The sequence below is a fragment of the Phoca vitulina genome, unplaced genomic scaffold (assembly GCF_004348235.1).
Source record: "Phoca vitulina isolate PV1807 unplaced genomic scaffold, GSC_HSeal_1.0 scaffold110, whole genome shotgun sequence".
In the NCBI taxonomy this organism is placed as follows: domain Eukaryota; kingdom Metazoa; phylum Chordata; class Mammalia; order Carnivora; family Phocidae; genus Phoca; species Phoca vitulina.
This window is the reverse complement of record NW_022589813.1, coordinates 570168-641224: the sequence shown is the minus strand read 5'-3', so window position 1 is coordinate 641224 and position 71057 is coordinate 570168. Positions and strand designations below refer to the sequence as shown.

Sequence of the window (71057 nt, the reverse complement as noted above, 5' to 3'; positions counted from 1 at the left end):
AAATTTAACATCACCAATAGCTAGACAGTCCGACGTCATGGGCCTCCTGGCGTGTTGGACTATGAAGTATATAGAACAATAACATTTCTCCTATGCACTTTGGGAACAAACTTGGGGTCACCAGTTTTTTTTTTCACCTGGCCAACACCAGGCAAAATTACATAAAAAGAAGAAAAAAAATTACCATTTACTAACACAAACATTTAATGAAATAATTATTTAACAAACATTTATATACCACTTACTCTGGACCAGGCACTGTTCTACGTGCTTTATAGAAATGACTTCCTTACCTCATTCCAACAGTCTTAAGAGCTGAGCTGGGACGGGGGTTGGGGGAAGTAGGGGAGGGTAGAAGAGGGAGATACTAACTCTCAGGTGCCAACCCTGTACTTGCAACCCTGGGTATCTCCTTAAATGGTGCCCCTAGACCCCCTGCCTGCCTTACTCTAGTCCCAGCCCTGTGCTGGCGGTAGATACTGCTATTAGAATCACTTGATAGATGAGAAAACAGGAGCACAGAGAGGTTTAGCAACTTGCTTCAGATCACACAGCTAGTGAGTGGCAGAGCTAGCTGTCCAACCCAGGCTGTCTGGCTCCACGGCCCATGCTCTTAGCCACCTCTCTCTGCAGATAGGACATTTCAACATGAAAAAGGACACCGAAGCAGAATAAAACAGTCCTTCCTGAGAAAGAAGTCTTTGCAACTTGACACACTCATACGCACAGATGCACAGATGGACCTAGAGGTTTATAATAAAAATTTAATGTAGCAATTGTCCTGTGCTCCACAGCTTGGTGGTGTTTGCAAAACAAGCTGAGAGGGCGATTTTTTTCTCCCCTGTCACTGAAGGAACCACCGTCCGCTCTAACAGGGGTTTTAGGCTTGTGAGCCGCCCCAGGGTGAATACTCCTCGCCTTTGTTAGGATTCAGCTCCCGGGTGGGAGGGGATTAAAACTGAATCATCCCAGGGTGAAGGGGGATGGTCTGTGCTTTGTGGGAAGGCGAAGGAGTGGTTTAAGGCTGCAATCCAAGTAGGGAGGGGGAGGCAGGAAGGAAGTGTGTTCCAGATGGGCCCTTGGTCCATCTCCGAGCCCCCTGGGAAGGGACAGGCCAGTGTGGATGTTCATGGAGGCAAGATCACAAACACTTAGGTCTTTAAAATAGCAGCTGAGCTCTCTCCAGCAGGGAGGGAACCTTTGCGAAGAGCCCTTTGCTGGCCGCCAAGAGCCTGGAAAACTAAAAGTGGGCTCAGCCTCTCTTGACCTCAGAGGCGTTTGACCTTTTCTGAATTACCTTGCAATTTGCCTTAAAATTACTTTTCATGACTACAACCAAAGAAATATTGTATTTAAAAATCATGGAGCAATTTATACCTGAAAGGAAGAGAGATTCCCCCCTCCCTCACCCTGTTATTTTTCACATTTCCAGAAAAAAATTAATCAGGAGCTGACTAGAGTCTGGAGCCCCCTTTATAATCCTCAAATGAACTTCAGGAACCCGACTTATACAAGCAGCTGGAGTCACTGAATTCCTCCTGTGTGCTGGACCGTCTAGACACGTGGAGTCTATCAGTGACCACGGACACACCAGGATCCCTGCCCTTGTGGGACTTTCCTTTTAGTGAGGGAGATGCACGATAGACGGAAAACAGTCAGCTGTATATTTTATTACAAGATAATGACTGCCATGAAAAAAAGTCATACACTTGTACCAGGACAATGACCTACATGAAGAACATGGTTGATGAGGCCAAGAATTTACTTTTTTTTTTCTTGAGAGAGCAGAGTGAGAGAGGTGGGAGCAGGGGGCAGGCAGAGGGAGAGGGAGAGAATCTTTTTTTTTTTTAAGATTTCATTTATTCATTTGAGAGAGAAAGCACGAATGCATGCGTGCACAAGCAGGAGTGGGGGGAGCAGAGGGAGAGAGAGAAGCAGACTCCCTGCTGAGTGGGGCGGGGGGGGGGGGGGGGGGGGGGGGGGGGGGGGCCGGGAGGGGGGGGAGTGCACTGAGGGGAGGGTGGACGGGGGGGAGAGGGCTCGGTCCCAGGACTCTGGGATCACAACCTGAGCCAAAGGCAGAAACTTAACTGACTGAGCCAACCAGGCGCCTGGAGGGAGAAAGAATCTTAAGCAGGCTCCATGCTAAGCAAGGACCCCGAGATGGGGCTCCATCTCACAACCCTTAGATCATGACCTGAGCCAAAATCAAGAGTAGGACGCTTAACTGACTGAGCCACCCAGGCGCCCCCCAAGAATTTACTCCTGATTTAAGTCAAGGGTCAGAGGGCTGGGAGGATAGGGCAACAGAGGCGGGCAGTGTTAAACAGGTGGTCTGGAAGAAGGCCAGTGAACAAGGGACATGTGAGTCTGCTTAAATGAAGGAGAAGCAAGGGAGTGAGCCACATGGCTCTCTGCAGGCCGTGTTCCCTGCACGTGCTATAAATCTACCTGCACAGCTAATGTGGAAAACCAAACAATATCCTGACCCAAGTCTAAGAAGAAAGATAAAACACAAATATTTATAAGAAGATAATAGTCATGAAATAGTGGATGTCTTCTAGAAGAGATATCTCAAAGGCCTCAGCTACAAAAGCAGAGCGATGCAGAGGTGTAGTAGTGATCGATGTAGTTTTTTTTGGAATGTGGGTGAGGTCCAGAGCCGACAGCCACGAAAGAATTCTTGAGACGTCTTTGGTGCAAAAAGGTGATTTTATTAAAGCACGGGCACAGGACCCGTGGGCAGAAAGAGCTGCTGCCCCGGGACTGTGAGGAGCAACTGATTATATACTTTGGGGTTGGGGGAAGTAAAGTTAAGGGAAGTTCCAAAAGGATTTTCATATGCTAAAGAAGACTCACAGGATACTGGAGGCCTTGCAATTGTCCAGCTTTGGTTGTTTTTCCCTCTAACAAGGCATTAACGTCAAGACAGCTGGGAGCTTGGAGCGCCTGGGTGGCTCAGTCGGTTAAGCATCTACCTTCAGCTCAGGCCATGTTCCCCAGGTCCTGGGATAGAGCCCTGCATCAGGCTTTCTGCTCAGCAAGGAGTCTGCTTCTCTGTCTCTCCCTCTGCCCCTCCCGACTGCTCATTCTCTCTCTCAAATAAATAAATAAAATCTTAAAAAAAAAAAAAAGACAGTTGGGAACTTCGAGGGGGAATGTTACTCTGCCTGCTCAAGTATTTGTCAATGGGATGCAGGTTATAAGGACATTTAACTTTACCTACATTTCCTTCCGCCTTTGTTTCCCACATCAATGTGACCCAAGTACCCTGATCGGCTTTGATTTTCTGAAATAGTGAATAACTCTTGACCGAAATAGAAGCTAGATGATATATACTCTCCTCAATGTACACGGTAGCCGTGTTCCTGGAAAATACAATACAGGTTGAAATCATACAAAAATACTGGGTGTTTGTCAGAGTTTGGTTCTTGGCTCAGATCATTAGAACGTGTTTTAACCTGCTTGCATGTCTGCTTGGATCCTGGGTGGTTTGTGTCCCAGGAAACAGGATGTTGATTGCGTGGGATGGGAGTCACCAGCTCATTGTTAGGGAGCTTTCACCTTTGAATTAAGTCAGTAGTATCCCCTGTCCATGGTAACTGCTAACCGGCCTCCCCACATTTCTAAAGTGCCCCATGGGTGGTGGGTATCACCCCAGGTTAAGAACCTCTGCCCTAATCCATTTATTTTGCAAATGTGAAATCTGAGGACTCCATGGTGAAATGGTTTTTCTGTGACCACACAGTCAAACCAGTAGAACTATGTTATTATTAGCAGTTGTAGCAATGATAAAAATTGTATGTTCAGCATCTTTGTGTTTTTCTATTAAGAGTTTGACCCAAAAGAAAACATAGGGATAAAGAACAGATGTCCTGGGGCGCCTGGGTGGCTCAGTCGTTAAGCGTCTGCGTTCGGCTCAGGTCATGATCCCAGGGTCCTGGGATCGAGCCCCGCATTGGGCTCCCTGCTCTGCGGGAAGCCTGCTTCTCCCTCTCCCATTCCCCCTGCTTGTATTCCCTCTCTCACTGTCTCTCTCTGTCAAATAAATAAATAAAATCTTAAAAAAAAAAAAAAAGAACAGATGTCCTGTAATATATTATTTAAAAATAATAATTTTCATCTCTCGATTATGAATGTAATTTTGTCAAGAAACTGGCAAATACAGAAAAGCAATAAGAAAAAAAATAGACTTCTATGGTTATCACCTAGAAATAACTACTGCTAACCTCTTGGTGTAACTGTTTCCATCTCCTGAGGCTCAGCAGCATCTTGCCCACTACCCTTTCAGTAAATTCCCATTATCCCTTAAGAGAATCTCACTGGGTTATCACTGCTGCCAAATAGAAGCAAATCAGCCTATACAACATTAAAAAATGAGTAAAACAAAAAACAAAAAACAACCAAATGAGTAAAAAGGCAAACAAACCAACAGCGATCTTAAATTACCCACGAAAATTCAAAGTAGCAAAGACATTGGCTAACTCTTTTTCCATAAATGAACTAAAATGATCGGCTTTACTTGCATGTATCTATTGGTACATAAAATTCTCTCTTCTTTGTCTGATTTTGCAACCCCGTTGTTATATGAGTCTTACACGGCCAAGCTACTATATAAACATTTACTTAGAGGTTTACAATTTACAAAGCATTTCTGTTTTAGGCAACTTGTGGAATGACAACTGGTGGAGGCAGGAGGATGTTTCCAAGGCATCAGTGATGAGAGAGCAGAAGGCAAGCTGAGAACAAAGCACAAGCTGACACCCCGCAACCCAGGTGGGATATGTGTGACATTCCTAACCCTAAGGCACTCCCCGCTGCCCTAAAACTAAGGGAAGGGAAGAACAAATGGTGAGCTGATAAAGATCAGAGTCCTGTGAGACATGAGTCTCCATCAGTTTACCAATGTCTCAGTGATTGTTTTAAAAAGATTTTTATTTATTTGGGAGAGAGAGAGAGAGCAAGCACAGGTGAGGGAGGGGCAGAGGGAGAAGCAGACTCCCCACTGATCAGGGAGCCCTATGTGGGGCTCGATTCCAGGACCCCAAGATCATGATCTGAGCCAAAGGCAGCCGCTTAACCAACTGAGCCACCCAGGTGCCCTGTCACAGTGATTTACAAGGAGAAAGCATTCTCATCAATAGCCTAACTTCCAGAGACCCATAACTCAATTTCCTGGAGCCCTATCACCCCCCTCCCTTCCATGAGTGATGTGAGAAACAGAAGCAGAAGGGAAAGTAAACAAAATGAAATTTCTTTAGGACCTGCAGCTCATTGACCAGGACCTGAGCTAGGGAAAGTATAACACTCCTCAGGAAACTCCCAACTGTCCTAATGTTAGTGCCTTATTAGAAGAAAAAACAACCTGAACTCGGCAAACGCCAGGCCTCCAGTATCCTGTAAATCTTCTTTAGCATATCAAAGTCCCTTTGAAAACCTCCCTTTTTCCTTACCTCCCCCAACTCCCAAATATATAATCAGTCATTCCTCACAAACCCAGGGCAGCAGCTCTTTCTGCCCACAGGTCCTGTCTCCGTGCTTTAATAAAACCACCTTTTTTTTTTGCACCAAAGATGTCTCAAGAATTCTTTCTTGACCGTCAGCTCCAGACCTCACCAACATTCCAAAACTACATCAGTAGGATGCACAGGTGTTGTAGGATTTCTCTGCCTTTAGTGGCCCACGGTTCTTGGTCACCCCACTTCAAAGAATGAAGAGGGAGACCAGACAAAGAGTGATGGGCAGAAGAGCAAAGTTTATTGAGTAATTGTATAAAGCTCCCAGGGGTGAGAGGGCCCAGAGGGTTGCCCCCGGAGTTTCTAAGTTTAGGGGTTTTTATGAGCTCTTCAATGGAACTACCTTAAGCAATCATGGTGTGCTGAGTTGTGCCAATCAGGGCTTTGGTCACGTATCTGTCTACCTACTAGGTTAATGTCAACATGCTGATGGTCTTTTTTTGCTGACATCTAGGGGCTTATGTCTTAACTGCCCCTTGCCTGTGATATTGACAAATGCTTTGTGGTTAATTGCCTTATTTTAGGACGTTTTATGGAAGTCATTTCTGCAAAGGCTGCAAAGCAGAATGCTAGTGCGGTCCTGTCTAAGCTGCAAAGCAGGATATTAGTGCTGTTTTATTTTAGCTGTCCTGACTCCATATTTTCTTGTTGGGGACCCTGGCTCTGACTACCTAACTGTCCATCTAACTCCTAACACAGGGAACCCTGTTGGTACCAGGACAACCTACATGAAGAACACGGTTGATGGAGCCAGGAATTTACTCTTGATTTAAGTCAAGTATATCAGTTTAAGTATATCAGACTCTCCCCACCCAGGATTTGGGAATTATGACTCACAGACTTCCACTCAGTCCTTGCAGAGTTTATGAAAACTTGGAGCTGCGACGTGACCATCTTTTGCCACGGGAAGGGAGAAGCAGACAAAATCAGGGCAAGTGTGAGATGCAGGTTCCAAGGATAAAGAAACAGCAAACACGGAGCCCACCGGCAAGAACATGCTAGGTGTGTTCAAGGGGCAGAAAGGAGGCCAGCCACAGTGGCGATGGTAGGAGATGGGGTTGGGGGGGATCCTGCAAAGCCTGGTTCACACACCATAAGGAGGGTGAGTGTGTATTCTAAGTGGCAAGAGGAAACCAATGGAGGAGGGGGTGTTTAAGCAGGAAAATGACAAGATCAACTTCCTTTTTGAGAAGGTGGCTTTGACTGCTGTGTGGACAATGTTTGGACAAGGCAGGAAGATAGTCAGGAAGCAGTCCTTGCCTTGGGGGAAGCAGTGGTGCTTGGGGTAGATGATCTGCTGGGGGATGGTGGGAAGGAGGAAACAGAAGTGATTCCACTCTGCCTCTTAGGGAAAAAACATGGCTCTTTTCTCCATAAAATGGGGTTTAGAGGCTCCCATTGTCTTCTTAAGAATGATGAAGGTTAAGTGAAGTAATGCATGATAAAGGGTTGGTACAAAGTAATTTTTCAATAAGCAGTAGCTGTTGTTGTTGTTGTTGTTATTACCATTATTATTCCCCTAATAATAAAAAAGAGCCCTCACAGAGCCTCACTACATTCTAGTGTGGAAAATAGATTTTAAAAAGTAGTAAAAATAAAGTGCTAAAACTGAGAAAGGAGATGGGGGCGCTGTTGGAAGACATGTGCCTTCCTTGAAATAAAAGCAATTAAGGGAATCAAGGATTTCATTCTTGTTCTGTTTTCTGTCTTACTGGGCATCCTTCTGTCTGAATTTACTTGTCCGGCTGACAGCCTTCTTCCTCTTTTACTTCTTTCCCAACAGGAGATTTTTATGATCTTTTCCCAAAGAACTACCCTATTTCTTTCTTTTTTTTTTTTTTTAAGATTTCATTTGTTTGAGAGAGAGAGTGAGCGAGAGAGAGCACAAGCAGGAGGTGGGGAGAAGCAGAGGGAGAGGGAGAAGGAGACTCCCTGCTGAGCAGGGAGCCCCTGGGACCATGACCTGAGGTGAAGGCAGATGCTTAACAGACTGAGCCACCCAGGTGCCCCAGAACCACCCTATTTCTACTCCTGTAAAATTAGTCCTCTGCTGGGAGGAAGGAGTCTCCTTCAGGAGCCTGGGTTCATTCCCTTACCATGGAGAGAATCTAAGGTCCCACCTAGCCCAGGATGCAGACCCAAACCAGGGCCAGGTGCCAGGTGAGACTAGCAGGAAGGAGATTCGCACCTGGGGTTCTGAGCATCTTCTCTAAGGTCGCCCCATCCCCTTTACGCCATTGGGTTCTGCCAACCCCTTCTGGATCTGTAGGCTGGGACTGGGGACTGGGAGGTGGCCTCTGATGAGCAAGGGGATGAGGGGATGAGGGAGGCACTGCCTCATGATAGAAATAGCCATCATTTGTCAACACTCCACAAACTTTAAAGGTAATTTAAAAAAATACAAACACGTACATATAGGTAATACATCTATGCAGTACAAAAAAAAAAAAGGATAATCACTAAATACCCCCCACTCTTGTTTAGAGATAGTCTATGCATTTACAGACATAAACTTTTTTTACCCAAATGGTAGCTTACCTAATACACTTCTTCTACATCTTGCTTTTGTCAATTATATACTTCTCTATGCAGAATTTCCTATATGTCTATTTATAGAGCTATATAATAGCTGGACGTAGGTGTCAAAATTTATTTAACCAGCCTCCTACATACAGAGATTTAGACTGCTTCCTGTCTTTTGCTATTATAAACAACATTGCAAAGAACATCCTTGTACATATGTCATTGCTTGTGGTGCAGAATTTTAAATTTTTATGTAGTTGGATTTAACATGCTTCTTTGGCTTCTGGGTTTGGGTCAAACTCAGTAAGGGCTTCCCCTCAGTGATACATTTTTTTTTTTTTAATATTTTATTTATTTGACAGAGAGAGAGCAAGAGAGGGAGAGGGAGAAGCAGACTCCCTGCTGAGCAGGGGGCCCCACAAGGGACTCGATCCCAGGACCCTGGGATCATGACCTGAGCCGAAGCAGACGCTTAACCGACTGAGCCACCGAAGCACCCCCCCCTTTTTAAAAAGATTTTATTTATTTGTCAGAGAGAGAGAGAGCACAAGCAGGGGGAGCGGCAGACAGAGGGAGAAGCAGGCTCCCCGCTGAGCAAGGAGCCCCATGCAGGACTCGATCCCATGACCCTGAGATCATGACTTGAGCTAAAGGCAGACGCTTAACCCACTGGGCCATCCAGGCATCCTCGGTGATACTTTTTAAAAAAAAATTTCCTTTTTCTTTTTTTAGTACCTCTATGGTTTTACTTTTTCATTTATATCTCTCTCAAATAAATAAATAAAATCTTTAAAAAATCATTTATATCTTTGTTTGGATTTTCTTTTGTGTAGGTATGCTATTGGCATCAAGATTAGGATTCCCCTGCTCCCCCAAACGTTCTGCCAGGCATTTCAGGTGAGTAATCTCACTACAGACCAGGACCTAGTAATATATCCTCATTTTACAGGTGAAAAAAACAGAGGCTCAGAGAGATAGAGGCACGTGGTCCAGCTCACTCAGGGAATAATAGGAAACTAGGTTCAAAAGGGAAACCCAGTGACCCCACCCTTAACTGCAATAAAAATAGTCTTTATTTTGAGCCAAGCCATTACTGTAAAAAAAATAAATAAATTTTCTATTTTGGAACAGTTTTGGAGTTACAGAAAATAGCCCAGGGAGTACAGAGTTTCCATACAGAGAATGGTACAAAGAGAATAGTACATAGTTTCCATACACCCCAGACTCAGTTTCTGATTACTACTATCTTACCTCACTATGATACATTTTTCACTATAGATGAACCAATATTGACACATTCTTATTATCTAAAGTCCATCCTTTATTCAGATTTGCTTAGGTGCTCCTTTTTTTTTAAAAGATTTTATTTATTTATTTGACAGAGAGAGACACAGTGAGAGAAGGAACACAAGCAGGGGGAGTGGGAGAGGGAAAAGCAGGCTTCCCGCTGAGCAGGGAGCCGGATGTAGGGCTTGATCCCAGGACCCTGAGCCACGCAGGCGCCCCAGTAGGTGCTCCTTTTTTTGGTTCCACATCCCTACCCTTCCCCATCCCTGCTACGCTTACAGGGGTCATGTCTCCCTAGGCTCTTAGCTGTTCACAGTTTCTCAGACTCACTCTGTTTTTTGATGAACTTGACAATTTGGGGGAGTAGTAACCAGGTATCCTGTTAGAATGTCTCACGTGTCGGGTTTGTCCGATGTTTTCTTATGATTGGACTAGGGTGACAGGTTTTGGGGACAGAGACCCCACGGGGTAGTGTAATTCTCATCACATCATACCAGGAGTGCATACCATCAACGTGACTTATCACTGTGGGTGTTGACCTTGAAAGTCTGTCTGAGAAAGTGTTTGCCAAGCATTTCTCAGGTAAAGTTACTTGCCCTCCCACCCATGCTGCCCTGTTTGGGAGGAAATCACAGTGTGCAGCCCCCATTTAGAGTGGAGAGTTAGGCTCCACCTCCTTGAAGTATCTATATATAAATTATCCGGAATGCTGCACAGGAGATTTATCTACACTTCCCCATTTATTTATTTAATTTGGCAATTACTTATATACAAATGCACATAGAACTACATTTACTTAATCATTTTACATTTATTTATACTCGGCAATTACTTTTAATTTTGTTTGAAACTGGCCATGGATAGACGTCTGGCGATGAAACATGGATATGGTGTGAAATTTATAACACAAACTCATTAGGTGATGACGTCCTCCCTTGCACCGCGCTGAGCCTCCCAGCTCCCCACCCGCATTTACAAACCTGTACAAATATTCTCCCCCCACCCAACTTTTTGGACCCAAATGGTAACTTACTAGATACACTTGTTCAGGGTCCCGGTTATTTTTATTAATAACCCTTCTTAAATTTAGTAAGACATCCGGGAGGTCGCCCCTTCTCTCGGCCGCTGGGTGGAGCCTGCCCGGGCCTGCGGCTCCGCCGTGTCTCGGATCCCTGCTCCCACCGCCCGCCGCACTCCCACCCCGCGCCTGGGCCCCCGGGGGTCCGGCGGCGGCGCGCGGGGAAAGGGCCGCCTCGGCGCCGCGCCCCGCCCCGGCCTCTGTGACGTCCGCGCCGGAACCTGGAATTTCGGCTCCGGGAGCTGGCGGCGGCGGCGGCGGCGGCGTTCGGAGCGGGTCTCCGGCGGCCTGTCGGGGGCGCGGGGCGTAGCCATGAGCGAGTCCAGCGCCAGTGCGCTCCCGCCAGGCAGGCGCAGCAGGCAGCCCTTCATCCACCCAGGTAGGGCGGCGGGGACCGCGCTCCCGGCGGCCGGCGGGCGAGCTGCCCGGGGCTTGGAGCGGGCCCAGCCCCTCGCCACCTGCCCGCGCCGGGCGCTCCTGGCTTTGGGGGAAAGCGGATCTCTCTTTCTCCTGGTCTCCCTTCTGCAACCCATCCTCGCCCAATTCCGAGGGCGCGTGCCCTCTCCCAAAGAAGCATCAGAGTGGGAGTCCCGACCGTGTGGTGCCTTCCCGTTACTGCTCTAGGGATCCCTTATCTGTTAACTGAAAAAGAGTGTGAGAGCCCCGCCAGCCCTACCATTCTGCCACGAGGTGCCTGCCTCCCAGACATTTCAGGCTTTACAGTTAGACAGACTTGGAAAAGAATTCTGCCTGGGCTGTTTATTGCTGTGTGATCTTTGGTAAGTGGCTTGCCTTCTCTGAGCCTCCGATTCTTCGGCAGTAAAATGGGACGAGGGTGGTGGTGGGATCAGTTGAGAGAAAAATTTGTGAAGTGCCTACCACACCGCCTGGTACGTAGAAAGGCACAAAAAATGGTAGCCAGCCAAGTGTTACAATCTTTGTCCTTTTTTACTGAGTGAAACTTACAGTGACGTGTAAACTCTGTGAATTTTTACATAAACATGTACAACTGCCACCCAGTCGAGACAGAAAAGTTACCAGCACCTAGGCGCGCTTCCTTATAGCATTCCCATCTTACATTTGCCCTTTAACAAAACACAAGACCCTGCTGTGAGTTTTATAAGCAGCGTTTCCTCTATTTCAATTTGAGAATAGAAGTTTTGTTACAAGGATTTACAGTAAACCATGAGTGTAGATTTGGGCATTGGGCCCTTCTGATTGGATTGTTCTCTACATCTAGAAGGAGAAAAAGAAGAAGAAAGACATCTAAAGAGATCCAAACCCTGGGAACTTGCTCAGGAATCAGAAAACAGAAGTCAAGTTCCGTTCGATGCTAATTATTTTCTAGCTCATTATTAATAGTGCTGGTGTCAGCTCAACTTCAGCCTTTCAATGATAGCCATTCAAGTATTTTTCTAGTTGGCTTCCATTTATCTTCCTCTTATTTTAGCACAATCCATCACATTTAAGATGCTGACCCTGGTTTCCCTACAGATGAGATTCATCTATCTTGGATCTTTGCTGGGTGTTAAAGGAGACTCTCTAAGCATCTTTTTTAGAAGTGTCATAACTGGCCCCTCTGACTAAAAGGTCTTCCCTGTCCCTTGCACAAATGATGCTTTGTGAACTTGTATCCACCAACATGGCTGGGAGGCTCAGAAGGGACCGCATTTGTAACTTTGTTGTACTTTGTAAATGGTGGCCTGCTGTATGGACATCATGGGAGGACAGTTGGAGCCAGGCAGGAGACAAAGGGGTTCTGGTTTACAGATTGGGAAATATGCATCCTTCTAAATGATAAAACAGATCATATCGCTCCCCTTCTTAAATTAAAACTTCCCAGTGGTTTCCCATTGTGCTCAGACTAAACTCCAGGCTTTAATGTGGTGCCTGGTAAGGCCTGGTGATTCCATCCCAGCTCACCTTTCTAGACCCTCATCACCTACGACTCTCCCTTAACCTGTCCAGCTCCAGCTACCCTTGCTGCTTTTCCATTCCTCCAACATACAGTTACTGCCTCAGGGCCTTTGCACCAGCTGTTCTCTTTGCCTGGACTACATGTCTCTTTGATCTTCTTATGGCAGTTTCTTCCTCCTCCTGTCAGATCTCTGCTCAAATGTCACCTCAGAAATGCAGATCTCTGGAGCCTCCTTGTCTGAAGAAGCACCCCTAGCTCCCTTCCCCTGACTAGTTTCCTTGCTTATTTCTTCAAAGCACTTACCACCATCTGAAGTCATCTGGTTTGATTGTTTGCTTGTCTATTAGCTGTCTCTCCTTCTAGAATGTAGGTGCCATGAAAACCAGGGACTTTGTCTTCTCCTAGGACCTAGAACAGTGTCTGGCACATAGTAGATGATAAATATGTGTTGAATGAATGAATGAATGAATGGGTGAATGAAGTATACCCAAGGCCACACTGACAGCTATGGTGTAGAGGTTGAGAATCTGGCCTCTGGGTTCCCAGATGCAAATCCTCATTTTCCATGCCCTGGTCTTGTCTTTGGGCAAAGTGCTTAAGTGCTTTGTGCCTCAGTTTCCTTATGTATTAAATGGAAGTCATGATAGTATCTACTTCAGGGGGTCAATGTAAGGATTAAGAGAGTTAACACAAAAAAACTTGGTAAGTACTTATATTAGTTATCTATGCTGTGTAACAAATTATCCGCAAACTTAGAGGCTTAGAACAGTGATAATCACTTCTTATCTTACAGTTTCTGCAAGTCAGGAATTTGGGGATGACCTATCTGGTTCTTGCTCAAGGTCTCTTACGAGGTTGGATTCATGATGTGGGCCAGGGATGCAGTCCTCTGAAAGCTTGCCTGGGGCCGCAGATCCCTTCCAAAGATGAGTTGCTCATAGGGATGACAAATTGACATTGGCTTTTGGTAGGAAGCCTCTCTATATGGACCTTGCAGAGGCTGCTTGAGTGCCCTATGGACATGGCTTTCCCTGGAGCATGTGATCCAGGAGAGAGTATAGAAGAAGCCGTAATGTCTTTTATCATCTGCTTTTGGAGATCCCACCTTGTTATTTCTGCAATACCTTATTGGTCACATGGGTCACCCTGTTCAGTGTAGAAAGGACCCATGGAAGGGTGTGAATGTCAGGGCATTTAGGGGGAGAGAATCACTGGGAGCCACCGTGGAGACTGGCTGCCACAGCACCATGTGTTAACTGTTGTTATTAACGTCCCTGTTCCCTACTAGATGATAAGCCCCAGGAGAACAAGGGCTGGGCCTGTTTGGCTCACCATCATGTCCCCATGCTTAGTGCAGTGCTTGGTGCATAGTAGGCCTTCAGTAAATATTAATTGAGTAGATGCCTTTCATGATTTGGCCCCATGATGCTTCTAGAGCCTGTGAAGCCCCTTATGTTCCCTGTGCCGTGGGTGCCATTCATTACCTTATTCCATTATAAGGCATACTCCTCCTCTTTCAATCCGGTGTCACTTCCTCCTGGAAGCCTTCCCTGACTGCCTCCCCTCTCGCAAGCTGGACTCTCTGTCCCTGCTCCATGTCCACATGGCCCACTGGCCTCACCCTGTCCAAGTATCCGTGGGGCTGTATTCTTGCTTCTCTTGAGTTATATCATTTTTAAGAGCAGGGATTTTAGAATGGAACAGACCTAAGTTCAGACAGTGATTTGCCTCAGTTTCCACCACTATAAGTGAAGGTTCTGACAGGAGTAAAAGCTGCAAGACCACCTTCTGGGGCCTCTCTGAGCCGGCCCCTGGCTACCTCTCCTGAGCCCTGCTGCTTTTCCTTGCCCCCCAGGCCACAGCTACCCACTGGTCCCTTCCAGTGTTCTCCTCCTCAGGTCTTACAGTCATTATTCCTCTGCCTGATCTCAGCTTGAGTGTCACCTCCTCCAAGAGGCAAAGACCCCACCCTATCTCAGGCACCCCCCAGGGGGCATTTGCCCACCCCCGGTCCCTCAGCCCCCTGGTTCCTGGCATGTTCTGTGTTTACTGCATGGAATGACTTTTGGTGGCTTTTCCCGTTTACCAAACGTTTATCATATTCCATTCGGTAAATACTTCATCCTAGATCATCTTCAACTAGCTCGTAGTCAGTGACTTTTAAATTGAGTTATGATTCACATAACAAAATCAACCACTTGGAAGTGTCCCCTTTGGGGGTGAGGAAAGGACATTTTCCTCACCCCCAAAGGAAGACCTGTGCCCATTAAGCTATCACTCCCTGATTCCCCCCCTCTGCCCAGCCCCTGGCTACCACCAATCTGCATTCCTTCTCTATGGATGTACCTATTTCGGACATTGCATATAAATGAGCTCATACAATAGCATGACCGTTTGTGACTGACTTCTTCACTTAGCGTAAATAATGTTTTCGAGGCTTGTCCATGTTGTAGCGTGTATCAGTACTTCATTCCTTTTTATAGCTGAATAGTATTCCGTCGTATGGTTATCCTACCATCTGTATGTCCATTCATCCATTGATGGACATTTGGATTGTTTCCATCTTTTGACTATTAGGAAAAATGCTGGGGCGCCTGGGTGGCTCAGTCATTAAGCGTCTGCCTTCGGCTCAGGTCATGATCCCAGGGTCCTGGGATCGAGCCCCGCATCGGGCTCCCGGCTCAGCGGGAAGCCTGCTTCTCCCTCTCCCACTCCCCCTGCTTGTGTTCACTCTCTCGCTGTGTCTCTCTGTCAAATAAATAAATGAAAAATCTTTAAAAAAAAAAAAAATCTAAAAAAAAAGAAAAATGCTACTGTGAGCACTTGGGTACAAGTGTTTGATTGAACATCTGTTTTCAGCCTTCTTGGGTATATACTTAGGAGTGGAATCACTGGATCCTATGGTCATTCTGTGCTTAACTTTTCAAGGACTGGCCAAACTCAGGGACTCTTAACCCTTATGTGAGGGTTTGCTGTGACCATTATCCCATTGTTCATCGGGGGAACCCAAGTGACTCAACCAAGATGGACTGATTGTCATTATGTCACAGCCGGACAGGATTGCAACTTATGCGATGGCTTCAGAACCACTCGCCTCTCCTCTCTCCTCGTCAAGGGGCAGCACTGGGGGCAGGGTGACTGTATTTGCATTGACCCCATTTTCTACTGGGTGGGACTCGGTCTGGGCTTTGGGAGCAGGAACACTTGGAAGGGTGAAGGGAGGGTAAAGGGATAAAACTAAACAGCCTCTTTAGACTCCTTCTCTTGGGCGGGGGAGGGGGGGGCTGGGATCTGGTTTGTTTTTTATTTTTGTTCTGTTTTAAGGTAAATAAAGAAGACATCTGACAGTTTTTATGAAACCTGCCCAGCCCGTGTACAAATTCCCAACGTGGCCGATTACCAGGTGTGTGACCTTGAGCAAGTCCTGTTACCCCTCTGACCTTCCGTTTTCTTCTCTGTGAAATGGGGATAATCATCCCCCTATCTGCTAGGGTCGCTGAGAGGATTTTTTGTTTTTAAGATTTATTTATTTATTTTAGAGAGAGAAGTGTGCATATGCATACAACGGAGCACTGTGGGGGGAGGGGCAGAGGGAGAGGATCCCAAGCAGACTCCCCACTGAGTCCGGAGCCCCACTCGGGGCTCAGTGTCACGACCCTGAGATCATGACCTGAGCCAAAATCTAGAGTCGGCGGCTTAACCGACTGAGCCACCCAGGCGCCCCAGTTTCTGTGAGGGTTTAATGAGATAAGCATGTTGAAGACTTAGCATTACACCTGGCAGGCTCTGAGCACTCAAATGGTACTGTTGCTATTATTATTATATTATTATTATTTGGGCCTTCTCTAGCCTTAATATTGTAAGACTTGATGACTTCATGTGTTGTATACCTACACTTTCTGGGGTTACGCTATCAGTTATATAGTTAACAACTATTTGGGTTGTTTTAGTCTGACACATTGTCTTAAACTGGAAGACAAGTAACCATTGATCCTGTACTGTTTATTTTCTTCCCCTCATCGGCTAAGCCCATGGGTCAGGGTCACTCGTCGCTAAAGGTGTCCCGGGAAGGAGGGATCTTCTGCAGGTCTGGACGCAGCCGGAGACTGCACAGGCCACGAAAGACCACACAAGGCCACAGTGGTTCTCTGGTGAGCCAGCCAGCCAGCCATCTGACTTGAGTTGTTTTTTCCCCTCTGTCTGAAGAGGCTGAGTGAGCTCTGCCCAGCAACTCAGGCCAGATTAGGCCCAAAGGCCCTTGGTGGCTTTTTTTGTTTTTGTGTTTTTTTTTCAGGAAGTGAAGAATTTAGAGGGATAAAAGGGGGAAATGACTTTTCAGTGTTGTAGCTTTGTTGCAATCTGGTTGCTTTATAAAGGAGCTTTGTTTGAGTGTGGGACTACCCAGACCTTCGGTGGGGCTCCCCCCGCCACCCCACCAGCAGGAGGAGGAGGAGGAAGAGAACTGACCTGCCTGACATGACCCAGTACCAGGCGAGGAACCCAAGTAGTGAGAGAGACAGGGCCAGAGACATGCTTTCAGGAAGCGTCTGGTCAAGCAGGGGAAACATTCGCTGAACAGGTAGAGGAAAATAGGGTAGTTAACAGCTAACCATACCTGCTGAGAAGGAAATAAAGGGGTGATGAGCTAGAGAGGGGGAGGGCCTACTTAGCTGAGGTGGTCAGAGTGGTCTCTCTGAGGTACAGACTTCTGGGCCCAGCGAGAGCACCGGGTAGAGGTGGGCACGACGGTGTATTTGAGGAGGGCTCAGGCTGGAGCCTAGAGGAGGAGAGGGGATGAGGTCAGGCAGGCAGGAGCCAGTTCCTGAGGATCTGGTCAGCCCCGGTCAGCAGTTTGACTTTGGACTCAACTGGGTAGGTTTCTTGAATTACTCACAGCAACTCAGGAAGTGTGATTTGCCCATTTTATCCCTCCCTCCGCCCGCCCCAGAAACTGAGGCTCTTAGAAGTTACTGACAAGCTACTGAAACAGAAGGACATTAATGTTGTGACTCTAGACGCAGTGTGTCCGTGTGTTCATTTGACAGATGTGTATTTGATTTAAGATGTTCCAGGCGCCATGCTAATTGCCATGGGTGTCAGACCTTGGCTCAACCTTGGGCAAAGTTCTTCTCTGAACTTTCTTTTTTTTTTTTTTAAAGATTTTATTTATTTATTTGACAGAGAGAGAGACAGCGAGAGCAGGAACACAAGCAGAGGGGGAGTGGGTGAGGGAGAAGCAGGCTTCCCGCCGAGCAGGGAGCCCAATGCGGGGCTCGATCCCAGGACCCTGAGATCATGACCTGAGCCGAAGGCAGTCGCTTAACCAACTGAGCCACCCAGGCGCCCCTTCTCTGAACTTTCTATATTGCCAAATGAAGGTAACACCCAAGAAGGACCCATGCGGTGAAGTGATGGTGAGGATCACAGAAGCTAAGTATGTAAAGGGTTTGGCGTAATCACGGTGCATGGTAAATGCTCAGTAAAGCCTAGTTCTTTTTGTTGTTGCTTCCAGAAATGTTGGAAATCTTTTTTGGAGAAATCGTGGCCAAGGAAGATAAACACTCCACATAAGGAGTAGCGTGGTCCATAGGAAGATCCCTCACAGCAAATATGAAATCTTTCTGTACATTGAGTTCATTAGTAAATAACTGGATGTATAGCACAATGTGCCAGGCACTGCTCTAAGCCAGGGGTCTGCAAATTACAACCCAGGGGCGAAATCCAGCCTGCCACCTATTTTTATAAATAAAGTTTTATTAGAGCACAATCATGCCCATTCACTTATGGATTATGGCTGCTTTCCCGCGACAATGGCAGAGATGAGTAGTTATGACAAGAGACTGAGTGATAATAGTAAGGAAATTGTAAGGTTTGTTGACCTCTTTTCTAAGCAAATAGTAACCGTCTAATCCTCAGGATGGTCCTGTCAGGTGGGAACTCCTGTCACCATTTTACAGGTGGGAAAACTGAGGCATGGAATGGTCAACAAGGTAGCAAGTGGACCCGGGATTTGAATCCAGGCAGTGGGCTTTGGAGGCGGTGCTCTTAACCACTCTGTCTGTCTCCTCCTCAGACAGAATCACAATGATTGCTCCACAGATAGCCCCCTGGATGCTCCACCCACTTGAAAACCGGGAGACTCGGGTTCAGGGCCCAGAGTCACTCTGATTACCCAGTTAGTCACTCCTCTTGAACTCTGCTCATCTGGTCATAAAGCCTTGGACCCAGCCAGTCCCTAGGCCCCACCCAGGTGCCAGGTGGTGTGACTCATACAGGTCCTCCCGGACTGGCAGATGGAAGAGGCTCCCAAGGCCCTTGGATCCTCCCCTCTCAGACTAGGCTTTGGACTCCGAAGAATGAGGCCTCTCTACATTGTCCAATCCAGTAGCCACTAGCCACATGGGGCTATGCAAATATAAATTTAATAAAGTCTGATAAAGTTAAAAATTCATTTCCTTAGTCTCACCAGCCACATTTCAATTGCTCAGTAGCCACGTGTGGCTGGTGGTCACCATACTGGACAGTGCAGATACAGAACATTTCTCTCGTTGCAAAAGGACAGTGCAGCGTGACACATGATGCCCTGGCATGGGATATAGCCATGCCAACCTGTGCAGCTCAGGGACAGAAATAGCCACAGGGCCAGCCAGAGAGATCTTCTTAAATCTGAGTCAGATTATGTCATTCTGCTGCTCAAAACCCCTCATGGCTCCCACCTTACTCGACTAAAAGCCAAAGTCCTCACCATGGCCCACAGATATTTGTTTCTCCCCAGAACTCTTACCCCATCACTCTCCTCTCTGCTGACTCTCTTTCAGCCACACTGGCCTCCCTCTTGTTCCTTGAACTGACTGGGCACAGTCCTGCCTCAGGGCCTTTGCACTTGCTCCTCTCTCTCCCTTGGATGCTCTCTTCTCCCAGATAGCCACATGGCTCTTTCCCTCTCTTCCTGTAGGCTTTGCTCTAACCCATCCCTGCCTTATTTTTCTCCACACACTCTCAGCATCTGAAATATATTGTTCCTAACTTGTTTACCGTCGGTCTCCTCTGGCTAGAATGTTAAGTCCCATGAAGGCAAGGGAACTTGTGTGTCATATTCAAGGCTATGTCCCAGTCTTAGAACAATGCTTGGCTGGCACATAGCAGTTGCTCAGTAAATGTTTTTGAGTGAGCGACTGAATGGATGGATGGATGGGCAGGTGTGTGGCCTTTCCAGGAGGAGGGCAGTGATAAAACTCAGGCCTTGGACCACTTGGTGGAGATGTCCTAGCAGCTTCAACTAGATCCCCTCGACTGTGAACCCTTGGGTTAGGGTTAGGGTGAGCTGTGAGCACAAATTACTTGAGGTACGCCAGTTAGCATCCAAAATAAAAACAATGTCAAAGAATATGAGTGGAAAGAAGTCCAAAAAGTTCTGAAATCAATGTCTACATTGCCTTATTGGTAATCTCACACAGGATGTGCATGAGCCATTTGAGCATTTCTTGAGAAATAACAGCAAAGCACGCTTCTAACAGGGCTCGTTTGTGTGAAGTACCTTAAAAAGGAAGGATATCATATATGGTCAACATCCCAGTCATTATTTTTTGCCAGCTTATTTTTTCTCCTTTAAAATTTTTTTTCAATTGTGAAAAAAAATATATCATCCATATAGAAAAGAATAATATTCAGTGCTTAAATTCCTTAAATCTTTTTCTCCCTTTTTGGTGCCCCTGCTTTGCTGGTGTGCTAAACGCATGCTTTGGTCTGCCTGGTAGGTAAGCGAACATTGCCCGTACCCCACACACCAGATTCATTCATTCATTCATTCATTCATTCATTCAGCAGGTGTTTATTGAGCATCCACCATGTGTCAAGTTCTGTGCTAGACCCTGGGGACTCAGCAGTGCAGGAGAGAGATGGGCTCCCTGTCCCTGTGAAGATTGCTAGTCCTAAGGGGGGAGGGAGAGGGTCAGAGACAAGGTGCAAGTGAACAATTAGGGAGGAGGACAGAATTAGGGATGAGTGCAGTGGGGTGGGCACTTGGGAGATAAGATTGAAAGAGTGAGTGAAAGGTCGTTGAGGCAGGAAGCAAGTCTGTAAACCTTCCTCCTCTCTAGAGCCTCGCGCAGAGAAGGGCTCCATGCAATTTGTCAAACAGAACTCATTCCCCCAGCGGCTGGCGAGAGGCCTGAACCAGATGACCCAGAAGGTCCCTTCTTGCCAGGAGTTTCCATGATTCTGCAAGTGGGAAGAGAACCCTGAAGTGAGCCCAGTGCCAAATATGGTTGGGCTAGGTTCTTGGCAGGCACTCGAGGGAGGCTGGTGGTGGTTTTAGTCCCATTTAGATCACAGCTGGCCTGTGCCCACATCCTGGGAGTGTTCGTGCCTATGGATAGGATCTCGTGACCTGTGGAAAGAGCTGCCAAGAAAGTTGGGACCTAAGGATGCTCTCCAGGTTTCCCCTCTGCCCATTCATTCATTCATTCATTCATCCTTCAGATGGAGGGCTCTCCATGAGCAAGACACTGCTTTAAGTCTCAGAGAGACTAACTTTGTCTTTAACCTGGAAGAATGCCAGATATCAGAAGTACTTAATGCCCACCCCTGCCCCCGCATCTCCTGTAATTACCCAGTCATCCTCCCACCTAAATAATAATCTCCTAATTGCTGAAATCCAGCTCCAGTGGCCAACAGATTCTAGACATTCCTGGATGGAGGCCCCCCAGTGTCTCAAAAACGCTCCTGCCTCCCATGCAAATGGCCAACAGGCAGCCCACACACTGACCACAGGACTTCATTGGCTATGCTGACAACAATCTCAGCTGGACCCACTCGGGAGAACATCTGACAGTAACTGTAATGAGACATTCTTATTCTCTAAGGATGAGAAAAGCAAGGCTCTGAGAGATGATGCAACCTGTCTTTCTAAGAAGGTAGAACTGGGAGTCTGTCTTGACGGCAAAGCCTGGGGCAAGCCTCCATTTCTCTGGGCCCCAGTTTCCCTGTTGAAAAGCCGGGGCCGTGAAGCCTTCCCTGGCTCCCGCTGCAGGTTGGCGTGGGAAATCAGGTGATGTCATGCTTTTACAGACGTGTGCTGGATGAAAATGAGCGGAGGTGGATCTTTGTGATAGAGATAATGATGCCTGTGTTCAGAGGTCTGCTTGTGATTTTTTTTCTCTATTTGAAGATGAAGCACTTCCCAAGAACGTCTGAAGAGGAAAAATCATTGCTCTTCAATGATGGCCATTTTGAAACTACAGTTTTCCACCAGGGACTGTTGTTATGGAACATGAATAGGAGTGTATGGAGGAACAGTGAAATAATTTCTATCTTTAGTGTTCACAAAGCACTTTCAAATCCATGGCCCACCGAATCATTTCATGCTGAGAACTTCAGCTTTGGCATTTGGAAGACCCATGAGAGGGTCCTCATTCCAACACTTACTAGCTGGGTGAGTGGGCAAGGCCCTTCACCTCTCCAAACCTCAGTTTCTTCATCCATAAAATGGGATGATTCTATTTAAAGAGTAGTTCAGAGTATTAAGTGTGGTGACACATGCTGAGTACCTCAAATAGCCTGGCACAAGGTAAGTGCTCAGTAAATCCTAGCTAATATTATTGGTTTTGTTTGTAACGCCACCCTCATGATCACGCTGATGAGGTCCGTGGTATTATATACCCGATTCCTGAGACGAGAAACATGTGACCCAGAGACAGTCCTTGTCTCGCCCGGGGTGGCCCGGCTAGTGGGTGACAAGCCAGCCCAGGCTCCAGCTCCCGCCCTTGGTCCCTGACCCTACAGTTGCTGAATATTCAGTTGGGTCAGTGCTGCTCCATATTCAAAGACCTTTGTTTGAGGTTAATAAGAGCTCTTTGTTGCTGTCCAGAAGGAGTGGCCTCCAGCCAGGGCCTGGACCCTTTAGCCTCTAGGCCCCCGCCCGCCCCACCCACCACGTTGGCTCTAGGGAGCCGCTGTTACTGATGGAAGTGGATCATATCCACACGGTGCGCAGGGGCAGGGAAATGGAAGGTTGAGTGAGATTCGCCGGCAACTGGCAGGGTTCCAGGCGCGTGTCTGTGTGTCATCTGCAGTGAGACAGCTGACCGTTGTGTCTGAACATGCTCATCAGAGAGGCCAACGTTCCAAATCTGCTCTGTCAGACTCCAGCTCAGAGAGCGAGGCCTTGGCTGGTTTCCCCCTCCCCAGCCCTCCCTCCTCCTGTTAGCTGTAAGTACATTTATGGAGCCCACTGCGTGCCAGGGCCTGTGCTGGTTGCCTTTCTCCCCATGTGGTTGCCTTCACTGCTCATAGGCTGGCCCCTGTGGGTGGGTCCCGTGCTTGGCCAGGCAGCCTCCAGGGTGATCCTTGAAAATGTGGTCAGATCTCGACGGGCTTCGGCTCCGAGCCTTCAGTCTGCCACATCCAAGCGTCATACCCAGCCCACAGAGTCTGACTCAGTCTGGCCCCAGGCACCTCTCTAACCTCTGCTTTTCCTTGCTCCCTGCCCCAGTTACCTATTGTTGTTAGCACACTACTCCAAACGTGATGGCTTACCCTGTTTTATTGTTTCTGCTGACTCTGTGCGCCGGGAAATCAGCAGGGCACAGAAGAGATGGTTTGCTCTGCTGCATGTCCTGTCTGTTGGGTCTGCAGCTTCCAGAAGGCCTCTTCGTACCCATGGGGGCACTCCATGAGGATGACCCAAGGGCTGGGGACTGGCTGCAAGAGCTCACTGGGGTCAGAGCCAGAGACTTTGGTTCTCGCTGTCCACTGTTTCCTTGGGTCTCTTCCTTGGACACTTGGGGCCTCTTCCTCTCCACATGGTTGTCCCAGCAACATTGCCAGACTTCTTACACGTCAGCCTTGGGGTCCCAACAGCACAAAAGTGAGAACTTCCAGGCCCTTTTAAGGCTTGAGGCTCGAATTGGCAGAGCAACATTTCTGTTGCAGTCTTGGCTAAAGCAAGTCACAGATCAGCCCAGATTTGAGGGGACTGCAGAGGGGCTGGTGTGGCTCATTGGAGGTCGGCAACAACAGAGCCTATGAGGCTCCTGTTCATTCACTCTACTCTAGTCACATAGACCTCCATGCTCTTCCTCAAGCATGCCGTACACACCCCTGCCTCAGGGTCTTTGCACTTGCTGTTTCCCTCTCCTGGGATGCTCTTCCCCAAATATCCATAGGGCTCATGCCCTCTATTCAGCCTCAGCTTACTTTAGTACAGAGACCATACCTGACCCACCTTCTCAGAACCGGTGCACTCCGCCTATCACCTGTCTCCTTACCCCACTCTGTTTTTGTTTTCGCACTTATCACCTCCTGGCATAATATTCATCCCCTATTTACTGTCTAATCTTCCCCTCCCCCGCCTCAAAATATAAGTGCCATGTGAATAGGGCATTTGTTTTGTTCATGGCAGTATCTCTAACTCCAGATCGGACACATGGTAGATATATTTGTTGAATGAATGAGTATTTGAGATAAGGAAACTGAAGTTCAGAGGTTTAAGTAACTTTCCCAAAGACACACACGCTAATTATCAACAGAGCTAGGATTCAAACCCAAGCAATTTAGCATCTAATATTAAGTCTTAAAAGTTTTGCTGCCTATGGGGGTAATTACTTAGGTAATTATGACTGTTTCCTACTGCCTCTCCCTGTGTCCTGTCTCCATTCAAGGTAGTCTTTCCACAACTAAAATTGGATCAGGCATAAAACCCATCTTGAAAGTAGTGTCCTTCAACTTCAATGGAAGGCCCTTCCTTCTTAGACCACTGCATAAGGCTCAGCAAAACTTGGCCTCCAGCAGTGGCATGATGTAGTAGAACAAATACAGATTTTTGTCAGGCAGACCTGGTTCTGTTTTCAGCGCCCCCACTCACAGGTTAAGCATGAGCTAATTAGTAATATCATCCATCCATTCATCCATCCATCCATCCATCCATCCATCCAATGAGCATTTATTGAATTCCTCTCTGAATCAAGGATGGTGCTAGGTCCTGGGGTGCAGTGGTGAAGACATCATCACAGTCCCTGCCTTTGGAGAATTTCCAGTCTCCTGGAGGAGACAGATGTACTCACACAGTCACACAAAGACACTTATTTACAAATATTATGTATTTATTTACAAATTGTGATGTGCTGTAAAGGACTTAGTGTGTGTGTGGGGAAATGTAACAAGGTACCGGTCATAGTGCCGTGGGGCAGGGGCGGTTTCCCTGAGGAAGTGACGTGTGAGTAGGAGCTAATAGGATAAATAGGTGTGGCAAGTTCATTCCAGGCAGAGGGAACAGCATATGCAAAGGCTCTGAGGAGGAGGAAACAGGGCCCATCTTCGTATCTGAAAGATCCTAAAAAATATGTGGTTGGAGGGCAGAGAGCTTGAGGAACTGCAGACACAGACAAGAATCCGACCACGCAGAGCTTTTAGGACCTGGGCATGGGGTTGGGCAACCCATCAACTTTATTTTCTCATCTGTAAAATGGGACTGATAATAGTACCTACCTCAGTATGTGTGAGCATCTACGGTCAGCTGAGTGACAGCTGGCTGCAGGCCAGCCTGGATGGTCTCAGCTGGGGCGATCGTCCCTGCTCCAATGGTCTTATCCTTCAGCAAGTCAGCTTGGGCTTGTTTACATGGCAGCAGCTGGGATCCAGAGAGCAGCCGAAGCTGGCAAGGCTTAGAACTGGCCAGCATTACTTCCACTGCATTCTGTTGGTCCGAGCAGATCCCACGGCCAGCCCAGATCCATGAGTGCGTGTGAAGCTCTTAACACAGTGCCTGGTGCACAGGAAGTGCTCTGTCAATGCTATTATTATTATTGTTGCTGTTGATGGTGTCATTATACATTTGCATAATGCTTTATGCTTTTCGGAATTTTATCCTATACATCATTATAGCCCACACTTTGGGAAGATAGTTGGGGCAAATAGTACTAGTCCCATCTGACAAATGTAGGTGAGTTTAGATAACTGGCCGAGGTCACACATTTAGCTGGTGGCTGCATCCAAACACTAGAACTCAGATGTCATGTAACCTAAAGCATATTTGCACATGCAGCTGCTGAAAGTGAACCCATTTGCAGATGATGGCATTGTCCTGAGCACCATCCTGGTAAATAGAATAATGAAGGTACAAATGATTTTGTCAGGGGCGCAGACTAGTGACCGTCTGCATGATTTAGGTAGGCAAAAAAAAGATTTTTTTTTTATTGGCTCCCAAGCTCACTGTGGTTACTGATGGTTCTCTTTTTTTTCTTTCTTGCCCAGAGAACCTCTCTTTGGACTCCAGTGGCTTTTCTTCTCCACCTGTGAATTTCCTTCAAGAATTGCCAAGCTATCGGTCCATTGCACGCAAGAGGACGACCATTCTTTCCCGAGACAAGCAAAGTGGCACTTTGCTGAAGCCGACAGACTCTTACAGCTCCCAGCTGGAGGGAGGAATCACCGAAAACCTCAATAGCCAATCGATTCGGAAGTATGCACTGAACATCTCTGAGAAGCGGAGGCTAAGGTTTGTTCGGTGGCCATCTAGAAGGCATCTGATGTATGTTTTGGGCAGAGGTGTGTTTTATGCATGGAATGCATTTCCTGAAGAGTTCACGTACTTAGAAATGTATTACTTAGGGTCAGCCAAGCTGCAGCAACAAAGTTACCCAAACATGTAGTAGCTCAATGTATTAGAAGTTTATTTCTTGTTCACATAAAAGTCCTGGGTTCAGATCAAAGGGGAACTTTGCAGTCATTCAGGGACCCAGGCTCCTTCCATCTTCTGGCTCTGCAACCCCCCCAGAACCTCATTGTTGTCTGCAGTCCCTCCCTGCTTCCCCTCCCCTCAGCCCCTGCCAACCTCTGATCTACTCTTTGTCTCTAGATTTGCCATTCTGGACATTTCAGGTAAATGGAATCATACAATATGTGACCTTTTATAACTGGCTTCTTTCACTTAGCATGATGTTTTCAAGGTTCATCCAAGTTATGGCATGTATCAGTACATGATAGTCATTCCTTTTTATGGTTGAATGATATTTCATTGTATGGATGGATATGTATGTTCTGTTTGTCCGTTCATCTGTTGGTGGACATTTGGGTTGTTTCCACCTTTTGGCTATTGTGAATAGTGCTGTAATGAACATTTATGTACAAGTTTTTGTTTGGGACCCTGTTTTCAGTTCTTTGGGGGTATCCACCTAGGAGTGGAATTGCCCAGTCATAATGGTTAATTCTGTGTTTAACGTGTTGAGGAATATCCAGACTGTTTTTCCTAGTGGCCACACCATTGTACATTTCCACCAGCAGTGTATGAGGGCTCCAGGTCTTCCACATCCTCTCGGCTGGGGTTTTATTTGATGCTGAGGCTTGATGACACTTTCCTGATCATTGTCATGATTGTTTTTTAATGCAGGAACATTCAGGAGACCCAAATGAAGTATTTATCCGAGTGGGACCAGTGGAAGCGGTATAGCAGCAAGTCTTGGAAGAGGTTCATAGGGAAGGCTCGTGAGATGACCACCCACTTGGAGCTGTGGCGGGAGGACATTCGCAGCATAGAAGGTACCATTCCCCCCACTCTGCACATGCTTCTCTGGGGAAGACTTCTGTGCCTGGGGGAACGTACAGCTTCGTTTCCTCTAAGCTGTAGATGAAATTTAGCACTTCCTTCCACGACGAATGGGAGCAATGGCACCAGTTAGGATTAGCAGAACCTGTGTCTTCGTCCCCAGGAAAATCAGATATTTTCCTATTCCTTCCAGTTGTATTATCTTGGAATATCACTTGTGCTCATCACTACTTTGAAATTGCAGCAGGGAATCTGTAAGATCGGCCACTAGGTCTTGTTATTTAATGTCCTAATGAAGAAGCTCATGTATTACTCTAGCACAGATTTGGTTTTTAGTATTATAACCGTATGTCCATTTGTATTTGGTGCATTTATTTTTTTTATTTTTAAGATTTTATTTTTTAAGTAATCTCTACACCCAACATGGGGCTTGAACTTACAACCCTGAGATCAGGAGTCCCATGCTGAGCCAGCCAGGTGCCCCTGTATTTGGTGCATTTATTATTTTATTTTATTTTATTTATCATATATATGCAAAATATATGATTCCATTTATTTTTTCCAAATTTTTTATTTAAATTCTAGTTAGTTAACATATAATATTTGGTGCATTCATTTATTTATTTATTTATTAAAGATTTTATTTATTTATTTGACAGAGAGAGACAGCGAGAGAGGGAACACAAGCAGGGAGTGTGGGAGAGGGAGAAGCAGGCCTCCTGGCCGAGCAGGGAGCCCGATGCGGGGCTGGATCCCAGGACTCTGGGATCATGACCTGAGCCAAAGGCAGACGCCTAACAACTGAGCCCCCCAGGCGCCCCTATTTGGTGCATTTAAAATGTTATTCTGAGATGGGGTTCATTAGGCTTCACCAGACTGCCAAAGGTGCCCATGGCCCTGAAAATACTGAAGATCCCTACTTTTCCATATTGGTAAGAATTGGGTTGCAGTATGGTTAGTCAGCTCCGGCTGCTATAACAAAATACCATAGACAGGGTGGCCTCAACAACAGAAATTTCTTTTCTTTTCTTTTTTTTTAAGATTTTATTTATTTGAGAGAGAGAGAGATAGTGAGAGAGAACATGAGTGGGGGAAGGGGAGAGGGAGAGGAAGAAGCAAGACCCCCCCCGCTGAGTGGGGATCTCCTCCCGCAATGTGGGGCTTGATTCCAGGACCCTGGGAACATGACCTGAACCGAAGGCAGACACTTAACTGACTGAGCCACTCAGGTGTCCCAAAATTTATTTTCTTATACTCTGGAGACTGGAAGTTCAAGACCAGGCTGCCTTCTCACTGTGTCTTTACATGACCTCAACTTTGTGCACTCTTGGGGAAAGAGGGAGAAAGAGAGAGAGAGAGGGCTCGAGTTCTGATGCCTCTTCTTGTAAGGCCACTAATCCCATCATGGGGACCCACTCTTACGACCTCATCTAAACCTAATCACCTCCCAAAGGCCCCACCTCAAAATACCATCACATTAGGGGTTAGTGCTTCAGCATGTGAATTTGGGGCGGGGGGTGGGGAGCGGAGGATACAATTCAGTCCATAGCGAGTATATAGAAACTGGAAGTTGTGCCAAAATATAAAATTAGGAAAAAACATTGGAACATTTGGATGACATAGCAGAGCTGGGGGGAAATACCTCTTAGGATGACATAGTTTCTATCATAAAGTAAAAACTATTTACAAACAACTCCTCAAATCTGCTAAAGTGGGGATTTTGTCAAGTTTGCAGGGAATGTGGCAGGGTGAATGGAAGAAATGCTGTCATTATTACTATTTTAAGACCTATAAAATACTCGGGCCACCTGGGTGGCTCAGCCAGTTAAGCGTCTGCCTTCGGCTCAGGTCATGATCTCAGGGTCCTGGGATCAAGTCCCGCATTGGCTCCCTGCTCAGCAGGGAGTCTGCTTCTCCCTCTCCCTCTGTCCCTCCCCGCCACTCATGCGCACACTCTCTCTCACTCAAATAAATAAATAAATAAAATCTTTATTAAAAAAAAACTATAAAATACTCTTGATAACTTATTCAACGAAATACCTTTTTAAATTGTTGTTTTATTGGGGGAATGTAAATGCAATCACAAGGGACTTCATAGGCTCACTTAAAACTTAACCATCTAGTTGTACTTTTTCTGAGATCTGAGCACAGCATCGTGTTTGGAGCCAAATAATAAAAGCTAACCCCGATTGAGCTTTTTTTTTTTTAAAGATTTTGTTTATTTATTTGACAGAGAGAGACACAGCGAGAGAGGGAACACAAGTAATGGGAGTGGGAGAGGGAGAAGCAGGCTCCCCACGGAGCAGAGAGCCCGATGTAGGGCTCGATCCCAGGACCCTGGGATCATGACCTGAGCTGAAGGCAGATGCTTAACGACTGAGCCACCCAGACGCCCCCCGATTGAGCTTTTACTGTGAGCGGGGCATTGTGTTAAACATTTTCCTCATATTGGCTTAGTTAATCCTCATAAGAACATTTCATATAGGTATCATTTGCATGGCTCAGAGAGGTTAAAATACTTTTCCCAAGTACCCTCAGCTAGGATGAAGCAGACCCAGGATTTGAAGGATTTGATCCAGGCCGTCAAGCTTCCAAGCCCAGGGGTTCAGCCACCATGCCCCAGCTTCCTTTCTCATTTAGTGGTGGCCTTTCTGGAGGTTTTGTTCAGAACGTGGCTTGTGAGAATTCAGGAATAGATTCATACATTTGGGCTCAGTTACAAAAGCACTGCTGCAATTCAGTGGGGAAAGGGTAGTCTTTTCAGTAAATGGTACTGAGTCAATTCGATATTCATATAAGGAAAGATGAATATTGAGTCCTGCCTCACACCATTGTCAAGTAGTTAATTCAAGGTCGAGTGTAGATTTAGAAAGGAGAACCCTAAAGCCAACAGTAGAAAAACAAAATATTTCTTCCTCCTTCCCCCACCAAGATCACTCCAACTTCAGCTTTCTGGTTGATTGGATCTACTGTGGATAACGCATGTGTAGGTCAATACTCTTGGTCACTGATGTCTGGATTTCTTTTTTCCAGGGAAATTTGGCACTGGGATTCAGTCCTATTTCTCCTTCTTGCGGTTTCTGGTGTTGCTGAATTTGGTGATATTTCTGATCATCTTTATGCTGGTTTTGCTCCCAGTCTTGCTCACTAAGTACAACATCACCAACAGCACTTTTGTGCTCCTTCCGTCCAAAGACACGGGTGAGTCTAAGGCCTGGTTTGCTGTGAGAATGTTCTTGTCACTCTGTACCTATCTACAGTGCTTCCTTCTCTGGAAATCTTTGTATTCTAAGTTGCGGGTGCTTGCATCAGGATGGGCTCAGTTATGCTGCAGAAACAAATGACCCGGTAACTCTTAGCACCTAATAACCACAAAAGGTTCTTTCTCACTCCTAGTACATGTCCATCACTGTTTGGTGGTGGCTTTGTCCCATATTGTCTTCACTCTGGAGCCCAGGCTGATGGAGCAGCCTCTCTCTGGACCACTGATGGTCACTACGTCCAAAAGAAAAAGAGCCAGTGCAAACATACTGGCTCCTAAAACTCCTGCCTGGAATGACACCTTTCATTTCTGCCACATCTCATTACCCACAGCAAGTCACTTGGCCCCTCCTGATTTCAGCAAGGCATTTGGGAGGAGCACTGTGGGCTAAGAAAGTGGAAAATTTAGCACATATGATATCACCTACTCCAACTCCAGTAACTTTACTTTGAGACGTTTATCTCTGATAATGAGATAAACTGGCCTCCACCAGTCATGTGCCAGACATTATGGCAAGTGCCATAATTCTCAACAACATAGGTCCCATCTTTTGGGCATCCTGCGTTGTCAAACAGGGAGAGTTTCTGTCACTCTACAAACATTTATTGATTCCCTTCTAGGTACCAAGCTCTGTGCTAGGGGCCAGAAGTAGGCGAGCTGAGTCAGAGCCTGACTTATGTGAGAATTATAAAATGGCAGAACTGGAATTGGTCTTGGAGAAACTGGTTCAACTCCCTTCTTTAGCAAAGGAACATAGGAAACTAAGGCCCAGAGTAGGGGTGGTAGATTGGGTTATTTTTCTCGATTTGTCACTCCCCTGTAATTGTGACTTGTAGGGCCTCCCACTGTGGGCAGAGGATACTTTCTGCCCCATTGGTATTGCACTTCGCCATGTGGCTGGTTTTGTCCAATGGAGTATTAGCTTGAAATGGCTTGTGTGGTTGGCTTGCCCATGAGAAGAGCATCACCAGATAACCATTGCCTCAGCCCGGGTCCCAGAATGAAGTCATATGGTGCAGACCTGAGCCCAGCTGGAAGCGTGGGATCCACCCTAGCTCAGCCTAAATCAGCTCAATGAACTCAAATTGCAGCTCCATGAATGAGAAAATAAACGTTTGGTATGTTCAGTCACTGAGACTTTGTGGTTCTTTGTTACGCAGCAATAGCTCACTGATACAGGGAAAGTGAATTAGCTGTTCAAGGATAAGGTAGTGTCATTAAAATTGGTATTCAAATGATTTCTTGGTTATTTATGCCTATGTAAATATATAAGTTGTCTTAATGAAGCTGCGTCTTTATTTATACACATGTAGAGATCTTTTAAAATTGGTCGTACTTACAGTGGAATCACAGTTATATCAATCACATCTTCCAAAACATGTGCAAACATGAACCCCAAACCACAAAATACCCATACAGACAGAAAATGTGCACTGTAAGTAGACGCACATACAAAATATATAGAAAAAGACATATATCAATAGATGTGTAGGGAGAATAGCGAGAGGAGAAAATGCTGCTGTACTTGCTCTATTGGGGTTTGCACTGCAAATAGAAAACCACAAATTCACAACGTCCATACATAATTAGATGTGACATCTCTAAATGTATATACATGTGCATGCCTATATACACAAATTACAATAGACAAGTTGTAGCGACTGTAAAACTTTTCCACTGATGTTCTTGTTTTTGTTTTTTACAGATGTCCAATGCACAGTATATCCAATAAGTAGCTCTGGACTCATTTACTTTTATAGTTATGTCATAGACTTGCTCTCTGGCACTGTAAGTATTTAACATAATTCCACATTTGGACCCTCGATAGGCTGAAAATAGGTTAATTTAAAGATCAGGCTCCTGAATGTCTGTGGTGAGAGCCAGGCACAAGAGTTGACACAAATACTAGTAAAAGGAACAGGATTTGCAGTGACCTCATCAGCAAGGATAATGTTCACCCACCCGCTGCTAGAACATATAGGAAACAGGCTTCAGCCACTGGCCATTCCTTAGTCCCTGCCCCCTTTGTACTGACTTGCAACAAAATACTGAGTTCCCCCAAAGAAAGAAGTTTCAGTGGAAATAAACCCAGAGAGAATTTATTTAATTTCTCAGACATTGTAAAACCTTACATGTCGGGGCCCCAGACCACCCGGCTGAAAGCCATGGCTCTTCCTCCCAGAAATCACACACAAAGACATGCATCATACAGATATGTGCTCATATGTGTGTGTGCACACCACATTTGTACACGTCCATATACATTCCCCGAAATCCAAAGTCTGTTGTTGTTTTTTTAAAGATTTTATTTATTTATTTGACAGAGAGAGACACAGCGAGAGCAGGAACACAAACGGGGAGTGGGAGAAGGAGAAGCAGGCTCCTCGCCGAGCAGGGAGCCTGATGCAGGACTCGATCCCAGGACCCTGGGATCATGACCTGAGCCGAAGGCAGACGCCTAACAACTGAGCCACCCAGGTGCCCCGTGCTGTAGGAAGTTTAGCAGCATCCCTGGCCTCTGCCCTCTAGATGCCCATAGCAGCCATAGTTGTGACAATCAAAAATGTCTCCAGACATTGCCACATGTTTCCTGGGGGACAGAATTGCCCCTGGTTAAGAACCACTCCTTTGGGTGGGTGCCTGGCTGGGCTCGGTGGGTGGGGCATGTGACTCTTGATCTCAGGGTCGGGAGTTTGAGCCCATGTGGGGTATGGAGCCTATTTAAGAAAAAGAAAAAAAAAAAGAAGCACTCCTTTAGATGTTTAAAAAATACAAATATATTTTTAAAATCTTCTTTTTTTTTTTAGATTTTATTTATTTGACAGAGAGAGCATAAGCAGGGGGAGCGGCAGGCAGAGGGAGAGGGAGAAGCAGGCTTCCCGCCGAGGAGGGAGCCTGACGTGGGGCTCGATCCCAGGACCCTGGGATCATGACCTGAGCCGAAGGCAGATGCTTAACCACCAGGTGCCCCTAAAGAAATCTTTCTGAAAGTTGCTGGCCTTAAAATGCCATGTCATTGAGCTTTTGCTTTTCCAAACGTACAAAGCTTTGAATTTGTCCACTGCATTTGATTTTGAAAAAGTGGTTTTTACATCTCTGAGCTTATGTTTTCCTCAGAGCAATTGAGAGGGACTGCCAGGTGGGTATTAAAATGTCCACCATGCAAAAGAAGAAACGGAAGCTATATAAAACATACGAGTAGGAAAGAAATTCAGTGACTAACCCAAGGTCACTAGTGAAAGAAAAGTGGGATCAGATTCCCATAACTGCTGTTAGCCCCATTTCTGTAGATGACATCCCACAAGAGAAGTTTCTCTTTGTGGATCTCTACATACCATAACCTCCTTATAGGAAAAATTGTGGGACACTTAGATGCACTTGATCATAAATGTTCAGTAGACTATATGTGATGAAAGGAGAATAGCCAGAGAGATTAAACACTAGCTTGTCAGGGCACCTGGGTGGCTCATTCGGTTAAGGGTTTGCCTTTGGCTCAGGTTATGATCCCGGGGTCATGGAATCGAGTCCTGCATCAGGCTCCCTGCTCAGCGGGAAGCCTGCTTCTCTCTCTCCCTCTGCCCCTCCCACCTGCTCTCTCTCTCTCTCTCTCTCTCTCTCAAATGAATGAATCTTTTTTTTTAAAGATTTCTTTATTTGACAGAGAAAGAGACAGCGAGAGAGGGAACAGAAGCAGGGGGAGTGGGAGAGGGAGAAGCAGGCTTCCCGCGGAGCAGGGAGCCCGATGCGGGGCTTGATCCCAGGACCCTGGGATCATGACCCAAGCCGAAGGCAGACACTTAACGACTGAGCCACCCAGGCTCCTCTGAATGAATCTTTAAACACTGGCTTGTCTTTGCTGAAAACAGGTGGGCTCATGATCAAATCAGAAAGATTATTTTCCAGGCCCACTGGATCTTTGCCCTATAATATTTAATTATTTTGAGGGAGATATTGATGACAGCCCTGATACCAACCTGGGGCAATAAAAACTGGTTTCGTGTAGTTGGGCAAGTGTTTATGGCCAGTGTGCCCAGCCTTCAGGAGAATTAAAGGTGGAGTCTTCTGTTTCTACATTTTTCTTCTAATAAAAAATTTACTTTAATACTCAGTATAAGCATATATGGTTATCATAAAAAATACAGAATTTATAGAGTGAAAAGTGAAATTACCTTTCCCCAGAGGCCACCAAACCTTTAATGCTGGCTCATAGCCTTCTCCACCTTTCTCGTGTACTTTCTTCGTATGGTCTTGCTTCATATTTTGTACGGGTTTTTCATGGTCTAGCCAGTCCCCTGTTGCTTCCATATTCCCCCTTTATAAACAATGCTATACGGAACATCTGTGTACTACGTATACGATACATACTATTTCTGCTTTCTGTATGTACTGTCTTCCCACTCTCCTAGAATTTTCCCGCTATCCAAGGAGACATGTGAGGTATTCAATTATTCCCTCCCTAAGTAGTCAGGAACTTTTCTGTGCTATATTTTCACATGGGGCACCTTTGGGTTTTTTTGGTTCGGTTTGGTTTTGGTAACAGCTTTATTGAGATATAATTCACACAGCATACAATTCACCCATTTAAAGTATAGAATTCAGTGTTTTTTTACTGTATTCACAGGTAAGTTCTGTCATCGCTAGTCAATCTTAGAACAATTTCATCGCCTTAAAAAGAAATGCTGTACCTTTTCCATAACCCCTACCAATCCTAACTGGTGCTAAGCAACCATTAATCTACTTTCTGTCTACAAAATGCTTATTCCTGACATTTCATATACACGGCATCCTATAATACATGGTCTTTTGTCTCTGGCTTCTTTCCCTTAGCATGTTTTGTTTTTTTTTAATATTTTATTTATTTGAGAGTGAGAGCGACAGTGGCAAGCAGAGGGAGAAGCAGGCTCCCCGCTGAGCAGGGAGCCCGACATGGGACTCGATCCCAGGACCCTGGGATCATGACCTGAGCCGAAGGCAGACGCTTAACTGACTGAGCCACCCAGGTGCCCCGACTTAGCATGTTTTTAAGGTTCATCCATGTTGTGGCATCTTACCAGTCTTTCATTCCTTGTTCTGGTCAAATAAGATTTCATTGTGCAGATATATTACATTTTGTTTATCCATTCACGGTGGACATTTGGGTGGTTTACACATTTTGGCTATTATGAATAATGCTGCTATGGACATTCATGTGTGAGTTTTTGTTGGGGACAGATCTTTTTAATTCTTCGGGGTATATACCTAGGAGTGGAATCCCTAGGTCAAATGGTGACCCTGTGTGTAACTTTTTGAGGAATTGCCCAACTTTTCCAAAGCGGCTGCACCGTTTTACATTCTCACCTGCAGTGTATGAGGGTTCTGATGTCTCCACATTCTTGTCAATACTTGGTATTTACCCCGACTTTTTGATTATAGCCACTCTAGTTTGTGTGAAGTGGGATCTCTTTGTGGTTTTGATTTGCATTTCCCTAATGAGTAACACGGTGTTGAGCATCTATCTTTTCATATGCTTATTGACCATTGTGTATCTTCTTTTTTTTTTTAAGATTTTATTTATTTTTTTATTGAGAGAGAAAGTGAGCGCATAAGCAGGGAGGGGGGCAAAGGGAGAGGGAGAGAGAGAATCTCAGATTCTGTGCTGAGCGCGGAGCCCAACGTAGGGGCTCGATCTCACCACCCTGAGATCATGACCTGAGCTGAAATCAAGAGTCTGATGCTTAACCCCTAGATCTTTAATTTCTTAAACAATGTTTTCTAGTCTTAAGAATGTAAGATTTACACTTCATATGTTAAATCTATTCCTAAGTATGTTACCCTTTCTGCTGTTGTTGCACACGGAATTGTTTTCTTAATTTCATTTTTGGATCACACACCTCTGTATTTTTTTTTTTTTTTTAAGATTTTATTTATTTGACAGAGAGAGACACAGCAAGAGAGGGAACACAAGCAGGGGGAGTGGGAGAGGGAGAAGCAGGCTTCCCGCTGAGCAGGGAGTCCGATGCGGGGCTCGATCCCAGGACCCTGGGATCATGACCTGAGCCGAAGGCAGATGCTTAACGACTGAGCCACCCAGGCGCCCCCACACTTCTGTATTTTTAATGCTCAGGTTTTATCCATGCTTTGTTCCCCAGACACTAGCTGAGCACTCCTTATGACACTGGAATGTGGGTTCCTTGAGGCAGAGACTGGTCTTCTGGTTCCCTGCAGTGAACGTAACCAGTCTGACCTCATGCCTTTGGCTTTGTTTCAGGGTTTCTTGGAGGAGACCTGCCTCTTTTATGGACATTACACCATTGATGGAGTAAAATTTCCGAACTTCACCTATGATCTGCCCCTGGCTTATTTGTTAAGCACAATTGCCTACCTGGCCCTGAGCCTTCTTTGGATAGTGAAAAGGTAAAATTTATCAGATCATCGCATTCTTTTTGAATTACCCTTGCTGGCTGGGGTTTATTGGTGGTCTGTGGACTCTGGGAGCCATTGCCCAAATGATGAGCAGAGTCCAGAGTCCCATAACAGGTATATGGGAAGAAAAGTTTGTGAGTACGTTGTAGGCCAAGGAGACCTGGAAGTAACGGAGGCAAGATTTGGGAGCTGGAACCACAGCCAAATCATTATTACACACATTTGTCAGGGCTGTAATGTGACCTCTTTGATCTGGTGTGGTTGCTAATCAGGTCTCTATTGGGTTGTAAGTGGCAGAAACCCAACTCTGACTAACTAGAGTAAAGGGGAATTGAGAGAACCAAGGAAGGGAGGAAACTCCAAATTACAGGAAGGATAAGGATATGGGTATGTCTTCCAAACCACCAAAAGCAAGGGCTCCTTCATCCCTGGTGATTCTCCTGGTGGCAGCTTCCTTATGTAGACTCCCAAGGTCACAGGTTCAGAAATCCTTTTGAAGAGACGTGTTGGCTCTTCATTCAGGTACCCAACTCTGACCCTTCAACTACAGCCAGTAGGTCAAGATCATACGAGAACCTCGTATTTTCCATGGTAGACAGGCGGTTCAGTGGGAGATGCCAGTTCCCAAGAAATGAATAGCAAGGAGTATTAATTAAATTTTAAATTTTTTATTTAAATTTTAATCGCTTCTCGGCCTTTTGGCTAAGATCAAGTGTAAAATTTTTATTTAAATTTAGTTAGTTAAATGAATTAAAATTACAAAGTGTGCAACAGCATGGCATCTGACCTGAACAGGTGCTCACTAAATATTTGGTTATTTTACTATTTAAGTCATTTATTCATTTATCCATCAGCTGGATCGTGGTCATATTACAGTCCAGGCATTCCAGATATAAACGTGGCAAGAAAGCCTGTGTACCTGCCCTCAAGGAATTTAAAATGTAGTCAGGATAAGGGGCTCTAGGCAGTAAACACATAATGACTGCAGATTAGATTCAATGCTGTGAAGAAAATAGACTAACCTGAAGTGAGGGGTCACAACTTTAGAAGGGGTGGTGAGGAATCTTTGGAAGGGATATTTGACCTGACGCCTGAATGATGGGAAAGAAGCATCCATGAGAAGAGGCAGGGGAAGAATTGACTGAGGAATGGGTAGAGCGGACCTGTAAGTACAAAGGCCCTGAGGCCAGAGAAGTTTGTGAGTTTATAGAACGGGGAAAAAAGCCATGGTCATCCCAGCAGCATGGCCGTATGGGAGGAAAGATGGCGTAGTGCAGGCTCTCTAGGCTGTGCTAAAGAGTTTGGATTTTATTCCAGCTATGAGAAAAGCCCTTGGATAGATGAAAGGAAATGATTTTCCACCATGAGCTGCCTGGTTAGCTGCCACGCATATGTAGCATGGTCCAGACTTGTCCCTGTCAAAACGAGTGGAAAATGCAGCCATGTATAATTTTTTTATATTGTCAACAAAGCCAATCCACGGGCCTGTATTTTGTTGTTCTTCTAAGAAGGGTCATCGTGTTTTGGGGCCAGGTCAGTGGAAGGGTTCAAAATCAACCTGATCCGGAGCGAGGAGCACTTCCAGAGTTACTGCAACAAGATCTTTGCCGGCTGGGACTTCTGCATCACCAGCCGCGGCATGGCGGACCTGAAGCACAGCAGCCTGCGATACGAGCTCCGAGTGAGTGCTGCTGGGTTTTCTCTTGGCGGGTTCCTTGCCAGCCAAGTCGTGCCTTGGAAAGCCGGGGGGCTGCAGCTTGCAGAGGAGCTGGGTGTGGCCCAGGCTGTCTCTAGTGCTTAGCAAGTTTCCCGTGTCGTCTTCAAGAACTTTCCACAGAGGGGGTGCCTGGGTGGCTCAGTCGGTTAAACGTCTGCCTTCGGCTCAGGTCCTGATCCCAGCGTCCTGGGATCGAGTCCCACATCGGGCTCCCTGCTCAGCGGGAAGCCTGCTTCTCCCTCTCCCACTCCCCTTGCCTGTGTTCCCTCTCTTGCTGTGTCTCTCTCTGTCAAATAAATAAATAAAATCTTAAAAAAAAGAAAGAACTTTCCACGGAGAGCTGCCTCCTGGGGTTGATCACCTTCACCGAAGCATGGAGTTGGTGGACTGGGGATGGGTGGGAGGTGGGCACACGAGGGTGGGTGGGAGGGAATGGTGTCTTCCCTCCTTCCCCCCCCACCTTATACTGTTATTTTTCCACCTGATGAGAACCTGTCATGCATCACTTATACCAGGAGAAACTAGAACTAGGAGGGGATACTATGATGATAAGGTGGAGTGGAGAGAATAGGAAAAAGTACAAGAGAATTTCCAGATTCATAAGGGGAGAAAGAGGAACAAACAGTAGATTGAACAAACCCACCCAAAAAAGGAGGAGACGATCATAACAAAAGCATAATAAAGTGAGATGGAAGGGCTCAAACCAAATGTATTCTTTGTCTAAAGGAATGACACATACTACATCTAAGTAATGCCATGGATAGGTTATGCTTCTGTTTTCACAGTTATTGTGAAGTCTAACTGCAGTTTGTTTTTTTTTTTAAAGATTTTATTTACTTGAAAGACAGAGCATGAGTGAGGGGGAGCAGCCAAGGGAGAAGGAAAAGCAGACTCCCTGCTGAGCAGGGAGCCCAATGCAGGGCTTGATCCCAGGACCCTGGGATCATGACCTGAGCTGAAGGCAGACTCTTAACTGACTGAGCCACTCAGGCGTCCCTAACTGCAGTCTTAGGAGGTTCTATCTTGACTTAGACCCTTAGTAGACATGAAAGCTAGTTGGGCTTGGTCTGGGAAGATATCTACACGGAGATCATTTTTTTTATTTAAGGAAGGTCTTAAAGATGGATGGATGGGGTATGAGGATGAATCACAGGTTCCACCCCTGAATATCCCTTCACCCCATGCTCACAGATGAGTTTTCTTTGGCCCTCAGGCAGATCTGGAAGAAGAAAGAATACGGCAGAAGATAGCAGAAAGAACATCAGAAGAGACGATACGGATTTACTCTCTGAGACTGTTTTTGAACTGTATTGTTCTGGCCGTTTTAGCCGCGTGCTTTTATGCAATCTACAGAGCGACAATATTCTCACAAGAGCACATGAAAAAAGTAAGTACTCTGTGAAAGCCAGCTTAACTTTTACTCTGGCTGGACATTAGGTATGCCAAGTGCATTACAAGCCTCCGACATAGAGACCGTCATCATTTCTGTTTTATACATAAGGATATCAGTTTGACTGCTATGACAGAGAACTGAAAATCAGAGGTGACCAATTTCTATCTTTTTTTAAAGATTTTATTTATTTATTTATTTATTTGAGAGAGAGAGAGATAGCGAGAGAGAGAGCATGAGCAGGGGGGAGAGGGAGAAGCAGGCTCCCTGCTGAGCAGGGAGCCCGATGCGGGGCTCAATCCCAGGACCCTGGGATCACGACCTGAGCCGAAGGCAGACCCTTAACCAACTGAGCCAACCAGGAGCCCCCAATTTCTACTTTTAATAAAAATACAGGAGCATCCAAAAAGAGTGTTTGGAATTCCTCCTAGAATCCATAATATTCAAATTCAGGTTTACCTACCTAGATTTAATCCTCAACTCCACTACTTACTAGCTGGGGCTCCAGTTTACCTAAAATAGCAGTGGTTTTAAAAATATACATTGGTCTGGTGGCTTTGATTCATGAAATCAATCATTGGAGTGGGGGGGAGGATCCAGGTTCCTTCCGTCTTGTGGCTCTGCCATCCTTAGGGTACGCCCTCTCCTATATGGTACAAGATAGTTCAGCGTGTCCACATTCTAACCAATGGGAAGGAGGTGAAGGGGATGGGAAGGTATACCCTTTTCTTCAAGGACAAGACCTTTTAAGTGCTTGCACTTAAAACATCTTCTCACATCCCTTTAGCCAGAATTTAGTCAGATAGCTGTACCTCACTATAAGGGAGGCCAGGAAATAATAGTTTTATCCCAGATAGCTGTATATGTGGCCAAATAGTTTATTACTCTGAAAGGAGAGAATGGCTAGTCCAAATCAATAACTACTATGGCCTTGAAAATACTTTAAATTGCCCACAGATACAGACTACATGGATTTTTTTTTTTTAAACTTGACCTTAATTAATCCACTAGAGCTAATTTTTCTTTCTGTGGTACTAGAGCATGATACCTCTATTTGAACATCCAAGGAAGGAAATGGCTTATGTTTATTTTTATTTTTATTTTATTTTATTTTTTTTTTTTTAAAGATTTTATTTATTCATTTGAGACACAGAGATACAGAGAGAGAGGAGAGCATGAGCAGTGGGAGAGGCAGAGGGAGAGGGAGAAGCAGACTCCCTGCTGAGCCAGGAGCCCGATGTGGGACTTGATCCCAGGACCCTGGGATCATGACCTGAGCTGAAGGCAGACGCTTAACCATCTGAGCCACCCAGGCGCCCTGTTTATTTTTATTTTTTAAATTTTTTTAGAGAGAGAGTGAGGGACAGAGAGAGAGGGAGAGAGAGAATCCCAAGCAGGCTCCATGCTCAGCACGTAGCCAGACATGGGGCTCGATCTCATGACCCTGAGATCATGACTTAAGCCAAAATCAAGAGTCAGATAAGCGACTGAGCCACCCAGGCGCCCCAGAAATGGCTTGTGTTTAGAGGCCATGTTGAATGACATATATGTTTTGTGTTGTTTGTTTATCTAAATATGTATAGTTGAGTTTTTTTTCCAGCTTTATTGAGATATAATTGACATATAACATATAAGGTGTACAGTATAATGACTTGACGTACGTATAGTTAAGTTCTTTCAAGGTCAATTCATTTGTGATGTAACTTCCCTTTGATATCTTCATAGGAAATTGACAAGATGGTTTTTGGAGAGAACCTTTTGATATTGTACCTGCCTTCTATTGTGATTACGCTGGCCAATTTTATCACCCCAATGATCTTTGCCAAGATCATCCACTATGAGGATTATTCCCCAGGCTTTGAGATCCGGCTGACAATACTTAGGTAATGCCTAGACATGCCAAGCAGGTCACCACTTGCCACTTTCCTGCCCATGGCAGACATTGCTAATCAATTGTGGCACCTTTTCCTGTTGAGCCAAGAATCCTCGACAACCTTCAGACAGCCCACATGAATGAATCAGAGTTTGCTTATGCAGTGAAATCTCTTTGACTTAAGCATGTACTCAGTGGTATTAATATTTTTGGTTCATGTATTAGCACGTCCACAGCTGAGGGCATAAGGTGCGGCCCTGGGATTGCTCGGAAGATGTTAGAAATGACAAGTGTATACCAGCAAGGGAATGAGGAAATGAGAGAGTGAAGGGAAGGCTGTTGATAAAGGGTTTCTTCTTGGGGCTGTTGGCAGCTGGGGCTCGGCCCTACCGGACAACTGGGTGTTTGGGTGGGATATATCTTAGTGGGTTCCCACCCACCAAGGTGTCCATCCTGTACTTCATAAAAGTAGCTGGCTCCCAGAGGCATCAATTCCCCCTGCTCCCACCTCGCTACCCCTGTGCATGGGCCTTGGGAGGAGAGGAGAGGAGAGTTACAAGCACTTACGCCAGGAGCCTGGGGCATCTGCCGGGATAATGAGTGCCAAGAAAGTGGGGCCAGGTCACTGACTTGTGTGTGCTATAGCTGACTGCTTATAATTTGTTGTAATATCTCTTCTCATTCTAAATAAATACTCTTAAAAAAGAAAGAAAGAGAAAAGAGAAAGAAAGAAAGGACAGCTGTAAAGCAGGGTCTGGGGAGTGAACACAAGTAAGTTGAAGAGGACCAGGTGGGGACTGTGTGATGTAGAGCGTTTCATGCCTCAGATGGTATTTGCACTTTTTTTTAAACTTTTTATTTTGGAAAATTTCAAACAGAAACGAAAGGTGTAATAAACCTCCATATGCCCATCACTTAGTTTTGATCATTACCAACAGTTTGCTAATCTTGTTTCATCTGTCCCCCCAACACACTTTTGCTGGATTATTTTAAGCAAATCTTTTTTTTTTTTTTTTTAAGATTTTATTTATTTATTTGACAGAGAGAGACACAGCAAGAGAGGGAACACAAGCAGGGGGAGTGGGAGAGGGAGAAGCAGGCTTCCCGCTGAGCAGGGAGCCCGATGCGGGGCTCGATCCCAGGACCCTGGGATCATGATCTGAGCCGAAGGCAGACGCTCAACGACTGAGCCACCCAGGCGCCCCGAAAGATTTTATTTTTAAGTGATCTCTACACCCAATGTGGGACTAGAACTCACAACCTTGAGATCAAGGGTCACATACTCCCCTGACTGTACCGCTCAGGTTAGACATTTAAAAAAATATTTGGGGCCGCCCAGGCGCCCCTAGACATTTTTAAGTGTACAATTCTGTGGCATTAAGTACATTCCCAGTGCTGTGCCACCAGCGCTGCTGTCCATTTCTAGAACATTCTCAGAATCCCAAAGAGAAACTCTCTAATTATTTGTGGGTTTGCTTTGGAGCTTTTCTGCTCTCTAGCCTCAGTTCCAAGGAGCCGGCCTGCCCTGAGGCCCCCTCTTCCCACCCCCTCTCCTCACTCTTCCCCCCGCAGGTGTGTCTTCATGCGGCTGGCTACCATCTGCGTGCTGGTGTTCACCCTGGGTTCCAAGATTACATCCTGTGATAACTACTCCTGTGAGCTCTGTGGCTACAACCAGAAACTCTACCCGGTGAGCCTGCAGGGATGGGGGCATCTTGCAGGGGGAGGTCATGTGGGGTGACAGGCTCAACATCAAGAGAACGGCCCTCAAAGCTATGGGTTTGAATCCCAGTTGATGCGCTTTCCTGCTGTGTAGCCGAGTCACACAGCAGACCCTTCTGTAGGCTTGGAAACCAGAGTCTGTGCTGGAGCTCCACGGAGCGTCCGCTGATGGCCTCCGGAGACAGCAGGATCTGCGGGTGGACGGGGCATTGGAAGGAGTGTGAGAACCTGGCTTTCTCTGCCCCAAGTTGCGCCTCATTTTCTCTCGATCTCTTTGGTTTCAGTGCTGGGAGACCCAAGTTGGGCAGGAAATGTACAAGCTGATGATCTTTGACCTCATCATCATCTTGGCTGTGACGCTTTTTGTGGATTTTCCCAGAAAGTAAGTGTGAGGGATACCCCTCTGATTTCCGCCTACCCCTCCCAGTCCCTTCCATATCCCCAGTGGAGGCTCCCATCACAGCTGCTCTTCATAAAGTGCTGACACGCATCACTGACAACCATCCAGTGACTTTGAGCTGGCTCTAGACCATTGACCCCATAGTCCATTAGGTGCCCCCTTGAAAGACAGCATGAACCAAAATGGCGCTGCTTTCCATGAAGTTTCCATGGAGATGGCTTCTGACCATTAGCACAGCTACTATCAGGGGAGACCTTCCAGGTTCACGCCCCAACACTGCCACTTGCTGGTCATGTGACCTTGGGCAATAAGCCCTGTGCCTATTTTCCCACCTGTGAAATGGGGATGGTGGCCGTAGCCACTTCACAGCACAGTTTGAGGATGACGTGAGAAAATGCAGATAAAAGTACTGAGCACTCAACAAAATATTATCTGTCGCTATCATGATTATCATTACCACATTGTCATTGCATTATTATTATTGGCATTTCCTTGAGCCTTAGGTGAAACTGTTTACTTAACCACGTTTTTACCCAGCTGTACAAATTATCCAGGCATATCAGTAGTCCAGTAAGCCCTTAAAAATAAACTTTAAAAAAGAAACTATCCTTTTATTTTTATTTATTTATTTTATTTATTTATTTATTTTAAAGATTTTATTTATTTATTTGAGAGAGAGAGAGTGAGAGAGATAGAGTGCATGAGAAGGGGTAAGGTCAGAGGGAGAGGCAGACTTCCCACTGAGGAGGGAGCCTGATGCGGGACTCGATCCTGAGACTCCAGGATCATGACCTGAGCCAAAGGCAGTCGCTTAACCAACTGAGCCATCCAGGTGCCCCCAAAATTTATTTATTTTAGAGAGAGAGCGTGTGAGCACACAAGCAGGGGAGGGGCAGAGGTAGAGGAAGAGAATCTCAAGCAGACTTCCCACTGAGCTCAGAGCTGAATGTGGGGCTTGATCTCAGGACCCTGAGATCATGACCTGGGCAGAAACCGAGAGTCAGACACTTTACTGACTGTGCCACCCAGGCAACTCTGTTTTTATTTATTTTTTTATTTTTTATTTTTTTTTAGAGAGAGAGAATGAGAGAGTGGGGGGTGGGGGTTAGGGGAGGGGCAGAGGGAGAGAGAGAATCTTAAGCAGGTTCTGCACCCAGCACAGAGCCTGACATGGGGCTCAATCTCACAACCCTGAGATCATGATCTGAGCCAAAATCAAGAGTCAGATGCTTAACTGACTGGTGCCTCGAAACTCTCCTTTTAAAAACCTATACAAATATGACATGAGTGTGTACTTATTAAAAAACGTTAAATATTTAGAATACAGAAATAAAAACAGAGGCCTAGAGAATAGTGAGACTTCTCTTTTGTTACCGTCCCCCTAGCTCCCCATTCCCACCTCATTTTTCAGAGGTGGCCATTGTTAACACTTTGGGGTAGATCCGGCAGTCCTTACAAATAAAAACACATTTACAGAACCACCTATGCAAATAAACACACAGTCTTGCTAGGAGTGTTCTTTTTCTCCCTATAAATAGGATCACAGTACATCCACATTGGTCTGCAGCTTTCTTGCCTTTTCTTCCCCCCTTCCTTGGACACACAAAATATCATGAACAACTTTCCATATCAGGACACATGTATTTTCCTCATTTATTTTAAGGACTGTATGATATAAGTCCATGCCCTATAATTTGTCATTGTAGCCCCTACTGATGGGCATTTAGGTTGTCTCCAGTGTTTTTGCTAATATGAGACAATCTACAGTGAGCAGCTGTGTGTGTTAATCTCAAGCCCCTGGTCCTAGGGTTTCTGCAAGAAGCGTGTAGGATTCCAGGAAGTGGTATGCTAGGCAGTAGGGTTCTCATAAGCCATTTTCTGTGTGAATGCACATTACTTTTTGGGCTTAGTGGCAAGCAAGAGCACAGAGACTGTCTGTGTCATTCATTGTCACCACAACCTGGTGAAGTAGGTTGTTATAATTCCCCCACATTCCAGATGAGGAAAACAAACGTCGTCTAACCTTATTTGGCTGCTAAGCTGTAGATCTGAGATTCAGACTCTGGTCTTAATGATTCCGGAGTTCACTGCATTCTGCATCTTCTAGACATGTGACTAACCAGTTTCCAGGAGAAATGTGTGTGGCAACAGCCCTGATTTGGTGGACGTGGTTCTGTGGCCTTGGCAGGCACTGGCAGTCCAGGTGAGAAATTGTCCCCTTTGTTTCCAGGCTCCTGGTGACCTACTGTTCCTCTTGGAAGCTGATTCAGTGCTGGGGACAGCAGGAATTTGCCATTCCTGATAACGTTCTGGGGATCGTCTATGGGCAAACCATTTGCTGGATTGGAGCGTTTTTCTCACCTCTTCTCCCTGCAATTGCAACCTTGAAATTCATTATCATCTTTTATGTGAAAGAGGTAAGGAGAGCAGGGGTAGGGGACTGATATTCTGGACCATTCTTGACCTCACAAGGCATTGGGCAGGTCATGTGTCTGCAGCCCACACACATCCCACGAATCAAAATTACATCCTTTGGGACACCTGGGTGGCTCAGTCGGTTAAGCGTCTGGCTTCGGCTCAGGTCATGTCCCAGGGTCCTGGGATTGAGTCCCACATCAGACTCCTTGCTCAGCGGGGAGCCTGTTTCTCCCTCTGCCGCTGCTCCCCCTGCTTATGCTCTCTCTCTCTGACAAATACAGAACCTTTAAAAAAAATTACATCCCTTATTTGGTGTATATTTTTATTCTGGAAAAAAGACTTTGAATGGATTTCCACATCTTTATAATTTTGAGAGTTTTGTCAAGACTTTTTTTTTGCTCCTGTGATTGAAATGTTTCTGTAAGTCACTGTCCAAGAGGGGAGCCGCAGTTGAGCCATCACTTGGCGGTGGCACATTTTGGTGATGTTTCACAAGACGTCTGTTAATTGAAGTTCGGTTACTTTTCCGTTTGGATGTTGGAGCCAATGTATTTATTTTCAGGTCTCAAAAGTATTTGTGTAGCTCTTCCAGTGGCTCACAGTCCCTGAGCACTGTGCCTGAACTAAGTGCTTATTGGGTAGAGTGGTCCTGTGGATGACTAACTGATCTGGGCTTATTAACTGAGCTGGTTTTTTTTTATTATTATTATTATAGAGGCAATATATGCTCACTATTAAACCGTATACAGGGGCGCCTGGGTGGCACAGTCGGTTGAGGGTCTGACTCTTGGTTTTGGCTCAGGTTGTGACCTCAGGGTCACGATATCGAGCCCCACACCCGGCTCCGCGTTCAGTGCAGAGCCTACTTGAGATTCTCTCTCCCTCTGCCCCTCCCCACCGCCCACGTGCTCTCTCGCTCTCTCTCAAAATAAATAAGTAAATCTTTTTTAGAAAACTATAAACTATATACAGATATGCATATAGTAACTTCCATCCCTTCTTCTGGAGGTACTCTCTGTTAACAGGGCCCACGCGTACTAATTACCTATTATGCCAAACCCTGAGGATTTAGAAATGGAAGTAACAATAATAATAAAAGTATTAATAATAATGACAGTAATGACGGTTGTAAGAATACCACGTGCCTCCACTCTGCTGAACACTTTACACAGGTTATCATGGAATGCTCACACACATCTTTTGAAGTAGGTACTGATGTTAACCGTATTTTGTGAATCAGGAAGCTGAAGTTCAGAGAGGTTAAGTAAGTGGCCCAAGGTCACAGAGCTTATAAGTGACTCCAGATTTACTTCACTCCAGGACCTAAGCTATTTAATCCTTCGGTAAGCAGGGCCTTGGATTGGGCCATACTTCCGACCCAGATGTTTTTCGGCCTTTGAAGAATGTTCTGGTGCTTTCATGTGGAAACTTGAGTTGGTCGAAGGCACCAAAGGAGAGATGGATGTGAGAAAACCTAGAAGAAATTTTTCCTTTTCCAGAAAATATTGGTTACCCAGTGCCTTCCTGGTATGTAGTCTAGCAAAGATATGTGGGGGTAACGGAATAGGTCATGGGCACTGGGCTGAGTTCTGACACCACAGGCCTGACCAGCCAGCCACCCCCAAACAGGACACCAGGGGGCCCTAGCACTCATTGCTGTTCACCTCACAAGATTTTCCGGCTACTGCGGCAGTCAGAACAGCTTGAGGCCCCCTCCCAGTAATGTAGTTTTTAAAAATATTTTTTTTTTTTTTAAAGATTTTATTTATTTATTTGAGAGTGTAGTTTTTAAAAATATTAAGGAGAAATTGTATGCTTGTTACTAGACCCCTCACCCCCTTTCCACTTGATATTTCCACAAGTCTTTTTTGCCTCGATAGAAATATTTGTTTTTATTTTTTATTTTTATATTTTTAAAGATTTTATTTATTTGAGAGAGAGAGAGAGAGCAGGAGGAGGGGCAGAGGGAGAAGCAGACTCCCTGCTGAGCAGGGAACCCAACACGGGGCTCAGTCCCAGGACCCCAAGATCACAGCCTGAGCTGAAGGCAGATGCTTCACTGACTGAGCCATCCAGGTGCCCCAGAAATACTTGGTTTTAGTACAGAGGAAAAATAAATATGCTTATAAAAAATTCAAACAAAATCTCTCTTAACTCATTCCTTGTTAGCGTAGATCCACTTAATACATATTTAAACTCCTATAAAGAATACTTTTTAAAAAACATAAATGAGATCATAGGGCATATTTCACAGTGCCATGTGGGACGTAGCGCTCTCTCACTCTCTCTAAGGGCTCCCGGGTATTGCACTGTGCAGATGCACTTGAGCCTTCGCGCAGCCCCTGTTGATTGCTATTTAGGTTGCTTCCAGTTATTCCCAGATACCAGCACCTGCAGCAGTAAACGTCCATATCTATGTATTTTGGCCCCTGTATTCTATTTTCTCATTGGGATGAATTTCCCCAGGGTTGGGGCCTGGATTAATCATGTTTCATTTTGATCTAGATTGCTGACTACCCTCTGGAAAAGTCATACCAGTTTACATTCCCACTGGAATGCATAAATGTGCTCGTTGATCTTCAAGGGAGCTAGACTCTTACTTTTTTCTCATTCTTTCTCTCCCTTTAGATGAGTCTTCTTTATACCTGCAGACCCTCCCCAAGGCAGTTCAGAGCATCCAATTCTAATTTCTTCTTCCTGTTGGTGTTGTTGATTGGGCTGTGTTTGGCCATAATACCTCTGACAATCAGCATGGCACGGTAAATATGACTTTGTTTTCTAGAACATTTGCTTGCTTCTTGGCATGTCCCTCTTTTCTATTCAAGGGTCCCTTGCATTCTTTATTGGCTTTCCTCATGGGGTTCCACCTGCAGAAGCCAGTAAGTCACTCCTGGTTTGGCCAGGCCCACCTTTGTTTTAGAATCTCTCTCTGGATGCTGGAATGTCCTGGCCAATTTCCAGAAGTTGGGCTTGCACTGTTGCCATTGTTTTAAGAGAGTGCCAGTGGGTCTGTCCTGCCCTACTCCTTTTTCCTCGGACTTCTCTTCTAGTCTCCTTTGTTTCTGATTACAAAAATAATACATGCTCACTGTAGAAGACTTGGAGTATCTTCAGTGTGACAAGCACTGTGCTAGGTGCTAGGAGTATAGAGATGATTCAGACATGGCACAAGGAATGTAGAGTCTAGTGTGGAATTTGGTAAGAGCAGAAATGCTTAAGACTAAGGATCAGAAATTGAGGGTTCAAACCCCAGTGACCCTAGTCCCTAGGACTATAACCATTTCTATCAAAGGCAGGCAAACATTTTCTGTAAAGGGCAAGCCTAAATATTTAGGCTTTGTGGGCCATATGGTGTGAGTGGCAACTGTTTAACTCTCTTGTGTCATTATGAAAGCAGCCATAGACAATATACAAACTAATGGGCATGACTGTGTTCCAATAAAACTTTATTTATAAAAAACAGATGGTGGGCCAGATTTGGCCCATGGGCTATAATTTACCAATCTCTCTGACTTATATTCTCATGGAATTCCATTTCTTCATCTTTAAATTAAAATTCTTGAACTTTGAATCTGTCTCTCAGATCTTATTTTTTAACCAGTTTGAGTGTATATATTTTTATTGTTTTTTGTTATAGTGATAGGTATTATATAAAAAGTCAAACAGTACAAAAGGATATAAATTAAAGAGAAAAAATTGCCCCTTATCCTCCCTTCTTGGTCCCATTCTGTCAAGGTAACCACGATTAATATTTTATGAGTACTTCCAGAAATTCATATGAACAATGTATTTACTTTTAAAAAAAACACATATGGAATAATGCTAAAACCCTGTTTGGCTGCTTATTTTTTCCACTTAATTTTATATTGTGCCCTTTTCATGCCAGCATATACAGAACTGTCGTTTTAAAATGTTTTTTAGCTTTGATTTCTTTATGTAATAAATACATTCACATGACACAAAATTCAAAAAGCATGAGGATATGATGGAAATTCCTTTTCCAGTCCTGTTTCCCAACTACTTAGTTTCTGTCTGGGAGCCAGTCACTTCACATCTCTGTCTCTTTCAGTGGTTTTTTAGTATTCTGTTTTATGAATGGATCATAAATTATTCATTCATTTCCTTAAGCATTAGTTAGGTTGCTTCTAAGAATGTTTTTTTATCCATAAAGATAGGGCTGCAATGGAAAATCTTATACACAGAACTTTGTGATGTGAATGTAGGCAATTCTTTGTAGGCTTTAATTACAAATTTTTTCCATTGTAATTTTATTTGATTCCCCCCCTTTTTATTTTGAAAAATTTCAAATCTGTAGAAAAGTTTAAAAAAATAGCAACAATGAAGACTCCTATACCCTTCAACTGGATGTCCCAGTTGTTAATATTTTGCTGCATTTATTTTATCTCACTACATACATTTTTTATGTGTGTCATGACCCAATTGAAATTGTTATAGGCATCATGACATACCTAAATAATAACCTCAGACACCCCCATTTTGAGATCTGGGGGTGCACAGAAGATTGGAGCTAAATATTTGAGCATGCAGCTCCTAAAAATAAGAGCATCCTCCTTCCCACACATCCACAGTAACATCATATCTAATTAATACATCATATTTCTGCTGTTTTCAGATTTCTCCTATTGTCCCCCAATAGTCTTTTATGGCCTTATTTTAAAAATGAGGATCTTTTGAGTTTTACCCATTGCTTTTGATTGCTGTGTCTCCTTACTCTCCATTAATTTTATTTATTTTAAGTAATCTCTACAGCCAACGTGGGGCTCAAACTCACGACCCTGAGATCAAGAGTTGTATTTTCTTCTGACTGAGCCAGCCAGGGGCTCCTCCTTATTCTCTTTTAATCTTTGATTCTTGAGGGGCGCCTGGCTGGCTGTTGGTGGAGCATATGACTCTTGATCTGGGGGTCATGAGTTCGAGCCCCATGTTGGGCGCAGAGCCTTTTTTTTTTAAATTAATTAATTTAAAAAAAAATCTTTGATTCTTTGAAGAGTCCACAATAGTTTCCGCACCTCCAAATTAAGAGACTGGTGAATAAAATCACCACCATATTCTGGATCTGTTTGATTGTTGTCTCATAGTGTCATTTAAATTGCTCTTCTGTGCTAAATTTCCTGTAAACTGGAAGTCAGTCTAGAGACTAGATGAAGTTTCAGGGTCAGCGTTTTTGGCCAGAATGTTCCAGAAGGCCTGTACGATCAGGCAGTTCCTCTCGGGTCACTGATAACAAGCCTGTGGGTGTGCGGAGGAGGGATGCTCAGCCCGTACTGCGTGCCTCACCCTGAGCCCCTGGGTCTATGTCTTGGCAGCATCCCTTCCTCAAAAGCCTGTGGGCCATTCACCAACTTCAACACCACCTGGGAGGTGGTCCCCAAGACAGTGAGCACCTTTCCCAGCTCACTGCAGTCCCTCGTCTATGGCGTCACATCGGAAGCCTTTGCAGTGCCTTTTTTCATGATCATCTGGTGAGTAACAACTGCCTGGACCCTTGCAAGTATTCTCCATTGAGGCACATGGAGCTTTCCCCACTGGGAAATGGGAGCTCACCTGTTACACTCAATAAGTTACCAAACCTCCCCTCTCCCTCTGCCCCCTCCCTGCCTGTGTGCTCTCTCTCCTCACTCTCTCTCAAATAAATAAATCAAATATTTAATAAAAAGGGCGGGGCACCTGGGTGGCTGAGTCAGTTAAGCATCTACCTTTGGCTCAGGTCATGAGCCCGGGGTCCTGGGATCGAGCCCCGAGTTGGGCTCCCTGCTCAGCAGGGAGTCGGCTTCTCCCTCTCCCTCTGCTGCTCCCCCTGCTTGTGTGCTCTCTCTCCTACTCTCTCTCTCTTAAATTTAAAAAAACAAAGTTTCCGAACCTCTATGAGCCTTACTTTCCCATCTTTAAAATGGTCATCATAATAGTGATTCTTTTTTTTTTTTAAGATTTTGTGTATTTATTTATTTAGAGAGAGAGAGAGAGAAAGCATGCACATGTGAATGGGGGAGGGGCAAAGGGAGAGGGAGAGAATCCCAGACTCTGCGCTGAGCAGGGAGCCTGCCACAGGGCTCGATCTCATGACCTTGAGATCATGACCTGAGCTGAAACCAAGAGTTGGAAGCCACTGGGAGGCTCCATAATAGTGACTCTTTAAGAGGGTCATTGAGTGGGTTCAGTAAGATCCCACAGCTAAAGCACTTAGCCTAATGCCTGCCATAAAAACCCAATAAACATTGCTGATTAATATTATTGATTATTTACAAACTCACTTGCACTTTTTTTTTTAAAGATTTTATTTATTTATTTGACAGAGAGAGACACAGCGAGAGAGGGAACACAAGCAGGGGAAGTGGGAGAGGGAGAAGCAGGCCTCCTGTGGAGCAGGGAGCCCGATGTGGGGCTCGATCCCAGGACCCCGAGATCATGACCTGAGCTGAAGGCAGACACTTAACGACTGAGCCACCCAGGCGCCCCCTCACTTGCACTTTGATAAAGAAAGTGACTGGGGCGCCTGGGTGGCTCAGTCGTTAAGCGTCTGCCTTCAGCTCAGGTCATGATCCCGGGGTCCTGGGATCGAGCCCCACATCGGGCTCTCTGCTCAGCGGGAAGCCTGCTTCTCCCTCTCCCACTCCCCCTGCTTGTGTTCCCTCTCTCGCTGTCTCTCTGTCAAAATAAATAAATAAAATCTTTAAAAAAAAAAAAAGTGATTACTGGGCAGAGAAGAGCACTGGATTAGAAGCATGCACTTGAGGGGCGCCTGGGTGGCTCAGTTGGTTAAGCGACTGCCTTCGGCTCAGGTCATGATCCTGGAGTCCCGGGATCGAGTCCCACATTGGGCTCCCTGCTCAGCAGGGAGTCTGCTTCTCCCTCTGACCCTTGCCCCTCTCATGCTCTGTCTCTATCTCATTCTCTCTCAAATAAATAAATAAAATCTTAAAAAAGAAGCATGCACTTGAACCCTGGCTTTACTACTTATACACAGTACGTGTTTTCCCTGTGCCTCAGTTTCCTCACCTGGAAAATGGGGGTAAGAATGGCACATACTTCATAGGGTTGTGAGAAGAAGGAAATACGGTTAACAAAGTGAAATGCATAGCTGAGGACCTGGCCCTTAGTAAAGGCTCAGTAAATGACAGGTGTTGTACATCAAGGTAACAAGAGTCTTTGCTGCATAGTGATTCATTTTGAGTGTTAAAGTAATTCTAGGGCCACCTGGGTGGCTCATTTGGTTAAGTGGTTTTTTTTAAGATTTTTAAAATTTATTTATTTGACAGAGAAAGAGAGAACACAAGCAGGGGGAGCGGCAGGCAGAGGGAGAGGGAGAAACAGGCTCTCCGCTCAACAAGGAGCCCGATGGGCTCGATCCCAGGATCCTGGGATCATGACCTGACTCGACGGCAGACGCTTAACCGACTGAGCCACCCAGGTGCCCCTAAGCGTCTGACTTGATCTCAGCTCAGTCTCAATATCAGGGTTGGGAGTTCAAGCCCTGCATTGGGCTTCACCCTGGGTGTGGAGCCTACATTAAAAAATAATAATAATAAAATAATTTGAATCACAAATGTACATTGAGGTCTTACTATGTGCTGGGTGTTCTAATTGTAGCCTATCCTCATTATTCATGGATTTCATTTTTTGTGTCTGTGTTGTGAATATGCCTACTCGCTAAAAATATTCTGTAACCCCCAAATCAATACTCGAAGCAGTTTTATGGTCATTTGTGGACTTGCACAGAGTAGCAAAAAATTGGAGTCACCCAAAAAGCACTTAGTCTGTTTAGGCTGCTATAACAAAATATAGACTAGGTGGCTTATAAATAACAGGAATTTATTGCTTATAGTTCTGGAGGCTGCAAGTCCAAGATCAGGTGTCCGTCAGTATGTTAGGTGAGAGCCCTCTTCTGGCTTGCAGACTTCTCATATCCTCACGTAGCAGAAGGGATGAGCTAGCTCTCTGGGGTCCGTTTGATCGGGGCACCAGTCCCATTCCTGAGGGCTCTGTCCTCATGACCTAGTCACCTTCCAAAGGCCCCACTTTCTAATACCATCACCTTGGGATTAGGATTTCAACATATCAATGGGGGGGGGGCACACATTCACACCGTAGCATGCTTGTTACCGGCCAGAGTCTAAACAACGCAATAGTCTGCCTTCTTGTTTCAGCTCTCATACTATGAATGTCCTTTTGTGATCTCTATGGGGCCAGGTTTCTTGCAGTTTGTGCTTTTGGTGGGTCGTTTCACTGTTTAAGTTGGCCCCAAGCATACTGAAGTGCTTCTTAGTCATTCCTAAGTGCAAGAGGGCTGTGATGTGCCCTACAAAGAAAATAGGTAAGTTAGATAAGCTTTATTCAGGCACGCGTTATAGTGCTGGTGACGCCGAGTTCAATGCTAAGGGATCAACAATAATATTTTTTTTTTAAGATTTTATTTATTTATTTATTTGAGAGAGAAAATGAGATAGAGAGATCATGAGGGTCAGAGGGAGAAGTAGACTCCCTGCTGAGCAGGGAGCCCGATGTTGTGACTCAAGGAACCTACCCCGGTACATCCCCTAGGGGCACTGGTTCAGAATTCACTAATTCATTGTTCCTGGAGACTTGATAGAATATAACTACCGCAAATACCTGGAACTGATTGTAGCTAGCGTGTATTAACTGTACTGACATGATTACAGTTATCCCATGATATAGTCTTACAGTAAAAGCCCACCACCATGCAAGAAGAGAACCCCAAAAATTTATTTGTTAAAGGCAGGATACCTTTGATGGAGATTAATAAAATGATTTGGGGAAACTATACAGACAGCGTGGAATTCCGAGTATCTCAGGATCCGGCTACTCCATCCTCCTACTCCAGCTGTGGCTTGACTGGCACCAACCATCTGGTGGCGGTTTCCTCATCTGGCCATTCTTGCCCTGTGGCCATGGTGTCTTCCAGAAGAGTATCATTGATATCAGTGATTCCAGTGGCCCTTATTTCCTCAGCCCTATCTGGGGGGATTGGACAGGAAACCACCTCCCCTTCATGGAACGGAATGAGGTTGCCTACTGTTTCCCTGGGGGCTCGCCCTCCACTCCACGTGCCCCTCTCCCCAAAGATAATAACTTCAAACACCCCCATTTTGAGGGCTGGGACCACACAGAAGATAGGAGCCAACTGCCAATTGCTTTTATTCAAAGATGTATTATTCTAGGCTTGTTGTCCCCAGGTTTTACTGTATTATCCCCATTGTACAGATGAGGAAACGGGAAGCCAGGGAGGTATCACAGTGATCATCCACAGCCAGTTCATTCCATACTGATCTGACTGTCTGGACCATTTCCTTCTCTTTCCCTGTCATATTGCGTGTGCCCGGGAACATCAACAACTTTTAATATTAACTTAAAAAGCAAGGCATGAATCAGTCTCTGCTATCCCTGCCGACTAAAAACCCCTCTGCTTAGGAGAGATTTCTTTCTTTCTTAAAGATTTTATTTTTTTTTTAAGTAATCTCTACACCCAATGCGGGGCTTGAACCCACAACCTCAAGATCAAGAGTTGTGCCCCAGATTTTTCCTCCCTTCCTTCCTTCCTCCCTCCCTTCTTCCTTCCTTCCTTCTTTCCCCTCCCTCCCTCTCTCTCCTTTCTTTTCTTTTCTTTTTTCTTTTTCTTTCTTTCTCTTTCTCTCTCTCTTTTTTTCTTTCTCTCTCTCTCTCTCTTTCTCTCTTTCTTTCTCTCTTTTTTTCCCTACCAAAAGTAAACCTGTTCTGGGGCGCCTGGGTGGCTCAGTCAGTTAAGCGGCTGCCTTCAGCTCAGGTCACGATCCCGGAGTCCTGGGATCGAGCCCCGCATCGGGCTCTCTGCTCAGCGGAGAGCCTGCTTCTCCCTCTCCCTCTGCCTGCCGCTCCCCCTGCTTGTGCTCTCTATCTCTCTCTCTGTGTCAAATAAATAAAAAAATCTTAAAAAAAAAAAAAGTAAACCTGTTCTGGGCAAAATGGAACCGGTTGTTTTTCCAGTGGCCGTCAAATGGCACAAACTCCCTAGTGACCTCTCCTTTCTGTTGCAGCCTCATCATGTTTTACTTCATCGCCCTGGCTGGAGCACACAAGCGGGTGGTGGTCCAGCTCCGAGAGCAGCTGTCCCTGGTAAGGAAGAGCAGGTCCAGAGGGTCATGGCTGGGGACATCTACCCAGGACACCTCAAGGAAAGTGCCGCTTTCCCCAGGGAGAGGGTGGAGTGCCGTGGCCCTGCTCACCACCGCTTCCCAGAACTGCCTTCGGCCCAGGCCTTGTCCAGCTTCATTCAGTCATGGGCTCATCCATGCCTTCAACGTGTGCATTGATCACTGCGTGCTCCTCATACTGTGCTAGGGTACAGTGGTGACCGAGAGAGATGAGACTGCTAAATAGTTACAGAAAAACCAATTCCAACAGCGGGAGCCGCTGTGAAGGTAATACGGACGAGGTAGTTAGATGAGGAGCGGCCCTCTGCTGCCGTAGATGGTGGCCGCGGAGGGCCTCTTTGCGGAGGTGACATGGGAGCTGAGACTTGAAGGACGAGGAGCCGATTGTGGGAGGTCTCGGGGGTGAGAGTAATAGGCGGAGGGGACAGCGAGGGCATTCCCGGGAGCTGGACGACAGGTGGCATGGCTGGAGAGGCAAGATGATGCTGGATTATCAGCTGGGGTCACAGCACAGGGTGAGGGTTCTGATGACAAGTTTGGGTTTAACTCTGAGCGTGATGGGAAACCAATGAAGTGTGTTAAGTAGCAGTCTGATGTACATTTCTTTTTAAGATTATTTATTTATTTAGAGAGAGTGTGCGTGAGCCAGCGAAGGGGGAGGGCAGAGGGAGAGAGAGAATCTCAAGCGTACGCCACACTGAGTGCAGATCCCGACTCAGGGCTCAGTCTCACACGGCCTTGAGATCACGACCCGAGCAGAAACTGAGAGTGAGATGTTCAACCGACTGTACCACCCAGGCCCCCCATCAGTCTGACGTACATTTTTTTTTTTTAAGATTTTTTATTTATTTGCGAGAGAGAGAATGAAAGACAGAGAGCATGAGAGGGAGGAGGGTCAGAGGGAGAAGCAGACTCCCTACCGAGCAGGGAGCCCAATGCGGGACTCGATCCCGGGACTCCAGGATCATGACCTGAGCCGAAGGCAGACGCTTAACCAACTGAGCCACCCAGGCGCCCTGACGTACATTTTTAAAAAGACTGTTGGCCCCTTTGTGGACAAGGGGCTGTGGAGGGGCAAGAGGGCAAGAGGCAGACCAGTCTGGAGGCCGTTACCACCGTCCAGTGGTTAGGATCCTTAACCCCGAGTCTGACAGGGAATTGACTAGGTTGAAATGATGATATTTGCTTCCAAATATATTGAATGTGCTCTTGCACCGATTTCTATTTTTAGGAAAGTCGTGACAAGCGTTACCTGATCCAGAAACTAACAGAAGCGCAGAAGGATATGAAGACCCGACTGGACTGGCAATGAGGATCCTTCCACGTGTTGCTCATAAGCTGACCTGGTGACCTACCGAGCCTACAGAGTCCACCTGGGTTTGGAGCAGAACTTTTAAAATACATTTTTCTGGAGTTCAGGTCTTCCCTGAAGGTGGCTCCCTGAAGGTGGTGGTGGTGTTTATGGCACCCAGCCCCTGGGGAGGGCTTTCGTGACTTAGAAAAAGCAGGTTCAAACCAAGTGTTTGCCCGTAGACCAGCAGCTTAGCGACTCTCCCCCAAAACTGACTTATTAAGCCGTTTAAGGTGTCAGAACAAAAATTGAGGAGGGAGAGCCCTTTTGTATTTTTCAAAGCTTATTTGTGTTGTCTTTTACGGTTAACATTAGTAGAGGTCACCCATTCATGAGGCTGAGTTAGTTCTTTTGCAACCAGGTTCTGGGGGTTTAGGCTGAGACGTGTTCCTTAAGAAGTAGTAGCCCTTTTGACTTAAAATGAGACCTGATTTTTTTTTCATAAAGAGGGATCCTTGAATTGGGATGTTTGGAACAGATGTTGGAAACATGGAGAGGGTGGGTGTGTGATCCTAGCTACCTGGTGATAATATGAGAGAGAAAAGCCATTCCTGCTGGGTGAATAAGCAGTCTCTGAATACCCTGGATGAAGCTTTAGGAGGAGGGGAATGGCTACGGATTGAGGGCCTTGACGTCTTAGCTTCCGGGGCATTTTGTTGTAGCCTTCTTACTCAGGGGGAAGCTGTCTCTACAGTGCTGGGTCCCTTCTGGTCCTGAGTTCTGAGACTTAGCAAAGGGCCCTGGGTCATCAAAATTAAGAGGCAAATTTTGTCTTTCAAGTCTTCCAAAAGCCATTTCCCTCGCTGCACTGAGGTTCCCAGCTCTAAAGGACACTAAACATTCCAGGCTGGAAAGGGCGGTTGAGTACGTGCACAGAGCATGGAGCTCCATGGTTTACGTGCGTGACTGTTGGAGGCTGTGGGTCGCAGCATCAGGCTGGCCTGTGTCAGTGTTCCAGAGTACACAGAATGCTGGCATCTTCAAGGCACATATCCGTATTTTAAGGGCTATTGTTTTGTGCCGAAAATTTTGACTTTTATTTTATAAAATATGCAGAGTATAGCTTCAGGGTTTCCATTACAGCAAAACAAAAACAAAAACAAAAAACAAAACCCATGTGCAATAAATACCTCATCATAAGTTTACCCGAAATTGATAGCTCTGAACCTTTCAGTATAAGCCTAAATTATTGTTTCGTGTAATCAGTTCTCATCTTAGTATCTTCAGAATCTTTTCCAGAGTACTTAGTTTTGTAACAGACTGCCTGAGCCTTTCTTCTGTTGTTTTCCTTCCTTTCACTGGTTCAAAACCTTTTCCTAGGGAGTAGCCTGGAGTTTAAAGCTGGGTACATATTTTAGAAAGCTGCCCCTAAGAGTATTTCCCACCCCCACTCCTACCCTCCATTACTCCAAAATGATTGACTCCTTGCTCTGAGGAGCAAAGCAAGCTTGCCATAGCTTACACATTTCTGTATATTTGCCCCTTTGCCACATCATTTTCTCGCTCTTCCCCAAAGTTAGCATTAACACGGGATATTTTTTATGTACCTGTGAGACCAATGAGCTTTTCAAGCTAATAACTAGTATCATGGAATTTTGAGTAACCAAAAGTTCATTCTGTCCTCACTTGAAAAAAATTCTAATTGGAGTTAGGGACTAATATGCGTTTTTGTCTAGCACACTTACATACATATATGTTTTTGCCTTCACCATGATTCTGAGGACAGTCAAGTTGTGTGTGTGTGTGTGCGCGTACGTGTGCATGTATGTAAGTGTGTGAGATGGAAGCTCCGTTCTTTCCCTCTTATAAAATTGATACTGATGTATGCTAATATATTCATTTTGGTTAAATGCTGCTGATTTGCATACCTCTTACTTGAACGTTTTTATATATTTTGATAACTTTAATAACTTCAAGTGATGTCTGTGTAATTGTTGAAGTGCAGGTCTAACAAATGTGCCTTAAAACTACTGATTAAACAGTATCTTGAAGGTTTTAAAGTGTGTTTGTGTATATTGGAATTCATGGAGGTTTCCTGTCAGCAAACAAGTGATCATAGAAAACTATAGCAGTTTGTAAAGTCGCTCTTTGCCTTTTTCTAGAATCACAGAAGTGTTTAATGCAACCATCGGATGAGTGCTTTTAAGACTCCTTGGCTCTGCTGAAGCCAAGGAGGGGTATATGTGTGTGTTTTAAATTGAAAAGACATAAAGTTATTTCAGGCACTCCCCTTCCCATTCCCCACTCCCCAGAGGGAACCACTGCTAATGATGTTTAATTTATTCTCCCAGAAAATTATAATCCATATTCAAGCAGATATGTATGTGTGGTTGAATGTATGAAATATATGTTTCTGAGCTTCTCCCTTTTTTCTCCTTAATAACATCTTGAAGATCTTTCCATATAAGTAGCCACCTCATTCTTTTTAATACACACCATTCCATTGTATCAGTGTGTAAGGGTTAGCTCCTTGCTAGATACTTTGTTTTCAACTCACCAACATCCCCTATCCTGTTACAAACAGGGGGAGCTGGAATTTTAAAAGTCCCTGCAAGCCTGTCTCTGTTTCTCTGTTCTGCCCCATTCTCCTAAAAGAACAGGTTCTTGTTCTTTATCAAGGCAGGCTTCCATATTCTTGAAATCACAAAATATTCTCATCCTAGCAAAGAGAAGAATCCAGTTAGGCAAGTTTTTAGTTGGCAATATCTGATTGCAGCTACTCACAAGTAAATAATGATGAAGAAAGGACTTAATTTTGCCAGAGTGGAGCTGCAAGGTCTGATCCCCGGGAAGATAGGATTTGTGAATGTATCTTTAGATAGGGTATGGCTTTGTTAGTAAATTCCATCTGGTGTATTTTCTCTCCAACGCATGGCATGCTTGGGACCTGGGATGGCTTTGCTACTTGCTTAATTGTATAATTTTGTACAGATGTCTTCACTTTTCTGAGATAAAATTCCCTTATCTTTAAATGTAAATTAATACATATATTTACTTTTATTTTTGAGGATGGAGTTAGGGACCAATATATATTTCTTTTTGAAATTTTGTTTTCTTATTTTAAAAATACTCATTTATTATAGAAAATACAGAGGACACTGAAAGCTACAGAGAAGAAGTAAAAAATCACACATAAGCACCATTTCTGGACATTCACTGTTAATCTTGCCAAATTCCTTTTAAGATAAAGAGCACAGAGGGAGGATGGGATGAAAAGAAAGAAAAAAATATTGGTATTCTGATTTCTTTTTCACTTACCATGTTTTTTCAAAAGTTCTTTATAAACATTTCAGTGGGCTACATAATATCATACAGATGGGTCATAATTTTTAACATTCCTTTGCTGCTTAACATTTTGTTTTCAGATTTTCCTGACAATAACTGGGACATCTATAAATTTTTTTGTTAACGCTTAAGGACAGAGACCTAGAAGTGGGATTACGACAAAGGTTTAGAAAGAACGTTTTAGGGCCTTTGAGAGGTTTACACTCTCAGTAGCTTTACATGAGAATGTTACATCATCCTCACTTTCACTAAGTATTGGGTTTAAAAAACTACGGAATAGTGCACCATAATTTAAAAGTATTGTAGTTTGTTAGAGTAGTTTGAAAACAACCAGCACCTTTCATAGTGTATATTAAATGTTTTATAGTAACTTGGAAAAACGATATAATCCAAGGGTGTAAAGTAGAAAGTGAAAGCTCCCTTCTCACAATCCCAACCCTCTAAAATTACCAATATTAAATGTTTTGTTATATATCCTTCCAGATATGCATCTTTGATTTTTTCCTTTCATATATATACCCTACACATTTGAAAAATTATTTCTATTGGATAGATCCCTTGAAGGAGGGTTGCTCTATCAGTGGATATGCATTATTTTTAAAATATACAACAAAACTTTTTTCATAAGTCTTTTTTAGTAGTTTTAGAATCACAGTAAAATTGACAGGAAGGTAGAGATGTCCCATATACCCTTTGCCCCCCACATGCATAGTCACCCCCACCAGAGTGGTACATTTGTTAGAATTATGAGCCGACACACACAGAGTATGCAGGTTATGTTATACGTCCTCTCTCCCCCCACCTATGCCCCCCAAAACAATTTGCACCGATATGGATGAACACCAACAGTAAAGTGGAAACAAACCAAAAAACATGTTCTTTGTACAAAACCTAAAACTAGAAAAAAGATAAAGCTGTTGGCTGTTAGCCCCACCACCTAGAGGCACTACTGACCACGTGGTGAGTTTAATTTTATCATGCAATTTCTACTATTTTAAAGTCGCTGTAGGATACACATAGAGAAAACTCTCCTTCCATGTTGGTAAAGCAAAAAATACAATGGCTGTGGGGGCGCCTGGGTGGCTCAGTCGTTGGGCGTCTGCCTTCGGCTCGGGTCATGATCCCAGGGTCCTGGGATCGAGCCCCACGTCTGGCTCCTGGCTCGGCGGGGAGCCTGCTTCTCCCTCTCCCTCTGCCTCTCCCCCTGCTCATGCTCTATCTCTGTGTCTCGAATGAATAAATAAAATCTTTAAAAAAAAAAAAAATACAATGGCTGTGCCAATAAAGAATCCCTTCATGATCCTTTTTCCCAGGAATTTACCCTGGCAGGATCTTGAGAAGAGCAATTTAGCATCCTCATCGCCCTCGCAACCCAAGTCTTCTTTTACAACCATCGGTCTCCTGAGTGATTGATGGTGATCATATTCAATATCATCTTTTCACTTGCCCTTTCCAGCCAATCGAATGGAAGCAGGGGCTTAGGGGCGTGTCCACCGATGCAAGGGCGCGCAGCGTATGTCTTACGTCTGCTGTGTGTCATCAGTCTGCGCTGACCGCACGTTTAGCCCGCCTCGCGCAGTGGAGCTGTCACCTTGTCACGACAATGAGCTGGACCGCGGCGGCGGCGGCGGTTCGCTCCCTGTGGCGGCTGCGCAAGGGCGCCCTGCGGCCTCTCTCAGGTAAAGGAGGAGCGCGGTCGCGGACGCGCGCTGTACCGGCGGGCCAAGGGGTTTTCGCCTGTGACCTGGGCCGGAGAGGTCACGGGGGCAGAAGTTCGTAGACGTCATAAGCCTGCGACGGAGCGCGACTTCGAGGCGTGAACCTTGGGGCGGTGATAGGCGGGGTGGGAACTGTAGTGTGTTGGGAGACTGCGGGGCGGGAGGAGCGTGGTGTTCGGCAGGGTGAAGCTGTCAGCTCACGGTCGACGCTCTGTGGATGACATAACTGCACACCCGTGCCGGGCCGTCACTGCAGGTGTGGTCGGCATTCCAGGCTGAGCACAGGTGGCGACCTCGAAAGTTCAGTGCCCTACGAGTGTCATCGTAACCTTCGCTCAGGGCATTGCTATGCACAGCGTGATCATGCGATCAGCGGCATGGGCTTGTTAGAAGTGCAGGTTCAAAGGACCCACCCCTGACTTACAGGGTCGCTTTGTCTGTATTTTAACAAGACCTTCGAAAGACTTGCATGCACTATAAAGTTTGAGAGGCCACCAGGGTGGTGGAAGAAGCATAGAAATTGGATTAGGGAGATGGGTTAGGACCCCCGGTCCTTCTCTGATCCTTTTTTCATCAGAGCTGCCTCAGAAAATTGTTGTGAAGTCGTTTTTTCAAAGCTAAATCATTCGTGTACCACCTAAATATTTTTGTCTTTTAGCAATACCACTTGTACTTCTGATTACTAAATGTGCTTTTTCTACAACCGTGTTCCATTTTTAAATTAAATAATTTCACGGAAACTAAATCCTTATGGTAAAAACGGAAAACCAGTATTGCCTGCCCCTAATAATCAAAAAATAAATGTGCTGAAAACAAGTTAGTAAATTGTATTAGATACTGTTGTCTACCAAGGCCTGAACCCCAAACTGTCTTTCTTTATGGTTTAAAAAAAAAAAAAAAAAGGAGGGATGGGATGGGAGATTAGCAAGTATTAGGAAGGCATTTGTAAACTGAAACATTCTTCTTAATGAAATCAAAGGAATTGTGAAAATTTAAAAGAGAGTAACTCTTACTACATGGGTGTATTTAACGCATGTTCATAAACCACTTAAGATCTTCCCATATACCACTTAAAATCTCCTAGGTACCATCATTGGTAGGTGTTTCACACTTTGAGAAAGCACTAACATAAAATGATGCATTTGAGAGCTTCTAGCACTGGGCCTCAACTTTATTTTTACTCAATTTTAAAATGTGTGACAATGCAGGCAAAACTCAGAGGGTTGTTAAACGTGACTTTTAATGTTCCTTTGTTGAGCCAATGAGCATAACAGAATAAGAATCATTCTTTTTCATTTATAAAGTTACTTGCTTCCTGTATCTCATTTTATCTTTATGATAACTAAGTAAGAAAGGTGTCACTATTGTATGTTTCCTTAAAAAGGAAATAACCTGATTATTATTGCCAATTTTATATGTAAGAAATGGTGATTCTAAAAAAAAAAAAGTGCTGATTCGGATTTGTCCAAGGTTAGTGTTAGAGACAGGAAATGCATTTTTTCTTTCTTTCTTTCTTTCTTTCTTCCTTTCTCTCTCTCTTTTAAAGATTTTATTTTATTTTTTTTAAGTAATGAAGTAATCTCTGCCTCCAATGTAGGGCTCGAATCCACAACCCCAAGATCAAGAGTCACATGCTCTCCCAACTGAGCCAGCCAGGTGCCCCAACCATCCCATACTTTTTATTTTTTTATTTTTTATTTGTTTAAAGATTTTTATTTATTAATTTGACAGAGAGCGCGGCAGGCAGAGGGAGAGTGAGAAGCAGGCTCCCCGCTGAGTAGGGAGCCCTGTGCGGGACTCGATCCCAGGACCCTGGGATCATGACCTGAGCCGAAGGCAGACGCTTAACGACTGAGCCACCCAGGCGCCCCCATCCCATACTTTTTAAAGACACCTTGCAGAGATTTTGAAAAGGTAGATGGCAAATATTTCAATACCCAATCTTCCACTAGTGCTAGGGAACTAGTATGTTTTTAATAGAAATACAGTCCTGCCCGTTAGAAGTCAGCTGTGTATTTGAACTCATCCTGTGTACTCAGCCACTTGGCTATTTCTCCTTAAATGTTTTTTTTTTTTTTTAAATGCGTACTCGGTTGTCTTTCCCATTAACATGTTTTTGGATGGGAATAACAAATGAAAGAACAAGCCATCAAGATTATCTTGAGAAATAGGGCCAGCTCATCATTTTTAATTTCAATTCCTAGGAGTCCTCTTTCTGCAAGGAGGTCAGATTAATCCGAGCACCAGTCCTCGGACTTGGAGGCAGCAACTTGGGACAGGCTACCTTGACTTTGTCAAATGTGTCAAATTGTTCTCCATACAAAAACATGGTCATGGACCATAGTGACCTGCTCTGTGATGGCACAGATCTGAGTGGTACATTACACCTAGCAGAACTTGGACTCCATCCAGTTGTTGGTGTCCACTTCCTAGATTCCATCCAGTTTCTTGAGTCAGATATGCTCAGTGAGATGGAGCAGGTCATGTGGAGGAGTGGATCAAAGCTGGGTCACTATGTTTCAGAACCCCATGTCCATTCTACTTTGTTTAGTGAGGCATTTAAAACCCTGGTCGAACCTGGTCGAAAAGTTCAAATGCAGAATCACCCCAAATTTTATCCAGCCTATCCCATCAACTTGTGTCCAAAGCACTCAAGCCTTTTAATGAAAACCCTACAAATGTACTCAAAGTGAAGTTTTCCTCACATTTCCAGAGTATAGAAGTTAGGCTAACTGAGAAGAAGTCTGTCTTAAAGATATGGTAGTCATGCATAAGAGCCTTAAAACACATCTCAAGGTGATACCAATACACGTCACAGTTCACATTACAAACTGACTGGCTTCCCTGGCTCTCCATTTTTCATATCTGCAAAATGAGCTGATAACCCCTTACACACCTAAACACATTGTAAAACTCTTAGGGGAAAAAACTCTGGGGATGCCTTAATGCGAGGCTCAGAGAATACAATCAAGGTATTACTACTACGAGATCTTTTAAAAGACAAAATTTAATCTATCCTGAAGAATTTATATTTTGAAGAGAAGCATTGAGTTGAATTGATAATGTGCCATAACGAGATCAAACCTAAGCTCTAAGGTTCATTCTCCAAATCACATGCCCCTGGGTGTTTTGAGAGAACTTCAATCTATGGTTCTCAACCTAGGCTGCAGAAACGATTCGTGCACAGAGCTTGTTAAAAAGATCCACCCCAAGACTGACTTGGGTGGAGCACCCATGGTTTTGAAAGCTCTGTAGGAGGTTTTGTGCCCAGGGGTGGGAGCAAAGCAGGCCCAGAGGGGAGGACAGCTGGAGAACCATGCTCATCTAGAGACCACATGCCTCATTGCCACATTAGCTGCATGCTGAAAAGACAGGTTCAGTATTTCCAGATCTTTTTATGCTTAATGTGAAGCCAGAGATCCAGATATTTAGGTAAAATCTATGTTTTAAATGTTGGTAACTAATTCACTTTTAAAAAAGGAGGGGGCTGCCTGGCTGGCTCTGTCAGTAGAGCATGTGACTCTTGATCTGAGGGTCGTGAGTTCAATCCCCACGTTGGGCGTGGAGCCTACTTTTAAAAAACAAAACAAAGCACTGCAGGTTAAACAGAATACATTTATGGGCATATCCCACCTATGGGGAACTCATCTGTGACCTTTGTTCTAAAGTGCTCCTTTCTTCTGCCTGGAAAAGGAAACATCTGTTTTACCCGAGAGTAATAAAGAATAAATATTTGCATTGCAGCTTATGGAAGAAGAATCAGCGTCAGGTTTTACAGTTTAGGAATGACCTTAGACAATATCAATCGGGCAGCTGTGGATCGAATCATCCGGGTGGATCACGCAGGTGAATATGGAGCAAACAGAATCTATGCAGGACAGATGGCCGTCCTGGGCCGGACCAGTGTCGGGCCAGTCATTCAGGTGGGTACTTCATTATCCCTCTCAGCCTGATCTCTTACTGAGCAGCATGGTGATCCAAAGGCCTTAAAGTCATGAATCACATTACGTCATGCATTTGCAGGGGAGAGCAAAAATTGGTTATTAGGGTGGGGGCAGGGGAATGAAAAGTATATTATTCTTTTTATGTATAAAGCACAGACAGACATGTAGTACATAAACAGATATGTAGTATATCTGAAATATTAAAATTTCATCGTGGGGTGGGATAAAAAAGGGTTAAGAGTCATTGCGTTAGGTGAAAGCACCAGTTGTTGAGAGGTTGTGATCCTGTCCCCAGTGGGGATATTTTATATCTTACAGTGAGAAGCAGAGGGAGGAGCCTGGACTTTGTAGTCACAAAGACCCAGGTTCACATTCCAGCTTTCTTCCACCTCCTACCTGTGTGACCTTGGGGAAGTTACATGACCTCTCTGGGTCTCCATTTCCATATCTACAAAATGAGCTGATAACACCTACCTCACTGGGTTTTGGTGAGGAACCATGTCTGGCTTGCAGTAGACACTCAGCACAAGTTAAATTGTCTGCTCTGAGTTCTTGGGCAAGTTACTTAACCGCACTGTGCCTCACTTTCTCTATCTTTATAATGGGGATGATAATAATAATAGTTTGTGCAGATTTAGTGAGTTGCCTTCTTAAAGCTATTTGACAGCACCTGGCACTTAGGAAGTGCCTAAGTGTCAGCTCTTTTATCATTCTCCCTTTTTCCTTTGATGTAAATGATACATTCTAGCAGTCGAGAAGGAAATGACACATTAGGTGATACGCTGCCCTCCTGATGTTGGAGTGGGCTGAACCTCTCATTTCTCATTAGTGTGGACCTTGTCCTTTAATAGGCTATGCAGATCCAAGAACTTCTGCTGGAATAGTGGTTCAGGCCCACTTAATCTGGAATTGAGAGAAGAGGCTCTTCTCTTGGTTTGTTGGCACTCTCTGTATCCGCGATGCTTGTTAGTCTGATCTTGTGTTTTTTCCCTCCAGTGATTCAGGGGGATTGGGGGAAATAGCAGTTCTCATTATTCGTTCCATTACCATTTTGCTTCCTTTTTCCCACATGGACGGGGCATAGCTTCCTTGGTATATAGCAGGTGGCCTCTATGATGCTTGTGTGTCTTTATTGTTATGTTTCTTACAGAAAATGTGGGATCAAGAAAAGGACCACTTGAAAAAGTTCGAGGAGTTGATGGTTGCATTCAGGGTGCGGCCGACGATTCTGATGCCCTTTTGGAACGTGGTGGGGTTTGCACTGGGTATGTGTCTGTCCGGAAGAGTTTACGTGAGCTTAGGGACCCGGCACGATTAAACTGTTAAAGTATCGATTCCATAATTCTTCCCATGTCCTCTTAAAACCTTTTTATTTCCTTAGTATTTTTAAAAGTTAAATGGACTTTTTTGGGGGGCTTGAATTTATTTAAATATTTTTTAATTTAAATCAGTACTCTTATAAATAGAAGGTACAGTAAAAACAAATACAACAGAGGAGGAAAAAACTAGAGCGATTCAGGTATAGCCAGATGATGTTCCCTGACAAAGGTTCTAAACCCTAGATCAGCTCACTCTTAGAGAGAGAAGAGTAAATGTTAGAAGAGAATCAGAGACACACTCACCCCAAATGAAGACTTTCTTCTTGCCATAAGCAGAGGGTTAATGGGGTGCCTGGGTGGCTCAGTTGGTTAAGCGACTGCCTTCGGCTTGGGTCATGATCCCAGGGTCCTGAGATCGAGACCGGCATCGGGCTCCTTGCTCCTCGGGGAGCCTGCTTCTCCCTCTCCCTCTGCCTGCCACTCCCCTGCCTGTGCTGTCTCTCTCTCTCTGTCAAATAAATAAATAAAATCTTTAAAAAAAAAAAAATCACAGAGGGTTCAGAAGAGCCTTGAAAAGAGAATAGCGTTCTTATTCTGTGATTCAGGATTTAATCATGTGACCTGGTACCACCTAAAACAGTGGTTCTCACTGGAGGCAGGTTGCTCCTAAGGATACTTGGCAGTGTCTGGAGACATTTTTGGTTGTCACGACCAGGGCTGCTGCTGGCATCGAGTGGATAGAGGCCAGGGGTGCTGCTAAGTGTCCTACAATGCCCAGGACGGCTGCCCCACGACAAGGACTTACCCAGCCCCAGAGCCCGTAGTGCCGAGGCTGACGAGCCCCGACCTGACATGATTTGACCATTCCAGGTGCAGGAACCGCCCTGCTGGGGAAGGAGGGAGCAATGGCCTGCACCGTGGCTGTGGAAGAGTCTATAGCACATCACTATAACAACCAGATCAGGACGCTGATGGAGAAGGAGCCTGAAAAACATGAGGAACTTCTTCAGGTACTTGAATATACTCTGGAAAGGGGCCAGTAAGGGAGTAAAGCGTAGGTATGCAACTCTGTAAGAAGGAAAAAAAATAGAAAGTTGGGGAATGACAGGCCTTAGAAACCCAGGACAGTGCCTCATTCTTAAGGCAAGAAGCACTGAAAGCTGAAGCCATGGGCCCTGGTCATGGCTGTGACCCACCTCTGTCTCAGGCAGAGCTGGACCAGAAACCATGTCTCCTGAGCCCATGCCTGTATTCTGCACTTCTGGATCATTGATAGCTTCTGAGCGAATGTGAGCACACACCCCTCAGAATAAATAAATGAACTAATAGATACCTTCAGATAATTTTCTACAGCAGATAAGGAAACTTTAATTTTTTTTAAGTCTAAATCGGGGCTTGGTAAACCCTGGCCTGGGGCAGACCACCTGTTTCTGTAAATTGTTTTGTTGGAGCATAGCCGCGCCCATCCGTCTGCATGTCCATGACCGCTGTGCCCCGTGCATTGGCAGAGTTGAGTAGCTGTCACGAGGACCATACAGCCTGTGGGGCTTGAAGTATTGATTCTCTGACCCTTTATAGGAAGTTTGCCTACCCCTGTCTTCAACGGTAATATGAGGCTTTAGCTAAATTCCAGAAGAAGACAGGATAGCGGGAGAGCTGGATGCTGACTTGCTCTGATTTCTTTGTATTTAACCAGGTGATAAGGAAATTTCGGGATGAAGAGCTAGAGCACCATGACATAGGCCTTGAACATGATGCACAACTGGTAACCTCCCTTTACTATTTGCTTGTGGTGCTTTGAGCACCTTATTTGGAAGATTAAGGGGCAGGAGGGTTTTTGTTTCTAGAGAAATAGATTTCAAAGTAACCACCAAAGAAAGCAGACCAATATACCGCTTTGACAAAAAGGCAAGCAAATCATTGCTCCCAGCTGGGAATCTTATTTCTTGTCATCATTTCCCCTAGCAGCTTCTTTCCCCTTCCCGATAAGAAACCAGGTGATTCAAATGTTCTGGCAGTCCTGGAACCATCCCACCCTTATGAATTAAAACAAATTGTTTGTTAGATCTTATGTCTTACCCAGAGAGTTCCAGTCCTGCCATACCAGGCCGTGTATTACTGCTACAAGTGAACATAGAACATGTTTCTTTTGTTTCCTTGTTGTCATTTTTAACAGGCTCCAGCATACACTGTTTTGAAGAGCCTTATCCAGGCCGGATGCAACGTGGCGATATATTTATCAGAGAGATTTTAAAGTATGTCCACTTTTCCCTGTTTGTAAAAGATGACAGTGATTGAATAAGTAGCATTGACAGAAAAGGAAATGTGCAATTATCATTATATGAATTTTGTTAATAAATTGCAAGAGGTTTTTTTGGTCAATAAAACTCCGTAGTGTTGTTTTTTTTCCTGTGCCGCCTTATGCCAGAAGGCTGATCGTTCACCAGGTTCCAGTTACAACAAGCGAAGCTGGTCTTTGTTTGGTCCATAGTTAATTTCTTTGTAAAACATCAAGAATGAATCATTAAGAAAATAATGGAAATCTTTTTTTTTTTTTTTTAGATTTATTTCTTTTGGAGAGAGAGAGAGAGAGAGAGCACATGTGAGTGGCGGGAGGGGCAGAAAGAGAGAGTCTCCAAGCAGACTCCCTGCTGAGCGCGGAGCCCAACTTGGGGCCCAATCTCAGGACCCTGAGATCATGACCTGAGCCAAAACCAAGAGTCTGACGCTTATTCAACTGAGCCACCCAAGTGCCCCCAAAATAACAGAAATCTCTAAGAAAAAAAATTTGACTTCACTTCTAACCAAAGGTAATTTAAAACATGGGGTTGTTGAAGATCGACAAAGCCAGACTGTCAGATCCATCAATTAAGTGGAAGACTGTCATTGTTTCCAGTGGCCTCCCTAGCCATTCTCCTCTGGATTTCTCAGTGCCAGAGGGTGCCAGGGTGTGGTTCTTGGCCCTGTTCTGTCCGTCATCTTTTTCTTGGTATCCCATCTGGCCTTTTGGTTCATTCCTTCACATTCCTATTTCAGCCCAGCTTTCTCATTTCCAAATATCCAACTGCCTACCCGGCCCCTGCACTTGGAAGTCAGAGAGAACCTCAAGTCCACGTGCCCCAGGCTGAACTCCTCCCCTCCCCTCCCTCCCCATCCTGATGCCCCAGTGGCCTTCGTTCCTTATCACAGTTAATAGCAGCTCCATCCTTCTGGTCCTCAGGCCAAA

General features: G+C 45.1%; 2 protein-coding genes and 1 pseudogene across 2 annotated transcripts; all 3 read left to right on the top strand.

Moving 5' to 3' along the window:
• The first annotated feature begins 10710 nt into the window (after positions 1-10710).
• LOC116628067 (transmembrane channel-like protein 7) lies at positions 10711-59555 on the top strand. Its single transcript, XM_032398131.1, has 16 exons — positions 10711-10783; positions 25574-25817; positions 26709-26857; positions 29898-30065; positions 31832-31914; positions 36374-36519; positions 38062-38209; positions 39459-39632; positions 41361-41518; positions 43081-43198; positions 43515-43612; positions 45861-46047; positions 48677-48807; positions 51376-51531; positions 56098-56176; positions 57446-59555. Exons 1-16 carry the CDS (start codon positions 10717-10719, stop codon positions 57524-57526), a joined length of 2187 nt encoding a protein of 728 aa, XP_032254022.1. The 5' UTR covers positions 10711-10716; the 3' UTR covers positions 57527-59555.
• LOC116628076 lies at positions 37211-37336 on the top strand (annotated as a pseudogene).
• Positions 59556-62398: 2843 nt separating the features above from the next.
• On the top strand, positions 62399-70207 carry LOC116628052 (5-demethoxyubiquinone hydroxylase, mitochondrial). The gene is made up of 6 exons (XM_032398114.1): positions 62399-62529; positions 66313-66491; positions 67663-67777; positions 68702-68841; positions 69528-69596; positions 70008-70207. The coding sequence occupies exons 1-6, from the start codon at positions 62454-62456 to the stop codon at positions 70083-70085; spliced, it is 657 nt and encodes a 218-aa protein (XP_032254005.1). The 5' UTR covers positions 62399-62453; the 3' UTR covers positions 70086-70207.
• Positions 70208-71057: the final 850 nt, after the last annotated feature.

Coding starts and splice junctions, on each gene's coding strand:
- LOC116628067 (XM_032398131.1), top strand. CDS start 10,717: ATGAGCGAGTCCAGCGCCAGTGCGCTCCCGCCAGGCAGGCGCAGCAGG. Junction 31,915..36,373: donor TAGACTTGCTCTCTGGCACT/GTAAGTATTTAA, acceptor GCTTTGTTTCAG/GGTTTCTTGGAGGAGACCTG. Junction 43,199..43,514: donor ACAACCAGAAACTCTACCCG/GTGAGCCTGCAG, acceptor CTTTGGTTTCAG/TGCTGGGAGACCCAAGTTGG.
- LOC116628052 (XM_032398114.1), top strand. CDS start 62,454: ATGAGCTGGACCGCGGCGGCGGCGGCGGTTCGCTCCCTGTGGCGGCTG. Junction 62,530..66,312: donor CGCCCTGCGGCCTCTCTCAG/GTAAAGGAGGAG, acceptor TTTGCATTGCAG/CTTATGGAAGAAGAATCAGC. Junction 68,842..69,527: donor AACATGAGGAACTTCTTCAG/GTACTTGAATAT, acceptor GTATTTAACCAG/GTGATAAGGAAATTTCGGGA.